This window comes from Lygodium microphyllum, chromosome 13, assembly GCF_053477565.2.
Source record: "Lygodium microphyllum isolate KBCC chromosome 13, Lygodium_microphyllum_v1.1.10, whole genome shotgun sequence".
NCBI lineage: Eukaryota > Viridiplantae > Streptophyta > Polypodiopsida > Schizaeales > Lygodiaceae > Lygodium > Lygodium microphyllum.
In genome coordinates, this window is record NC_141147.1 from 131,095,964 (window position 1) to 131,168,052 (window position 72,089).

The 72,089-nt window shown below is 41.6% G+C and overlaps 1 protein-coding gene across 1 annotated transcript; it reads right to left on the bottom strand.

Annotated features, from left to right (window-relative positions):
• Positions 1-16,964: 16,964 nt before the first annotated feature.
• On the bottom strand, positions 16,965-53,219 carry LOC148027218 (PROTEIN TARGETING TO STARCH (PTST)). The gene is made up of 9 exons (XM_087690404.1): positions 52,922-53,219; positions 52,435-52,494; positions 52,082-52,227; positions 51,360-51,449; positions 50,637-50,705; positions 38,384-38,489; positions 38,201-38,289; positions 17,489-17,601; positions 16,965-17,377 (listed from the first exon to the last, which is right to left on the bottom strand). Exons 1-9 carry the CDS (start codon positions 53,217-53,219, stop codon positions 17,275-17,277), a joined length of 1,074 nt encoding a protein of 357 aa, XP_087546530.1. The 3' UTR covers positions 16,965-17,274.
• Positions 53,220-72,089: the final 18,870 nt, after the last annotated feature.

Below are 72,089 nucleotides of genomic sequence, written 5' to 3' on the forward strand. Positions count from 1 at the left end.
ATAGAAAAAGCCTGACTTAGGCGGCTCATCAAGGTTCGACCCCTAGAGACCCACGCGGGACCTCATCGGGACCCCGTCTAGGCCTCGGAGTAGCTCTAGAACCATCCCCCAACTTTGCCATCTCGATCCCTCAGCATGTCACAAGGCACCCCAACACGTCATGGAACGCGACACGGAACATAACACGGCACAAGATTTACCAAGGGCCCATCTTGAGGGCATCACATCATATTCATAGGTAGAAAGCATTTACAAGATTGTCGGGGCTCAGCAAGGGACTATGTCAGAGTGGGTGGATGGAGCTATCAACGCGCTGCGACATGACGCCAACACCGTGGGTGAGGGAGCAAAGAGGTACTCCCTCATACACACCTCCCCTTGAAAAAACCCGACAGGCGGCTCATCTTGAAGATCCAACCCTATTAGTTGATAGTAGATCAACTTTACAGGCCGGGGCAAGATATGTTACTATGCAGATGCATGTGTGAGCATGAGATGCATGATGTGCTAACAAAGGCACACTGTGGAATCACAGGAGGAAATTTCAGTGGAGACACAACAACCCGCAAGGTGCTACAATCCCAACTATGGTGGCCTACTCTCTTTCGAGATCCGACACGATTTGTGAAGCAGTGTGATGAGTGCAAATGAACTAAAGTCCCTATTCGTAAAGATCACATGGAGCTTACCCCAATTATCACACGAGAACCCTTCAAGAAATGGGGGATTGACTTTATCAAACCCCTTAGTCCTGCGACATAGTATTTACAAGCCAAATACATCGTTGTGGCCACCGACTATCTAACAAAATTGGCACAAGCACAAGCTATGAGCAAAAAATGGCGTTAGGATTACTGCCAAGTTCCTATGGGAGCAGGTGATCTCACAATTCGCCAACTGCCCCATCGAACTAGTTACCAACCAAGGCACTCACTTCTCAAGGGACATAAAACTGAAGTTTTGAGGGCTAGGTCCCTTTAGGGTTCGAACCATCAACCGAACTGGCAACGTAGAGCTCAAAACTGTGGAAGGTGAGGGTATAGGATTTTTCAACGGTAGCCACATAAAGTACTTCCCTCCCACACATCCATTGCATGAGCCCCCAATGCTAGCATTTGCTATCCAAGTACGAGTAGCCACTATCACTAAGATGGAGGATGAGGATGAGGAAGCAGTAGAACCAGCTTACCTAAGCATAATGGTCACTGCTAAGCACACAAGCACCATCAGCGCATTGATCGATGAGGGAGCTGATTTTAATGTCTTAACCCATGACCATTGGACCCAAATTGGCAAACCGCAATTTCAACCCACTAACGCTAAGCTCAGCCCTTATGGAGGCCAACCCTACACACTTTTGGGTAGGCAAGCTCGTTGTTAGGATGAACCTTTAAGAAGCAAGCTCGTTGCAATGTCGACTATGAGTCGCAACGTATCCACCTAGTCGTAGGCAACATCCACATAGTTACAACTTTCAGCAAGGGTGGCGTAACTCCTTCCAAGTCGACAAAGCCACCAGTAGAGAAACCCACCATCGAGTCTAAGGAGTGAGGTTGTGACTCATCACAACCTACCAAGCCTCAATGCCAGTAGCCACTGAACCCAATGCTGAAGCCCATGGACCCTAGTTCAAATGGGTACCTAAACAGCAAGGACCACCACCTAGGAACAGAAATCCATGGCCTCCCCACAACGGTAATAACCCACACTCAAAACCTAAGAAGCCAAGATGAAACTATAAACATCGATGTACAGTTAAGCCGCGATGGGTCCCCAAGACCTTATTGCAAGCGCAAGGCTACTATATGGGTAACACCTGGATTTGGCTGCCCGAAAGCCAAAACAACCAAAGGCCCTACTCAAAAATCACCCTCAAGCTTGACCACATGAAACATCACACCAGAGACACTCAAACCATAAGAGAATCAGGCCGCTAAGTCCATAGAACCTCCAAATCCTAGCTTAGCAGGACCTAAACCAAATCTATCACCCAAAACCGCAGCTTGCTACTACCTAACCGCCCAAATTTGGTCTCGATGGTGCCCCTCAGACCTCAGAAGCACCTTGTAGCATGTCAACCACAGCTACAACCAAACCCATCAAACATAAGGCCTAGCTACAACCTCAGAAGCAAACCAAGCAACAAACATTAGCTGCTGAAATCTCTAGTGATGTCAAACCTCAACCACCTGCCAGGCTTAGATCCCCTTATGAGCGACAATCAATTCTAACCTTGGCCATGGACTTAGCAAAAAATACTGGGGACGACTTGGTTGATTGCGTAAGATGCTTGGACGTTACTTTCATGACATTGGCTAAAAGCTACAATCAACTAGAATTAGGTCTCTTGGAAGAACCTATAGCAACGAAAGTACGAACACTCCCTTGCTCTTGGGAGGAGTCAAAATTTGCATTCGTTAAGACTTCCGGAGCAATTGAGGAGTTAATTCCAAGTGAGATATCCGAGGAACAAGCAATCAAACAGCATCTCATTATGTCATATAGTAACAACACGATCATGGCCACAAACCAAGAAATCGAGAAGTTGAAATAGCTTGCTAACAACGACTCCTCCTTCTTGTGAAAATGGTACGCTCTACGACTGCGATGGGAGCTAGAGGGATGCCAAATAATGACCAATGCTAAGTAGCGACATGCAATCAAGGCATCCGAATATGACCCAACCGATGTAGTTCCAACTTCATATAGGGTGTTGATTGTCCTCCGTAATCGACCCCTCGAAGAACACGTCAAGGGACGTCCTTATTTAGATTGCATCCTCACTGAGGAGGAGTTGCATGTTGCTAGCCGAGTGGACTCCGGTGACTTCTTGCTTGATGTCCTCACTTACATTATGCATGTAGGCATCTTACCCTTTCGATATTGATAGCTATGCTAATTTAGAATATAATCAAAATTTCTACGCCTGGCTCATGCAAAAGTAAAACACTAAGATTATGTGCTGAAGGCCCTTCATCCTCTAACCCTTTAATCCTAGGAAGGATTCTGGGCAAGGTGAATCAAACCAAACACATTAGGAAAACAATAAAGGAAAAGCACACATTGCAAGGGTAGGATGCAACAACTTGGGATTGAGGAAAATGTCAATAAAATTTGAAATCAATAGACTACTTGGAGGAAAAAGTCTACTTCTGCACTCAAGCATTTCAGTTCAACAAGTATGTAGTCATTTCCTATTGCTTGTGATTATTCTAAAAAATACTAATGGTGAATATGGCTTCATGAAAGGCACCCATCATGGAAAAAGAATGGAAATTTTCCTTTTTCATAAGAACAAGCAAAATACGGACTTTCAGTGGAAACACAAGCCTTCAACTAGTTCAAGTTCCGGCATATCTTCAACCTAGAAGACGTGGCGATTGAAAAGTGGGTTGTGAGGTAGATCATCGAGCAATGCAATCTACAGAAATACATGGAAGAAATAAGACAAGGGGTGGACTACTTCCACTATGCAGAGTTTCTAAGGACTTTCCATAGGAACCACGGCATTGTAACTGTGCATGAGGGAGAGGAAACTCGTCAGGTGCAAATTGAATTGACCCCAAAGCTGGTGGAAAAGGCATTGGACTTGGTGAACAAAGTAGAGAGGAATCCGAAGAGAGATGTATATGCCTTGCTAGGAATGGACAAGGTAAAGGTCCACACCAATGACAACATCATCTTGGCGGATATCTTGGATTCTGAAGTCCAACTCCAAGCCAAGATGGTGCATGCGTTGTTCTCTAGTTAGAGGTACAACACCATCATGAGCCGCATCAACGTCCCCCTGCTAGAGAGCATCACAACAAGGTCACTGGATGGGGTGAACCTCAACGATTTTGTGAGGAAGACCATTGAGACCTTAGCAAAAGCTTTGGCAACGAGAGGACAACCTACCAGAGGAGAGTCTCCTGCCACCAAGGCTAAAGGAAAGCTTCGTCTTCAAAGGCTGCAACCATCGAACTCGGTGGGGTCCTCATCACTGCAATCATCAAGGAAGCCTTGGGACAAGGGCAGGAAGAACCAGGAGGAGTAGATGAAATGCTAAGCAGGTCGCCACCTCACAAGGAACAGGAGACGTAGTCCAAAGAAAGGACACTAAGTGAGGAAGAAGAAGATAGGGAACAAGAAGAGCAGACTAGCAGGCGGAAGGCTAAGAAGATAAAGAAGAAAATTGCACTAAGAAAGCAGGAAGAGGAGAGGAGAAAACAAGAGAAGGCGGACTTGTAGAAGGCTCGTAGGGAGTCCAAAAAGGCCAAGGAGGAAAGAAGGAGAAAGCAGGAAGAGGAGGAAGAGGAGTTGAGAAAAAAGGAGGAGAAAGACATGGCCCTTCCCATGTGCAGGTCCATTGAGCAGCAATCCAAGTAGGATGAGCCGGAACCTGCAAGCCCAATCAGAGACCAAGGGCGGAGCTCAAGTGCCCATGTGCCAAAGTTCGTGCCACCTGTAGTGCAAGAAGGCAAGGGCAAGGCCCCAATCACCCCCATTCCCACTCTCCTGATGCCTGCCACCACTACCACCATCTCCACTCCTAGTTGTACGACCCAGGTGGACGCCAGCAACTTAATGGCTTGGGTCCAATACTTTGTGAATAATGAAATAGACCAAGGACTAGGAGAAGGAACCCCCTTAGTAGGAGCCAAAAGGCTAGCTACAGCAGACTCCGAGTCAAGGCAAGATCCTTAGAGGCAAAAAGGTGGCAGGTTTCACAATATTCGTCCCCGCAACAGAGAGGCCATCCAAAGAATACAACGAGTATGTCAACGAGCTCCTCTCTCAATTAAAGAAAGCCAAGGAGGAGAAAAATTTGCAGTAGCAGAGCTCGAAGCCAAAAAAGAGGCCATGGTTGCATCTCAGTTGGAGAAAACACGCCAAATAGCCATGGCCCAAAGAGAAGTTCACGAGCTGAAGAAGTAGCTACAAGCTAAGGAAGAGACATAAGCGGAGTGGTAGGCACAATTGAATGAAGAAATCAAGGCCATATGATGCCTACGATGGCACAATAAAGAGATTGTGACACGCTACCAATATCTACAAGCTAAAATGGAGAAAATCACTAAAGCCACAGAAGAACTAGAGGAGCTGAGGGAGGAAAGAGCTCGTAGGTACGAAAGAGAGGTGGAGAAATTAACCCAAGAGGCTGCCTCAGCACAGGAAGAGCAGAAAAATCTAAGGACAGAAATGGAAAATCAAGAACGAAAGCTGACAGTGCTAGCTCAGAGGCAGGGGGAAAGCCTCGAAGTTATGAACAGAAGGGCAAAGGAATGGGTTAACCAAAACAAATGAAGAGTCAAAGCCTTGGCACGCCGTCTCGCTCAAGTCGAAAAATAAAAAATACTTGTTGAAAGTAGAGTGGAAGCCGCCTAAGTGAGCTTCCAAACCCAACAGCGCACCTTCCTGGATACCCTATTGGACATCACCCAGGCAGAGGAGGAGGAGTTTATAGAGGCAATGAAAAAGAAGTTGGGAATGGCTCGTAGAGCACTAAAAGCAAAGCTGCAGATGCTGCCACAACCGAGTGTAGTTGGCCCAAGCTTGGAAGAGCAACGCCATTATCTTCTATTGGAAGGCCTAACCTCGCAGGAAGGGGATGCACTCGGGTTCATCGAAGAAGAGCAGCAAGAGCCAAGCCAGGAGAGGGAAGTGGATGTGAACTTTGGAATGGGATCACATGAAGAAGAGCTTGTCCAACCCCCTCCTTCCCCTCCGCCTAAAGAGCAGCAACATGCAAACATCTCTATAGAAAGAAAGGTGGCACTAAAGGAAAGAAGAAAACAAATGGTGGATGACACAAGGAGAAAATGGAATGCCAAGGAAGTGAGGGCACCCCAGGCACCTATCCCACCATGCAAAGATGATTCCCCAACAAGCTTCCATGTCAACCTTGTAATTTGGGAGAGGCAAGTAATGTTCAGGAGCCCCTTCGACTTTAACTTCTAGTTCCCCACCACCTTGGGTAGGGTTTTGCCCATCGAGGTGGTGGAGGAGGTGATTAACATCGAAAGCAGGCTCGAATAGAAATGGCTAGAGGAGAGAGAGTAGAATCCCACCTTATGAACCACTGAAGATGTTGAATTTGAAAAAAATAAGGTTTTTGAAGTGCCAAGGTCTATGACCGGCTATGAATGTCAACCTAAATGGAGAAGAAGGGTCTGCGACTCCAACCTGGACACTTGGATGGCTTTTTGCAACACTCAACCCTTCGAGCGGAATGACCCAACCTTTATATCTTACCCTCGAAGGGTGGGAGTGGATTTTGACTCCAATGTCCATAGCCCCTATGACTTTCCTATAATCTATAATCCTCATTGTACTACATATGAAGAGGCCCTCATCTTCACATCAGAGAACTTGTATGATTCCCTAATCCAATTCACTAATGAATTCTTTTCATGCCTTAACCCCGCCTTTATTACTACTAGTAATTACCTAATATTGCTTAGGATACTCCTTAGGCAAGACCCCACCCCGCAAGAGCGTGGCCTTCCAGTACTCCATTTTGATCTTAGTGCTATAGATAGTTGCACGATGGCTCGACTAATGATGCGGGCTGCTCTATTACCTTTATTTTTCTTAGCCCTTCTAGAGGACATAAATGATAGCTTCTTCACCTACTGCAATCATCCATTCCTCTCCACCACCACCCTTCAAGTCTGCCTAAACCTCAAGGGGTATCTCCAAAGCCGCCAGTTTACTGCAATCATCCATTCCTCTCCACCACCACCCTTCAAGTCTGCCTAAACCTCAAGGGGTATCTCCAAAGCCGCCACTTTCTTAATAAATCTATTAAGCCCCCTTCTCCACCTCACTCCAATGACGAAGACTAACTTCTGCCATGACTATGTAACTTGGGCCAAACAAAAAGACATGGAAATAGAAAGATATGTTACACATAGACACCACAAGCTGCACATCGATCACAGTCACTGCACCTAGGGATCCTCAAGTTAGGTGTGTCTAGTGGTGTCAATCGACCGGTCCGTACCTAACCCCCCAGCCCTTTGGATTCCCCAGGACACTTGCTTAGGGCATATCAAGGGCAGGACATACCTAGGAAAGTAATTCTTGCCTATGGTTAGTAGACCTATCACCCTAAGCTTCATGCACTGCACCTCCCCTGTGCACAAATTGGGTCCTTAAGTGTGGGACAGCATCGAGGGCTTGCCCCATCTCCCAGTTCCACAAGCACGGACACCACGCACTCCACGGTAAGGCAGAAACACCCCAAGGTAGTGCACCTTTTTTTCTTTCCAGGTGCAAACAAAGGCTCTGACCACCAACTCTAGAGGCCCCATCATCCATGCAATGCACTCCCCATCTTATGCAACATGTCACCATGTAGGCACAACAAAGCAAGGGGCGGACGCAATAGTCCCAGCCAAAAAGTGAATGAAGAAGATCATTTGAACAACACAAGAGAAGGCAATCGTGGAGGGTGAGTAGAGGGATCCATCCAACCCAATGTTCCATTCCAGTACCATAAATCCCTCCAACACACCTTCCACGAGGGCTCGTATACAAACTCAAAGGGCCCTTCAAAACTATAAATCCCTCCAACACCAAGGCTCATATCTAACTCAAGGGCCTTTCAAAACCATAAATCCCTCCAACACTAGGGCTTATATCCAATTTAAGGGCCTTTCAAAACCATAAATCCCTCCAACACTAGGGCTCATATCCAACTCAACGGCCTTCCAAAACCATAAATCCCTCCAACACACCTTCCACCACGACTCGTATACAAACTCAAAAAGCCATCTAGCTACCCCAACAACACCGTCCGACTTACCATTCAATAGTGCCATGGGACTAGCACTCAACTAAGAGGGGGGTAATGTTTGCTGCAAAGCAAAGGAAGCAGAAAACAAGGCATCAAGAGGAAAAGCGCAAGCCAAAAAAAAAAGAAAAATGTGCCCCACAAGAGAGTGGACCTGAAAGAAATATAAAATGATGGGAACAACCACCGGGAGTACAAAATGCAACCATGGAAGTCGCAAGAAGCCAAAAGCAAGAAGGTGCACCTTTAAATATAAAGGTGCACTCAAAACCTCTATAAAAGAGTTCCAGGCTCCCTCCTATGCAATTTTTAACCGTGAATGGGCAATAGGACTAAGTTAGGAAGAGAGAATGACAATGGGAAAAAGGACTCGGCCATGTAAGAAAAGGGGGATAAGGGTATGACCGCCCAAAAGGGATTTAGGGTTTTGTATATAAAGTTTAAAAAGTGAATGAGAGCTCATTCTTTGGTGTGTGGCAAAGTGGACTCTTCTTCTTCTCTTCTCTTGCTTGCTTGTGAGTGCATGAGGGAGGGAGTGTGAGTGAGTGAGAGAGTGAGTGTGAGAGAGTGAGGGATCTTGGGGGTGAAGCCCTCCTCCATCTCCTCTCTTATTCTTCTCTTCCCTTCTCTCGTCTCGCACGTAGCTATGAAGGATGGAGCTTGGGGGAAGAGGCTTGAGGATGCTCGAGCTTGCATCACGAATCATGGAGCTATAGGAGTGCTTGAGAGAGGAAGCAACTCAATCGGTCATCAAGGTAAGCTCACTACACTTGTAGAGAGGGATAGCACGTTGGCTATGTGAGAGAGCCATTATTGCTATCTTGAACCACTGGAACAATAAGCAGTCCGTGGGTCTTGGTGGTTGAGCTTGAGCTCTCGCCTCTAGAATGCTCAAACTTCTTACATACTTAAAAGATATATCCCCCACCCCTTGTGGAGTTATATTATTGACAAGGAGCAAGCTCCTCCGTTACACATAAACTAGTTCTTAACTTGTAGATCTTGGGAACAAGATCACGGTTTCTTGCACGTTATACAAATGGCTAACACTTGCACAACTTGGAAGTTGGCATCTTTTGATCCTTCTTGAGTCTCTCCTTCTCTCCTACACAATATGTTTAGGGATCTCCTCTTGGAGCTTGATTTCAATAGAGCTTCCGTAACACTTGCACCTTCTCTCCTACACAATATGTGTAGGGATCTCCTCTTGGAGGTTGATTTCAGCAGAGCTTTTGCAGCACTTGCACCTTCTCTTCTCCTTCTTCACCTCCTCCACACCTAAGGAGAGCCTCCATTTTATAAACTCCAAGAGCTTCTCTTCTTGGAGAGAGACTTGAGTGCCAAGATTGGAAAGGATGATCTTCATGCAAGATGTGGCTGTTCCAGGACCTACTCTACAGCACTAGTTTTGGAATATCTCTCTATACATTGCTTGGATGGAAAAACATCCAACACAAAAGTTGTAGATCTCGTTGTTTTTGATAACCCTAGCGGGCCTTTTTTGGAGATCGGCTTTTTGTCGCAATATATTTTAAAAATGGATTCACCATGTCTATTTTAAGAAAGCAACTTTTTAAACTCTACTCTTAACTTATGGTCCATGCAACCACCTTAAGCCATAGGTAAGGGGAGTTCATTAGATTTTTCTTGGGCCTCAACCTTAATATTGACTTCCACACAAAATCTTGTATCATTTTAGACCTTAGAAAGAGAAAATCACTTCTCTCCTCACTTCCAAAGAATCACGTCTCTCGTCTTTCTTAGTGAGAGAATTACCTCGCTCGTTTTCTTAGTGAAAGAATTACTTCTCTCCTTAATTCATTAAGAGAGAAAAGACCTTAAACCTTGACTTGTAAGGGAGAGGATGAGCCCAAATGAATGCAATGAGTTACACACAAGTAAACATTCCCAGACATCCCCGGATACACACATAGGTACATATACACAATGCTAATGCACTTCCTCTTCTTAGAACTCAGTCCATCTTCATTTATGTGTAACTCCTTGGTTTATGTGTACACTCTTACACTTAGCAGACACTTTCTTTCCCCTTCATAACTTGTATTGCCTATACCAGATATCCGTGTCACAGTGCTCAGATCACCCCATTAAGTGATACACTAGGAATATTGGTCTCTAAATGGTCTCATGGCCATGCTAGATCATCATCAACACTTAAATAAAAATGAGTCATTTATTTATTGACATAAATTTACTAAATGGAGAATGCATTATAAGCAATCAATTTAGTGATAGTAAGTAACCCCTTTATATGACACCCTTTTATATGTAAAAAATAATATAAACTTGTATTTTTAAAACCCCTTAAGTTGAGCTCATGTGATACATACATATATTCATGAGTGACCTCCCCAAGGAAGGAAATCAATCCTTAGAAATTATCATGGCTACCTTATTTAGTCTAAATCTCCTCTTGGGTCTACACTTGCTCCTAAGTTTTTACATTTTCAAGGTCTAGGGTCTCTTCCCAATATTAGTCCCTAATTTCTAATCTGATGTAACTAGGATCCATCTCAAGGGTTTTTCCTAAAGTTTCAAAGTTTTTATTTATGATGGAGTATTGGAACAGAAGTCTTCCTAGTTTGTAGACTTGATGTTTCTTTAAACAGATCCTTCTTAAACTCCCCAAAGGAGATAATATGCTAACTAGTTCAACCTCTAAAACTGAAAGGAATTTTTTATTATAATTCTCAATATCATCTTAATCGAGTTTAGGCCTAAGACTTATTTATTGTTTCTAAGTATGGAATAATATACATGGCAACTATATTGCACCCCTATGATAGTAGCTTTCATTATGAGAAATTCTATTCTAATGTTTTTAATTCATAACCCTAAAGTAATGAGTCTCCTTCTAGGAAATCTATACACTATTTCTTCATTCATGCCCATAAAACTAATAGATCACGTTATATTCCTATGAGGGACTAGGCTCCATCATGGGAGGGGAATGCTCCTTGCAAAATTTTTTCCTCATAGGCAACCTACCTTTTGTCCAACTACTCTAATCGCATGTGGGCCACCTAGACTTGAACAAGTGTGGGTGGAACCTTGTTCATTTGGGTAATCTCTTATTCGGGTCCAATGCTTCTTCTCTTGAGAGTCATCACAAGAACCTGAGGGGCACCTAAACTTGGACCATTGTGGGTGGAACCTTGTTCACTTGGGCGATCTCTTATTTGAGTCCAATGCTTCTTCTCTTGGGAGTCATCACACAGACACATGAACTATTTACTACACACTCCTTGCTTAGCTCCTTTGGTGATCTATTGTAGTGCTCTCTAACTTAATACTCGTACAATCTTCAAATTGGAAATTTGGCAAGGCTAGAAGGGACATGTGGCTTGACAAATGAATCTTCAGAAATAGCCATGGATAAGAGTGGACATTGAGATGATACTTAAGATTACAAAAATAGATCCTTGGATCACAGCTTCAATATAGGATAGGGTAGGGATTAGAGTTTAGGGAATGAGTGTGATCTATGTTCAAGATACCCCAAGGTTTTAAAAAAATTCTTCGATTTATGAACAATAAGATAAAGGATGAAGAATACGTGGAGATGATCATCGATAAGGGGGTTCTTGTTTGTTGTCATACGCTTCAATATTCTATCATGTTGATTCCTCTTGAGACTTATTATGTAGCTATACCAGGTGCTTCATGCCTAGATTCTCTTGGTGCTTTGTATTGGTGTTCTCTTAGTGTTCTCTTAGTGCTTCGCACTAGTGTTTGAAAGCATATTTTATACAACAAGAGGGTTCATGGGAGGTTGATATAAGAAATAATCCAAACTTTGAAAGCTTTGGTAACTTCAACTAATACAATATTGAATTCATAAAAATATAATATATGCAGATATGGCACTCATTGATATATATAGAATGAGACTAACATTAACAAGATCAAGCCTAAACTATATCTTCAAAGAATCGTTACGACCACTTCTCAAAGTTTTTCAAATACAAATACATTGTAGATCTAAGGTGATAAAGTTAGAGTTGGGATATGAACCATTAAGACAATTTTTTATGTATCTACCATTAATGATCATGGATAAGTTTTCACTATAGAATACTATCGATGGCACACGTTGCAAATAGATACACATACACTAAGATCTCTCTCTCTCTCTCTCTCTCTCTCTCTCTCTCTCTCTCTCTCTCTCTCTCTCTCTCTCTCTCTCAACCATCAATACTCTCAGCTTGTCACATTTCTCTTTTAGCTCATTATCTCTCCCTCAACTCCAATTTATTGAGCAATTTTCTCCCTCCCTACAATCAAGCAACAGCGTCCTCTCTCTCACAATTGCAATGGTCTCTTCCTCATGGAAAGATGATGGCTTTGGGACTCACTCCTCAAGAGTATAGCTATTCCAAGACATTGAGGTCTAACTCCGAGAGGTAGCTTATAGATTTCTTAATGACAACGACCCAAATGGTTTCAGCACAACCATAGCATCACTAATCTATATATACACGAGGGGTATTGATTGATCAATTCATCTAGCTTGGTTGATCCAAACGTCCTAAACCCCAAAAGAGGTCCCAATGACACTTCCATAAACAAATACATGAGATTTTTACATGAGTTAGAGTCAAGACCTCTACATCGCCATGACATGGTATCAACTAGAACTCTTTTATTTACCAACTAGATTTTCCCTTATAGCTTTTAGTGTTCTTGTATTGTTTATTACATTTTCATTTATTGTTTTTGAACAATTGCACCATCATATAGATTATTGTAACTCATGGTCTCATAGATCATTTTGGTCTTTTTGCAGATCTCTCTCTCTCTCTCTCTCTCTCTCTCTCTCTCTCTCTCTCTCTCTCTCTCTCTCACACAAATAATTCAAGGCCTAATGAGAGTGAGGGAAGCATTGTTCATGGAGTTACGCAATTGCCTCCCAAGAATGTAGGCCATGTATCCCTACTTTTTTAAAACCACATGTACAACAAGGTTAAGGAGTTTTTTTTGTCTAGTAACTTGCTCTTGTCCCCCCCACCCCAATGGAGATAGCAATGTGTAGAGGATGGGTCAAGGGAGCACCAGGGGGGAGACACTTAGGGGCATCCTCAATATCATGAACAATAGAAGTGGGTAGAGGTTATCTCTGGCAATCTAACTACCTTGATTTCCAAGAATAAGAAATTCAAAATTTTCCTCACGATTATGAGATTCAATAAAAGATCCACCATCTTGGCTAAGAGAATGCACAACTCAAACGATTGATGGACGAAGCAAGAAGCTACTTGCAATTATTGAGCAAACTAATATGCATGAAACAAGCATGACTTAGTAGATGTTTTCAAGAATGTGATTGACTTCCACACTCAGCATGCAATCCCTATTTGTCTTAACTAGTTTGGCTCTAGCTATCTCCTATGTGATTGGAAATACCTTAAATTAGTCATGCACTCTTCATCCATTTTGCATACTACTTTTGCTGCATTTAGCCTCAATTGGCCTATAAAGGATGCAATAAAATATGTGCATGTTGGCTAATCATGCTACTCTCAACATGCAGAAACACAAGACCATGAACAACACCTCTAACATATGCATTCATGATATTTCCCCTAAATATGCTACACATGGCTTGCCCTAGATACACACAATCCCATTACCTCCTCCACAGACCGGGAAAAGGGTAGTACCACACGCGAGTGATAACAAAACTCTTCAAAAGTGTTCTAAGTAAAGCGATCCTTGTTTATAGTAAGAGGGCTAAAGAAAGATATCACATGCAACTTACATTACTTGTTGCCACCCTTCTAGAAAGTGTGGCAAGGTTGCATGTGGCTTGGGCCTAAGAATAGATTTCAAGCTCTCTCTATTGCCATTTAGTGGAGGTAAGGGTCCATGTCACTTTTTGATATGGCTCTGAAATGTGAAGTTTTCATATGGACTCGTCACAATTCTCATGTCTTTTCCCATGTCATCACATAGCTATTGCATGATGTTCATACAACAAATTAAGATCCAAGGCTTGGAATGCATTTGCATGAATATTTCAAACATAATATAGACAAGAATGCTTATCACCTATTAAACTTTTTGGATCCAACCCTAAGATTAGAAGCATCTGAGATGTATGCAACATAAAGAGGTCAAAACAAGTCTTCAATGAAGGGGGTAAAGTATTCCCTATGGTTGAACCAAACAAAAGCTCATTATCTTTATGGAAGTACAAGAAGTTTGTGGTCCTTATTAGATTAACAATTGCATAAACAAGCCAGTCTATAAACATGAGCATCCAAGCTATCTTAGATGTCAATGCTATACTTCATATCAATTCTTTGAAATAGTACAAGTTCTAGAGGCTTGAAAGAAGACCGCGCTTGAAATGACATTAAATCAACTACAAACATTCTCTAATTTTTTGAGCATTACATGCAAAAGAAAATGAATGCAAGCTAGAAAATAAACTCACAAGGTCATACATAAACTACTATGTTGATTTTCAACGCGAGCACAACAATTATCGCACATTGATGGAAGTCATCAAGCCCCTTCATAATATCATATTTGTCTTACTACAAAACATATGTCACATTGTTCTTAATATTAGTTAAGACATTCACGACTAACAATATACAAATGAAGGTTGACACCATTCATGTGTCCCTTACAATTACTCCTATTAGTTTATTGAAAGAACATAAAGCAAAAATCAAAGATACACCTCCTCTAATGAGAGATTATGCTAAATCAATGTTAAGTTTAACACATTTGATTTAGATTTTTTTTTTAATGAAAAGCAATCACTCAAACCACTTGAAGAAGAAACTTGGTTTCCACTTGGCATGTGTCGCCATGATGGCTATTAACTTATCGTAATTTATTCATTCAATGAAATGAATACACAATGTCATCATCCTCTAAGCATTACGTTTTAACAAAAACTTTTTTACTATCAAAAATTATAGGAAAAAAAGAAGAGAAGAAAAAGAGACAATGAGAAAGAGGAAGGAAAACATAGAGGAAAATAAAAAATAGCACTTTCAGAATAAACTTTCTTGGTGAAAATCACAAGTTAAAAGTAAAGAGAGAAGAAATAAAAAAAGGAACACACAACAAGACGAAGATTGTAGTCAAAAAAAATAAAGCTCATATGCTACATTATACATGACAAGGCAAGTATTTGAGGTCATTGATGCATGATTAGTGCACACGAGATGCATACATGAGAGAGAGAGAGAGAGAGAGAGAGAGAGAGAGAGAGAGAGAGAGAGAGAGAGAGAGAGAGAGAGAGAGAGAGAGAGAATACTCAAGGGGCTATGGCTATCAAGCCTCAAACTATAATTCATACGTGCCTGGATTATTATAAAACTTTGTTACATTCGTAGAAAGCTCTCACCGATGTTCATCATGCTATTCACTATTTTATTATGAATATGGTGCATGACCAAGTGAAGCCCAAAGGGGAGATTTCATTGAGGTAGATATCACTTACAAAGATGGGGAGATTCCATCTCATCTTCTATGTAGAAAGAGTGTTGGGTGAGATGGCTTGCCAAATGAACTCTCAATAAGCCTAAGGACCCACTAGCTTGACTTTGTCGACAAGTTTGAGCAACATGCCAAATGTCACCTCATTGGAAGATCGCAATACTTCGAATGCTACTAAAAGTTCCTTCCTCTCAAGCTCTACAATAGTAGAGACAATTTCTATTATGGAGCTGCACTTCGAATGCTATTAAAGATTCCTTCCTCTCAAGCTCTACAAAGAGATTGCTCTCACCCAATCCCTTCAACAAGAATTCCTCCTTAGTCCTTCACTATTTGTGTTGCTAACTCATCTGTCATTCTCCCTACTAGATAAGTTATTGACTTGCCTTGGTGACTCATCTAGTATTCTCCCTATTGGAGAAGCTAATGATTGATGGTAAAATTGTTTGTTTGGCTTTTCTCAATGGGGCTAAGCTTTTGGAACAATCCCTTGCAAATGATCCACTTATGTTTCTCAAGGCTAAGAAATCAATTTCGAATAGAGCAATGGCCATTTGGAGATTGTTTGTTGTGGCATTGGGCCTCAAGATGAATGCACAAAAATCCAACATCATTGACAATACAAAGAGAGACCTACATTATTTGGGGTTGGAAAGGTTGGTTTGTTTCTTGAGGTGAAATCACTAAACACTTGGGTCATCCAATCGAGGTGGATATATCCCCTCATACATTCATGACAAGTTTACGCATTGCAAATCTCAAGGCCAACCTCCAGATATGTGATTCAATTGCACAAACAATGATCATAAATATGATCTTCTACTTCTTACATTTGCTTCCTTGGACACAAAAGTCATCACAATAATTATTTTGTGCTATGGAAAAAGCAAGGAAATTGTTTGGATCAAGTATATGCCTCTTTGTAACATGTTACCATGCCAAAGTGCTTAGGTGGTGCTATCTTGTTCGATACCAAGATTCACATGATAGCTTTACATATGACCATTTTACACTCCTTATCTTTACAACATCATTCTTGAGTGAACGATAGTAGTTCTAATGTGCTCCAAAAAATCTGAAGATGCCCACAAATCCAAGATTTGAACCTTGGACTTAAATTTGAAAATCTAAACACTCTTCTGCTAAACCCTCTACCCTCAAAAAGGTAATAAAATGGTTAGTGGAAAATCTCATTTCATTCAAACACATCCTATCTTCTTTTCTATTTTTGTACATGTTTGTGGAAATATCACACATTTTAAGAGAGTAGTTTAAACATGGTACGAACCTTAGGGAACTTAGGGAACTTTAACGTGAAAACTAGGACACTCTTTCAATACTTATTCTATCAACATAAAGGTAATAATTCAAGACGTAAACCTTGGTAAACTCAAATTTCAAAATTTCAAAACTCTTCTACTAATCATTCTACCCCATAAAGATAATAAAACAATTTGTGAAAAGTCTCTTTTTACTTAGACACCTATCTTCTCTTTTATATTTATTCGTATGGAGGTCACATTCTCACTCGTGGTTTAGAGGAGTAGGTTTAACATGGTAAAAGCGATCAGAGGATGCCTTAAAGGGCACACCCCACACACACACACATACCTACATACATACACCCGCATGTGTGTGAATGTGAGTGTTTTTGAGAGAGAGAGAGAGGGAGAGAAGGCCAATCATTTGTTCCAAGTAGCTACTTGAGAAATGAAAAAAGTTACAATTCAATGAATTACCCATCCCACTAAATAACATACAATCTATTGAATTATTAGCATGGATATTATAGCTTTTCAATGTAGACAAAGTTGGCACAAAGAAGGCAAGTCCTAACCTAAGCTGACCAGATTGACTCAAGTTGGGAGACTCGAAATACAGGGCATCCCTTCCGAACTGGGAATTGTCTTGCAACCCAGAAAAGAGAGGGCACGGGCACACTCTTGTTGCCCTGTATCTCATTCAAAAAGACTCTTACTTTTAACATTACAATGAAATACTTCTCACATGAAAATAATTCTTCACTCTACCACCAATAGATTATTTACAGTCATTCCTTCACCAATCATAGGCAACTCCGGTGAGAGATGCCATTCACCATCCACCTGAAACTTTATCTCATACCTGAATGATAGACATGAACATCTTCAGAGTGGATATACAGTTATAAAGACATTTGAGAACAGAGGCACAAATAAGGATCTCTTTTGCAAGGACCCAAATGAGACTTCTTACTGTCCAGGACGAAGCTTCAATGTGGTTGAGAATTTGGTGAAAGATCCCGTGTCTTCAGGAGACATCTGCTCACCTTGTGTCCAGCCATCAAAGGAGCCCATGACTTGAACCGCCTATGTGAACATCCACATGACATTCCCTACTGAAGTTACACTTACAAGCATGCCATGAAACTAACCATTTGGAAAATAAGAATAAGGACGGGCAGATGAAGAAACCATAGCAAATCATTTTACCAAGGGGAGTTCTTATGTCAGTTTCATGCCTGACAGTATGGTTTTGTTAGTTGACAAATGCCAAAAACAATATACATTAGATTATTCATCATTTCAGTAAAAGATCTAGACCACATACATGGGTCTCAAACTGCAGATAAACTAGATAGCTTTTCTTATTTAAGAATATCAATTTTTGGCTATGGTGTCAGATAACTGACCCTACACCAGAAATCGATAGCTCTCCAAGTTGCACTACATCCCTCTTTGGGTTGAACATACATGGATAGTCTCAGAAGGACAACTTTCAATAGCCCCCTTGGCTACGTAGGGTGGGACTTGAAGAATTAAGTCACTTGACATTGTTGTACTTAAATGACTTTGTCATTTTTTGATATTTTAAGTTTAATTGTTTTTATTTCTGGTTTTTTTTGTTGATGGATTTCATACATTATGGCCAATGCCATATTAATTGGAGCTATAATGGCTTGCATTTTTATCAATGTTTTGCAAGCAAAGGTGTAGTAATGCGATGAGGAGCAAAATATTGTTGAAAAGCATGTCTTGTTGCTGTTAGGGGAACTGCTTCAATGTCACTTCGAAAATTTTTCAAGCTTCACTCTATTAACAGCATTGTGAGCACATCACTTACCATTCAATATGTAAAAGATTAAGTATGATCAATATGTTGGAGTAGATCAGATTTGCTATCAATGTTCACTAGCTTGATTCATCATCTCCTGATTATTGCCCAGAAAAGACCAAACAAATGAATAATCCTCTTGCTGATCTAAGCATGAGATTGTTGACAAGTAGCTGCGAAAGTTCAATACTTTTCCAGGCACTAACGGTTGACTGGTGTGCCATAGCCAAGTCCGGCACCTTCTAAGCCAGAAAGAGGTTCACTGATCTCACATTCATTCAGATCGTCATGTGCAAATTGTGAGCAGTGATCGCAATAGAAGTAACAAGACCAATTTTATGGGCTACAAGTTTAAATCCTCAAAAAAAGCTCAATAGGTTGAAAATCAATCTAAGTCATTCTTTCAAAAAGGCAAACAAGGCGAAAGGTCATTTGCTAGTGCTAAGAAATCTACTGAAAAAAAGCATTGTATGTTGCAAAGAAATGCTTGGTGTATATAACATAAAAATCGCTACTTCACAAAGGATGGCAACATGTTTGTTCTTCATGTAGAGTTAAAGGGAGAGTCAATTCCTCTTGTGTCTCCTTCAAGAATTTCTTCAATAATGAAAAATCATTCTTCTACACACTTGGTCTTTGGAAAAGTTGTTAGTAAAGATGATGCTAAGTCTAATGTTTCAATGCTGAATGATTAGAAGACACAATTCTTAAATGAATTCCAATACTATTTTTTTAACTCCTTACCTAGAGAATTACCACATGAAAGGCCAAAGGATCATTCTATTGACCTAGTGCCTCGTAGTATTCCTACGAATAGGCCACCCTATAGAGTTAAGTGTTGCCCAAAAATAGGAAATAATGAGTGAAGTTAACGAGTTGTTGGAAAAAGGATTGATTCAACCCAATTCATCACCTTTTTGCTCACTTCTACTCCTTGTGGAGAAAAAGGATAGTTCATGGTGAATGTGTATTAATTACCGCACCATGAACAACGCCACTATCAAAAATAGATTCTCTATACTACCGATTGATTATATCCTTGATCGGTTAGAGGAAAGTGCAATCTTAAGCAAGATAGACCTTAAAAGTGGGGATCACCAAATACGCATAAGGCCAAAAGATGTGCACACAAAAGCTTTTTGGACCACTTTTGGGATATGAATCCTTGATCATGCCATTTGGGCTTACAAATGCACATGCAACATTTAATTGCATGATGGATTAAATTTTTCGACTCTACAGGTCTTTCATTGGCATATTCTTTGATGACACCTACAACATTTAATCGCATGATGGATTGAATTTTTCAACTCTACAGGTCTTTCATTGGCATATTCTTTGATGACATCATAGTCTACTCAAAGTATGAGGCAAAACATCAAATGCATTTGACTAATTTTTTTGAACTAGGAAAACGCAAGCTGTTTATTAATGCAAAAAAGAGTGAATTCTTCGTGTCAAAGGTTCACTTCTTAGGGCATATTGTCTCAAAAGATGGTGTTAGAATGGATCTTGCAAAAGTGGAAGCCATACACAGCTAGCCTCGTTTGAGAACCTTGCATGATGTACGCAGCTTTTTGGGGCTGTAGTCGTAATATAGAAGGTTCATATGCCACTTTGCTGAAATTGTTTCTGCCCTTTATGCACTGCAAAAGAAGGGAGTTCCATTCACATGGGCTATTAAGGAAATTGCAGCATTCAATAAGCTGAAAGAAAGAATACTTTGGATCCATGCATGTCGAAACAACATTAATTCTAATGTAGGAAGGCCATCTTGCGGCGTATGAGAGTAGAACTTTACAAGGTGCTAAGAAAAATTTGCAAGTTTATAAGAGAGTTACTTGCTGTAATTCATGCTTTTTCTACATGGAAACACTACCTACTAGGGGCTGATTTGGTTGTACAAAAAAACCATCAAACTCTGCAATATTTCCTTACTCAAACTAAGTTGTCTGAGAAGCATATGTAATGGGCCAACTTTTTATCCATGTTTCACTTTCAAATAAGACACATAAAGGGTAAAAAGAATGTTGTGTCTGAGGCATTGTCCAGCAAACCACAAGTTTTGGCAGTATCTATAGCATATCATTCTAAGTTAGATGAGATAAAGACACAGTATGCATAGGATGAGAACTTTGCTAGAGTCTATGATCTTTTATCCAATGGTCAACATCATGAGCATTATACTCTTAGAGAGAGCTTTCTCATAGTTATCAAATACAAAAGGTACAATTTGGTACGGTACAATAAAATACGGTACTAAATGATACCTTATGATTTTATAAGGTACGATACGATATTAGTACACAAAAATTTTAACATGATTGTTTTTAAAAACCATAAATCATTAAATGATACAACACATGTTTAAAGTGGAAATAACAATTTCATTACAAAATAAGATGAGTACATGAGGGTGGCAATTGTGGTCACATGGGCTACATGCAACATGCAATACAACTAGAGTCTAGTACATACATGGTCCATGGATGATGTGTCATAGTGGCATGTGGATACAATGATAGTAGATACAAAAAAGAGAGATGAATCTATGATTAGGCATCACTATCATCATCATCAAAACCATCTAAGTGCTCATCGAGAGAGTCTGAAGATAACTCCTCAGCATCGGATGATGAGACACTCTCATACTCATCCTCACTGATGAGGTTACCATCATTATCAAATGATGGCTTGCTAGGCATCAACTGTGTAGGCAAGGCCGGGATGTCATCATGAAACACGAGATGTGAGCTACTAGAGCCCCGCCTTACATGTCTGCAAGCCACTTGAACCACCCCTCCTCAATGTCGGAGGACACTGAATGACCATGCCCCTACTACCACCTACTCGAACTCCTCGCCACGAGCACGCTAACTGCAAGTGTCACGAGTATCTGCTACTATAAGCTCTCTATAGAGCTCCGCAAAGATCATCTCCTCCTCGTCCACCTCCCGATGTACACCCAGAAGAGTGTCGCCCATCAACTTAAATGTATCAACATTCATCTACACAATGCACATAAGATTGTAAATACTAAAGTCTAAATTATAAAGTATAACCTTTAAAGTTTAAAACAACAAATTTTAAATTTTATAGTTAAATGTTTATCTACTTTGGACAATCCATACTCATCATAGCCCTCATCATGCATAAGTTAGTGCAACAATAGACTAGCCACTCTAATTGTCATGTGCTAAGCGGATTGCGAATCTTCATGTGAATGAGAGAATAGGCACTCCAATTTCTCACATGCACCCAAAGAGCAATCCTGAGCAAGGACTCTCATGGCTAGGGCTGAAGGGTCTCCAGAGTGTATCTAAAGTTTTGCCACCAAAATAAAGGCTTCATAGGTGACTCCCTCCTCCAGCAAGTGGGAGAAGCAAAAGCCACATGCCCTCTCTAAAATGCATAGCATCCTAGCTCCTCCAGCATTGTATTGTGGTCATACACAAGGACTACACGTATCAAATAAGCAAGCTAGTCTGAACAAAGCTCTCTATCATGCATGACTGCCGACGACTTGTAGGCCGGATGTACCAATGCTACAAAACCATGGACCTCCTCCAACAAGTGGGAAAAGTAAAAGCCACATGCCCTCTCTAATAATTTACATGGCATCCTGGCTCCTCCGACACTGCATTGTGGTCATCCATAGGAACCACACATGTTAAATAAGCAAGCTAGTCCGAACGGAGCTCTCTATCATGCATAACTACCGGTGACTTGTAGGTCGGATGTACTACAAAACCATGGATGGGCTTATGCATTCATGCTCCTCTTTGCTATCTCTAGAACATGTGTACGCTGTGTTTTTATGATCACCCTGCAAGCACGTGCCTCCGCCAATGCCGCTCTAAAGATATGAATGAGAAGACCCATGGTGGACCCCTCGCAATTACTCATATGTAACACCCTATAAATGGGAGTCACAACGATGACAATGGTACGGACTTTCTAACAAAATTACTCACTGAGACACAAGCGTTGCATAGCTTTGGCCTCCTTTGTCTCATGCTCATCCCGCTCATTCCATTGGGACTGCACCTCATAAAGGCGCTCAAGTAATAACCACATGTAAGCAAAGTGAGTCGAGGAATACTTCTTCAACTTGAGTGTGTTATGCTCGCGATACATCACAAGCACCTTTATCTTTACCCTGAAGAAGGTAATAACTGATATGGCTTTGCGGACCACCGTCTTCACCCACTTAAGCTTCCCAATATCCTCCATGAGCAAGTCCAAACAATGACTTGCGCATGGAATCTATACAATCATGAGAAACTCGGCCTCAAGCAAATGGCCCATGTGCCAACAATTCAATGCATTGTTGGTAATAACTTGAACCACATTGGAGGGACCCACCCACAATCACAAATTACAATACTCAGATATCTGAGAGAGAAAGAGAGAGTTGAGCCTTGAAAGATTTAACTTTCAAGAATCAAGAGAGATAGAGGCTTGGGAAGAAGAGAGAATCGAGGTAGATATTAGAGAATAGGGAGATATATAATTATAATTCATGAAGAATAAAAGAAACAAATTTAAAAGACAATGTATACCTCAATGATAGCTTGTTAAATGTGGCAATAGATGAAGACGCCCGTTGTTTTCCTCCCCCTCTTGCTAGTGTCTACAGCCCACAAAAAGTAACATCTTCAAGGATCATAGTATACCATAGTCTATCATCACAGATAGAGAATGAAGAATGATCTTTGAAAATATAGATACTTATTTGAATTCGTCTTCTTATTTTCAACCATGGATAGATAGACAATCAAAAGAGGCAAATCTACTATTCTAAATCTTCTAAAGTGTTATGTCTCGAAGCATAAGACCACATGGAAGCAATTTCTTCCACTGGTGGAGTTTGTTTATAACAACACCAATCATGGTTCCACTCGCAAGGCTCTATTTCATATATTTGAGGGTGGTGAGAAGGTTTAACCTATTCTATATATAAAGGATTAAATTTTTCATGCAAACCCATATGTTGAGAGTATGGATGAAACATACACAAAAGTAAAGCGGGCTCTTCAAAAGTCACAAGAAAAGCATAAGAGAGCAGCAAACTCGACACCACAGAGCTTTAGATTATAAGGATGATTGGGTTTTCTTGCCCCGATTGGATGCTCTAGCCCTTCAAAAGGCAAAGCCTAAGAACATGAAGGGAAAAAATCACTTGTTACTAGGTACTATGTGCCTTTTCAGGTGATAGAAAAGATAAGTAATGCGGCTTATAGGCTGAAGCTATTGAATCATTATAAGATTCATAATGCATTCCATGTGAGTCTTGTTAAAGCTTTCCATGGAGATGTGCCAAAGAAAATGTAAGAGCTAAAATTTTGTGGTGTTATGGTGAAATTTCCAATTTATTCATTGATGGATGAGAAGTGGATGGAGTAGGTAACTTAGCAGATCCACCTTAGTTGTTGCAGTTTTACCTAGATACATTCTAGGTAGAGCCAACCTTGGTTGGGGTTGAGACATGTCCAGTACAGTGCAGATCTTGAGCATTGTATGGTGCTTAGGAGGGGATAGCACCTCTGCTCCCTAATCACAGATACACTCCAATATCTAGAAGTCCCTTGGTGATGCTATATCTGCATTCAAGGTACTGTTGGTTGGCCATATATCTGATTTGAGACTTCTATGATGAGTGATCATGACACTCAAGTTGTAACAGCTCATACAAATACTTGAATGCAACACTGAGTACCATAGTCAACATTGTATACATCAGAGAAAATGTTTGAAAACGTAAGTGTGACTCCTAGTGGCAGTAACAGCAGTCAAATGTGGTGTGGATCGCTAGGCCACACACACTGCCAAAGTATGGCTGCCATATCTCGGTCAAACTTGGATGCAACAGAGGATGCTTGCCATTTTTTTATTATTGAACTGGAAAGTAGGTAAAATGTAGGAAAAGAAAAAGAAACGCACAATAGGTGGAAGGACACAGCTTTTCCACCACAAGAGGCTCTAACTAATCATCGTGGCTGTCACCGGGTAGATCATTGTCCTCTGCTACTAGTCCTACCTTCCCTAGTGCTGATCATGCTGCCCTAAGTGCTGGTCAAGCTGTCCACTATTGGCAAAGTTGCTTTTAGGCTGATAAAAGGTATCCTAGGGCAAATGATGACAAAGTTGGGCCAATGATCATTGTTTTGGTCTAATACAATGCTTTCTAGAGCTGGATGATGCCATTTGGAGGCTGATCATGTGGTTGGAAGGCTACTATAAGGTCGCCTACAGAATCTATGTTCTTCTTTGTGACATTAAAAGTGACATTTAATGTCACATTAAGGTCACAAATATGGAATGTGACATTAAAGTGACATTTAATGTGACATTAAGGTAAATCTAGGGGAACATGCACGAGAATGACCGTCCGGGCTCTTGGGCGCCCCAACGGGGTTAAGGGGAGCCTAGAGAGTAAGAGAGTCCAAGAATAGTAGGACTCAAGAAAAGTGGACGGCTGGCAGAGGAAACGAGAGAGGGGTGCCAGCACTTATCTAGGCGTTGTTGGGAGGAGAAGAATCACTTGTGCTCAGAGGTTTCATCGTTTTTTCCTGTCTTTCCCGAAGCCATCTTTCATTGGTATCAGAGCCGTGAGGATTCTTGGAGATCTTCAACGAAAGGGTAGTGACAGATTTTCAAGTGCCCCACAATCTGTTCAGTCGACAGTCGACGGACCCGTAAAGTCGTTGGTCAAACGTCAAGTGCCCGCTATTCATTTAGTCGACAACAGTCGATGGACCCGTAAGCTACTGGTCAAACGTGATGTGACACGTCACGAAAAATTTGACGTGACGTGTAATTGTGGTCACGTAACGTATCGAAAGGGCAGCCATTTTTTTTTTTCACGCCTGTCGTGAACGCGTAGCCTGATCGTGGGCCATCGAATCTTGGCCACGCCTGTCTGTGAATGCCCCTCCATGAACACACCAACAAGACATGCATTCTTCTCCTTTTCACGGGCTGAAGTTGAAGTTCTTTTCTGATACGTGTTTGATCAGTCGACTGCATGTTCGGACTTCTTCTTTTCAGCCTCGACTGTATTTATATTACAAGTGCAGGTTCAGCAGAAAGTAAATTCAGGAAAAGGACATTGATGGTTTGCGTGATTATTAAAGAAGGGAGCTGAATATTAGTCGTTCTGCAAAGAAGCTCCATTTTCTGCGTGACTGACTTTGTCCGGGAACATAAAATCTGTTCCTTACTCTTCGAGTTTCTTTCCAAATCAGCAGCCACTGCCTGCCATTAAAATCAGGGAAGTACTTTACTTTGTATGCAAATTTCTTATCTTTACTTTCCAATTCCAGTGTATTAATGGCAGAAAGAGGGAAAGAGAAAGTAATGGAAGGTTCTAGTTCTGGGGACCACCCTATGGTAGATCCCCAGGAACCAGAAATGCAAGAAGAACAGTGGGAAGAATTTTTTGCTACACGAGAGCAATTTGATGATCTTACTGCTCGTGTGCAAGCTCAGGGGGTTCAAATGGAATTTTTAACTCAAACACTCACTGAAATAAAATCTCAATTAACTTTATTGTTGGAAAGAGATAAAAATAAGATAGAAATCTCAGATGTCCCATCTTCATCGAAAGATTTAGATGTGACTATGCGAGATCCTAAGGAACCCCAACCTTACCATAAATTGAGGGATAATCCAGTTCTAAAGGATATGAAACCACCTCAATTTTACGGGGAGGAAAAAGATAGAAATAACGACACAATTTTTAATTTCCTCCAAAACTGGGAAGCTTTACATAAACTAAAAAATACCCCACCACATCTCCAAGCATTGGAGGCTAGTTTAACTTTGGGGCCCAAAGCATATAAGTGGTGGCAAACTTTAAAGGAGGCGAATAAAATACCTGAAACTTGGGCTCAATTTGAATCCGTCTTTTTGAAAGAATTTCTTCCTGAAAATGAAATGGAAAGAAATTGGGAAGATTGGGATTATGTCAGACAAAAGGGACGACCCCTGCTGACATATCTGGAGGAATATCGTGAGATAATCCTCAAATTGGAAGGAATACATGAATTCCAAAAAACAAAAGGATTCATTAGGGAACTAGATAAAGCCTGTAAAAAGGAAGTAAAACGGAGTTTACCTAAGACGCTGGAAGAGGCAATTAAATTTGCATTAATTCATGAAGATAGTATGCGTCCAGGTACACTCACTAGTCTCACTGATATGGAGCCCAAGTCTAAGGAATTGGAAACCTCAAAATTTGTGGGCAAATTTAAAAGGAAAATGCCATTTTTTAAGGGTAAAAAACAACCTTTTGAAAAGAAACCATATATGAGGCCAAAGTTAAATCCTGATGACTTTGATAAGGCCAAAAAAGAAAAGTTGTGTTTCAATTGCCTATCCCCTAACCATGCTGCTTGGAATTGCCCTCAAAAGAAAAAGGGGAAAAGCAAAGGAAATGATAAGAACAAGGGCAAGGGAAAAGAAAAACAAATCCATGTAGTGCAGACCTTAGAATTAAAGGGTCATGAAAAGTAAAAATCTTTAGAGGTCTTGCACATGGATGTACAACATAAGTGTTGTATGTCAACTTCTATGTGGCAACCTACTTTTGGGCCACATGATTTACTTAGAGTACATGGATTGATAGCTGGAAAAAGGGTTAGAGTCATGATTGATGACTCTGCCACACATAATTTTATAAATTATGCACTTGTCAAAAAATTGAAACTTCCCCAACAAAAGAGTGGGCATCAATATGTTATTCGTATGATGCAAGGCCAAGACAATAAAATATGGGATACAATGGTATCCAATTTGGAAATTGAGATTCAAGGATATAAAGATAAACTTGATTTCCAAATAATGAACATGGAAAGAGCTGATATTGCTCTAGGGAGGGAGTGGCTATGGGGATTGGAACCATCCTTAAAACGTAGTTATCACCATAATACACTGGAATTTGAAAGGGATGGTAAGACTTTTGTTATTCAAGGTGAACATGAAGTATCTGATAATCCTTTGCTATGTTCTACTGAAGTTCAGAAGCTGATAAAGAAGGAAGTTTGTGAGGTATATATGCTATGGTCTCTTCCTGTACAGAATACTTTTACTTTCTGTAATATAAAGCAACAATTTTCTTATGTTTGTGAGTTGAATGTTAATAATGAATTGAGTAGTTTGTTAGATAATTTTAAAGATGTGTTTCCTTCTGATTTACCATGTGGCCTTCCACCAGATAGGGGTGATATAAATCACCCAATTGATATAAATAAGGATACACACCCTATTTCAAAACCACCGTATAGGTTAAGTGAAACACAGCATCAAGAAGTTGAAAGACAAATTAAGGATTACCTGGATAAAGGGTTTATTCAACCCAGTAATTCACCTTGGGCTTCACCAATTTTATTGGTAAAGAAAAAAAATGGTTCTATGCGACTTTGTGTTGACTATAGAGCACTTAATAAAATAACGGTGAAGAATAAATTTCCTATGCCCAGAATGGAAGATCTTTTTGATCAATTACAAGGGGCAAAATTCTTCACAAAGATAGATTTAAGATCAGGTTATCACCAAGTAAGAATTAAGGCACAAGATGTTTCTAAGACAGCATTTCGTACTAGATACGGGCATTATGATTTTTTGGTGATGCCTTTTGGCCTCACTAATGCACCAGCTACCTTTATGAAGCTGATGAATAGTGTTTTACAGCCCTATCTCAGACATTTTGTAGTAGTCTTTTTGGATGATATCTTGATCTTTAGTAAATCAAAAGAATAACATTTGGAACACTTACAATTAGTATTCCAACTGTTAAGAACACATTCCCTTTATGCGAAGAAAACTAAATGTGAATTCTTTGCACAAGCGGTCAAATATTTGGGGCATATTATCTCGAAAGAGGGAATCAACATGGATCCATAAAAAGTAAGGGCAATTATTGAATGGCCACCTCCAAGGAACCTGAAAGAGCTGCAGATCTTTCTAGGTTTATCTGGATTTTTTCGTAGATTCATTCGAGATTATGCCAAAATAGCTGTTCCAATGACAGACCAACTTAAAGGGAAAGGGAAAAGTTTTAATTGGGGAACAGACCAAAATGAAAGTTTTCAAAAACTTAAGGTAGCTATTGCTACAGCTCTAGTACTATTAATAGTGGATCCCAATAAACCATTTGTGGTTGAAGCTGATGCCAGTGATAAGGCAATAGACACGGTCTTATTACAAGAAGGTCGACCAGTTGCTTTTGAAAGCAAAAAATTAGACCGTGCAAAACAGAATTATTCTGTTTATGAGAGGGAGCTATATGCAATAGTACATGCAATGAAGAAATGGAGGCACTATTTATATGGTGCCAAACTTTTGATTTTATCGGATCATAAAAGCATTAAGTGGCTTAATGATCAACCGGATTTACACGGGCATAAAGCCAGATGGACCGAACTCCTCCAAGAGTTCGACTATGAGATAAGATATAGAAAAGGAAAGTATAATATAGTAGCTGATGCACTCAGCAGAATGCCCATCATCAATGAATTGAGTTTTACTCAGTTCACTCCCAACTTGCTTGAATCTTTAAAAGGGAAATGCCAGGTTGATCCGGCATATTCTAACATATGGGAAGCAATAAAAAATGGGGATCCAAATGAAAGTGCTTCTACTGAGGAAGAAATATCTGAGGATGTTCAACAAGGAAATGGAGCATCAGGGGTTGCTCAAACTGGATTCAAGTGGAAGAATTTTACCATTGATAATGGTTATTTACTCTACAAGGGTAGGGTATGTGTCCCGAAAGATACAGAAATAAGGCGCCAAATACTCTTTGAGTGTCATGATACCCCTAGTGCGGGACATCCAGGAGTTAATAAGACTTATAGTCTTATTAAAAGGCAGTTCTATTGGCCTGGAATGAATAAGGACGTCCTTGACTATGTGGTCAAATGTAATAAATGCCAGGTTAATAAAGCTGAAAGATTAAAAATGGGAGGACTTCTCCATCCACTAGAGATTCCTTCGGGAAAATGGGAGAGTATCTCCATGGACTTTATTGTTGCTTTACCTAGAACACAGAAGGGGCACGATTCTGTGTGGGTAATTGTGGATAGATTAACCAAAATGGCTAGGTTCATTCCAACTTCAACTGATGTTAAAACATCAGAATTGGCTAGATTGTTCGTAGAGAACATATACCGATTGTATGGCCTTCCGGCAAATATAGTTTCTGATCGGGATAGAAATTTTGATAGCCATTTTTGGCAGGCGGTATTTAGGAAATTGGATACTAAACTTAGCATGAGTACGGCGGATCATCCGCAAACAGATGGGCAAACTGAAAGGGTTAACCAAATTCTTGAAGATAAACTTAGGGCATATGTAAGTAAAAGGCAAACTTATTGGGAAGAGTATTTACCGATAGCAGAGTTTGCATATAACAGTGCCAAGCACTCTTCCACTGGATATAGTCCATTTATGTTAATGTATGGGTTTCAGCCCAGAGCTCCTTTTGCAGTAGGACTGCATAAGGAAAAGGTTCAGGCAGCTAAAGACTTTTTGGAGGATATGAATAGTATGTTAAAATTTTCTCAAGAAAATATTAAAAAAGCTCAAAATCGAGCTAGAGCATATGCAGATCCTCACCGAAGAGACATCTCCTTTGAAGAAGGAAAATTGGTCTATCTTCAGATGCCTGAACAAACTAAAACTATGAAAAAGGGACAATGTCCAAAGCTTTCACCAAGGTATTGTGGTCCTTTCATAATACTTAAAAAGGTGGGAGAATTGGCTTACAAGCTCCAACTACCTGCTGGTAGTAAAATACATCCAGTTTTTCATGTAAGTAAATTAAGGAAGAAGCTGGGTGATTTGGATAATCTAATCTTAAATGATGATATTGAGGAGCTATTCAATGACCAATCTAATCCACATGAACCAGAAAAAATATTAAATGTTCGTAACAGACGAACAAGGAATACTATTTATCAAGAATGTTTGGTTAAGTCGAAAGATTGTTCAGAAGAAAGCTCAACATGGGAGCGAGTAAGTACTTTAAAGAAAAGGTTTCCCGATTTACAGTTAGACCTTCCAAGTATCGTTTTCGAGGACGAAACCGATTCTTAAGGGGAAGGAAATGTGACATTAATGTGACATTAAAAGTGACATTTAATGTCACGTTAAGGTCACAAATATGGAATGTGACATTAAAGTGACATTTAATGTGACATTAAGGTAAATCTAGGGGAACATGCACGAGAATGACCGTCCGGGCTCTTGGGCACCCGAACGGGGTTAAGGGAAGCCTAGAGAGTAAGAGAGTCCAAGAATAGTAGGACTCAAGAAAAAAGGACGGCTGGCAGAGGAAACGAGAGAGGGGTGCCAGCACTTATCTAGGCGTGGTTGGGAGGAGAAGAATCACTCGTGCTTAGAGGTTTCATCGTTTTTTCCTGTCTTTCCCGAAGCCATCTTTCATTCTTGCTGTGATTTGTGGCATACAAGAGAGATCTGTCACAATAGATCTTGTTGGAGAGTTTCCTTCTACACTGATAGTGGAGGATCTAGGCAAGATTGTGATATTCTATGCAAAGGCCAAAGAGTTGGGTGTGTAGAAGGTGAAGATCTTGTCTAGTTCAGGCCTTGTGGTAGTGTAGAGGGAGAAGGAGAATCTAGCAAGATCATGTGTTTAAGCAGATTGTTCTTGTGCCTTTGTGGATTCATGGTGGATATTCTCAACTCTGCCATTTTTGGTCTTGGTTGGTGAGAGCAGTTGGAGATAGCTGCTTGAACACTGCAGATTCATTCAGCAATTGTATTGAATTCGCCTTTTGAAGCCTGATTTTGGAGATCTGGAGAGAAAGCTCTCCAAATAGATGTATCAACAATTCAGTAATGATAAAGAAATACCGCAGGAGATGCCAAGCTTTGGGGCCAATCCTTCTTTGTGTTCTAGTGTAGGACCACTCTATCTCCACACATTATTTGCTTTATGGTTGCTGAATTTCAGTTCTTAAGATTAAGTGCTTGCAAGTTTAAGGTCTACGGCCCTTTGGTTTACCAAAGGTCAGTTTAAAAACTTTTGCTGCACTTGAGATCTGTTCTCGAAGGATATCACTCTTTAAAACACCCTCCATTGTATCTCTTCCCTTCATCATTCATTTATCGTACCATTCATTCATTCTTCAATTTCTTCTTCTTTTGCATTTTTGTCAAAGTTCACAGTGTGTTAGTTGAATTCATAAACACACTTCATTTTCTTTGCAAACCCTAGCATATCTTCACACTTTATTAGTGTTCTAGGGCGAAACTTTCAAAAGCTTTATGTCTCTAGCTTAGCATAAGACTGAATCCATCACTTCTTCATTGGTCTCTTGATATTAAATGTTCAAAGGGGGTCCAAGCTGCTCATGTTAGAATAACAAGAAGCAGAAGCAAAGGGTGGCATGGATGAGTTGAACACAAACTGGATGTGCGAGCAACAATAAAGAGATGTCAGTAAGACAATGCTATGTAAACCAAGCTAATTGTCATATAGGCACCAATTGCCACTTTGTTGTTAATGATCTCCCATCTCTGGTTTGTCTGCCACCGTCTTTCCAAGCTAAGGTTTTAGTTTGCCTCCACTTAAGAAATTCACTTTACGGTATGCCACTTTGTTAGTGATGATTCAGATCAATCTCCACAAGGGCTGCTCAAAGGTGTTAGAATATCAAGCTCCCGTCACTCTTTAGTCAGTCTATCTTTATGTATGTGACCGACATTAGCTAGATACAGTTGTACACGTGTGTGATATTCAATAAGTCGGTGTAGTCAGTGACTTAACCACAATTAGTCTTGGTTAGTCATACCTATGTATGTAAGTCTCTTTTAGTTTGTATGATGGAAGAATAATGAAAGGAGAACAACAATGAGATGAGACTCATCTTCCGCTCCACTCTGACTCTCTTCCTCTCTTCCAACATGGTATCAAAGCTTGAATGTCTAAAGCCTAAAGGCTTGGCAGTGGCCATTTGACGTCAAGACATCAAATCTGAAGAAAATGTCATCAAAGGATATTGTGCCTACAGCCCGTTTTTTTGCAGAAGCTATATCTTGCCATAGAAATGGTTTTTGGAGAAACGGCCCACGCAACCTGACCGTTTCAACATGTTCTACGACTTTGCAGAAGAATGTTTTTTCAAATTCCTCACAAATTTTGAGATATTCAGCACAGATCTGTGCAGACTGGCTGTTTACTACAGTAAACAACAAGTGATTCCAGGGCACTGGTGGCTTTCATCCTAATAATGTGTATGCCCTTATTATCATGCATTTGAGCATGATATTGGAGTGTTAAATGCTTACTTTTGGATCTTATTTGCAGGCTAGAAACAATGAACCAGTTGCTGTCTTAAATTTGGAAACAATATACCTACAGGGTTGAAGTATCTGTGATGCTTATTTGCTACTGACAAATGCTTGGATCATACCACTTGAGTGGTAGATGCTTTTTGGGATATTGTGAGTGCGGAAAGTCCAAAATTTGGACTGATTTGTTGCTAGTTATACTAGGGTATTGACTGGTTATTGTCTGCAGGAAGGATACCTATCACCTTCACTTGACATACATGTGCAACTGAATGAGATGTTTTGGGACTGTTTTGAGGTCTGAATACTCTTGTTTTAACAAAGAAAATACTACTAGTTATAGCAGTGGGCTGGTTGTATTTGGCATTCCTACTTGAATATAGTACAAACATTAATACTTGTATGGACATAGTTTGTTGATGGGATGTTTTGCCACTACCATAAAATGTATTGAACTGATTTAAGCTTGGTTTATGCTTGATTGACTATGTTTTTTCATTGTTGGAATACAGTTTATAGCAAGCAGGTTGTCAGGAAAACTGTCCTGAATAGCAAGAAACCGGTCCTGAACTATAGGAAAAAGAGTCAAATACTTACAGATTGTATACACTGAACACCTAAGTTGCAACTATGGCAAATGCTCAAGGCACTGACAATATCACTCAAATTGTGGGAGAAAAGTTGGACAAAAATTTTGCTTTATGGAAGTTCCGTATGAAGAATTTTCGGGTTGGCAGAGGTTATTGGGACTTATGTACAAGTGATGAGGTTGAACCTGAAATACATGAAAGGAATTTGACAAATGATCAGAAAAGGGCTTATAAGCTATGGACTGAGAGAGCATGCAAGGTGTTACATTGGTTTTCCTTATGTATATCAAATACTATGGTTATACCGATTACTAGATATAGTTCCCCAAAGGATGCATGGGACATACTCATGAAGAATTATGGAAATGTAACACATGCAAGAAAAATTCAGCTAAAGCAACAGTTCAATAACATGTCTAAGAATGACAAAAGCATTCAGGTCTACACTACAGAGATCAAGAACATAGCGGATCAGCTTGCCACCATTGGATCTTCAGTGTCTGAGGATAATATGATTGCAGTGACATTGAATGGACTTAGCAAAGAGTATAAAATACGTCTATTTCTGTGAGAGCTGAATCCCCTAATTGGGATGAGCTGATTGCTTTGCTGCTGCATGAGGAAGTTAAGCTTAAGCTGAATACAAATTCTAGTACATCTCAAAGCAGAGACATTGGTCTTTACTCTAGCCAGTATGGCAAAGGCGACAAAGGCCGTGGCTCTTTTGAAGGTCGAGGAGACACTCGAAACACTTATGGACAACATCAGTAGAATGCCTAACATGGCACATTATACAGGGCCAACGTGGATCTGGTGGCTTTAGAGGCAGGGGGAGATCACCCCATGGTAAAGGTGGTGCATCTGGTTCATGGCAGTCAAATGATCAGTCAAACAGAGATAAGGACTGTCATTACTACAATAGATATGGATACATTGCAAAGGATTGTTACAAGAAGCAAGGAGATATGAAGACAAAGAGAAAACAACATGGGCACTATACATCTTCTAGCGGTGCTCATAACGAGCAGGTTGACAAATTGTTTGCCATGCAACATGTATCTAAGAATGTATCTAGGTAGAACTGAGATGAGAGATGGTACATTGATTCAGGGGCTTCAAATCATATGACACCCCATGGAGAATAGTTTGATAAGATGATTGCAAGTTCACATGGTTATGTGTGTACTGGGGATGACACCCAACATGAAATTCAACACACAAGAATTATTCCGTTGATGCTTGATGGCAATAAAAAGAGCCTATATGATGTACTACATGTATCTACAATAAACAAGAATCTTTTGTCAATTAGATAGATGAAAAAACAAAATCTGCAAGTGAGATTTAATAGAGATGGATGCTTTGTTGAAGAATATGATAATGGCTACAAATTGATTGCTAGAGGCCGAAGAGATGGCAGAATGTTTACTCTTGATGTGTCAATTCTAAAATTAAAAGCAGCCATGTTTGCACATGATGATGGTGCTATACAGGATGTTGACATATGGCATAAGCGGATTGGCCATGTGAATGTACAAAAGTTGAAATCTATATGGCAGAAGGAGATTGTGCTTGGACTACCTAAGTTCAAGTATCATGACTTTGGACATGTATGTGATGCATGTCAGTTTGGAACACAAGCATGGCTTCCATTTATGAGACATGTATGGAATAGCTCACGACCCTTGCAGTTGGTACATTCAGATGTATAGGGTCCATCTCATAATGCTTTGTTTGGTGATACTCGTTACTATGTATCCTTCATTGATTATTTCAGCAGGTATACTTGGCTTTACATACTGAAACATAAGGATGATGTGTTTGATGCATTCAAGGACTTCAAGAAGCATGCTGAAAATGAGTTGAGCTGTAAAATTTCATGTCTTAGATGAGATGGAGGTGGAGAATATGTCTCTAATTACTTTGACAGGTACCTTGCTAAACATGGGATCAGAAGACAGCTAACTTGCAGCTATACACCGCAGCAAAATGGTGTAACAGAAAGGAAAAATAGGGTACTTATGGAATCGGCAAGAGCTATGCTGAATGAGAAGAGTTTGCCAAATGGTTATTGGGTTGAAGCAGTAGTGACTGATGTCTATGTGCTGAATAGAACCCCTACAGCAGGGATTCATGATGTAACTCCATATGAGAGGTTGTATGGTCATAAGCCTGACATTTCACACTTGAAGGTATTTCACAGAATTGCATATGTGCATGTTCCTAATGAAAAGAGGAAAAAATTGGATCCTAAAGTTGTCAAGAGTGTGTTCCTTGGTTATGCACAAGACCGGAAAGCTTACAAGTGTTATGTACCGTCTACACATGAGACATTGATCAGCAAAGATGTTTTTTATGAGCTGGCATCGTGGTATGGTAATCCTGTTGCCGTGGCTACTGATGGATCAACTAGCACTAGTAATGTTGAAAATACACCTATAGTGAGTACATCTATGAGTTGTCCTACAGGTGATGGGTCACCTATAATAAGTCCTTGATCAGGACGCTTGCAGAGTCGTACTCCTACGTCCACTGACACGGATATGTCAGTGAGGGTAAGATTGAATAAGGAAAAAGAAAATATACTTGAGGATGTGACAGGTCCACTCACAGTAGGTTATGAGTCATCTAACAGCAACAGTTTGGATAGTAAGTTGGGCATTCCGTCTATTATGACGCCTGGAGCAAGGCAGAGTCGTTATGTACCGCCTCATGAGAGGCAAGCTTAGAGTGAGCCACAGTTACGGAGATCTTAGAGAGTCAAAAAACCAGTTGGCAGGTTTACATACACTGGTTATTCAGCCCGCCATTATGCATATATGGCTAGTATGACAAGTTACAAAGAACCTACAAAGTTTGATGATACAGTTACAAATGATAACTGGTGTGTTGTCATGGATGAGAAATATGCAGCCCTGGCTGAAAATGAGACATGGGAATTGGTTGAGTTGCCTGAAGGCAAAGTCCCCATTGGCTGCAAATGGGTGTGCAAGGTTAAGTGTAAGTCAGATGGTTCGTTAGAACGCCATAAGGCCAGGCTGGTTGCAAAAGGGTATGCATAGCAATATGACATTGACTATGAGGAGACTTTCAGTCCAATGGCTAAAATGGCAACAGTCAGAACTGTCATTGCTTTGGCAGCATGTAAAGGCTGAAAATTATGGCAAATGAACGTCAAGAATGTTTTCTTGAACAATGATTTGGTTGAGGAAGTATATATAGAGCAGCCTGAAGGCTATGTTCACCCAGACTTTCCTACACATGTATGTAAGCTGAAAAAGGCTTTATATGGACTGAAACAGACACCTAGAGCATCGAATGCTCGGATCAGCAATTATTTACAGCAACATGGATTTAGATTGGGTGATGCAGATCACAGTCTGTTCATGAAGAAGACAGATCGTGGATATGTATTTCTAGTAGTTTGTGTAGATGATCTTATCATCACTAGAGATGATGAAGAGGGCATTGCTAAAATTAAATCATGTTTACAGCCTGAATTTAGAGTCAAAGACCTTGGTGAACTAAAGTATTTCCTTGGGATTGAGGTAGTCTCTATGCCTCAAGGTATATGGTTGCTATAGAAGCAGTATACTCATGACATGTTACAAAAGTATGATATGGCTGAATGCAAGCCTATGGAGACCTCTTGATCAGAATGTCAAGCTACAAATTGATGTTAGGAATGACATAGAGAATGTGACGATGTATCGACAGATGGTGAGCAGCTTGATATACTTGACTATTACCCGTCCTGACTTATGTTATGCAGTGGGACTGATTAGTCAATTCATGCAGAAGCCTCGCAAACCACGTTTAGAGATGCAGTCAGGAGGATCATGAGATATATGAAGGGTACTACAAATTATGGGCTGTTTTATGCATATGGAAAATCCCTTGACTTGACAAGGTTTACTGATGCTAATTGGGCTGGTTGTGCCTATGACAGGAGGTCAACTAGTGGTTATGCATTTTGATTGGGCAACAATATGATGAGTTGGTAGAGTAAGAAACAGCCTACTATTGCATTGTCGAGTACAGAAGCTGAGTACATAGGAGCTGCCTTAGCGGCTTGCGAAGCAATTTGGTTGATGAAACTGCTGAAAGACTTGGGAATACAGCTGGGAAGCAGAGTGAGATTACATTGTGATAACCTCAGCAGTGTTATATTAGCTAGCAATCCTATCTACCATGCTAGGTCCAAACATATTGAGATTCACTACCACTTCATCAGAGAAAAAGATTGACTTGATTCATGTGAAGACTGAAGACCAAGTAGCAGACATATTTACCAAGTCACTTGGTAAAGAAAAGTTCATATACTTCAGATAGCTACTTGGAGTTTATCAGATGGTTTAAGCTTGAGGGGGAGTGTTAGAATATCAAGCTCCCGTTACTCTTCAATCAGTCTATCTTTATGTGTGTGACTAACATTAGCTAAATACAGCTATACACGTGTGTGACATTCAATAAGTCGGTGTAGTCGGTGACTTAACCACAATTAGTCTTGGTTAGTCATACCTATGTGTATAAGTCTATTTCAGTTTGCATGATGGAAGAATAATGGAAGAACAACAACAATGAGTTGAGACTCATCTTCCGCTCCACTCTGTCTCTCTCCCTCTCTTCCAACATCTGGTGTATCACACTTCAAAAGCCCTAAGGTAAAAATTTGGCTCTTTTTTAATAACAGCAAACACAAGGCTCAAGTATCTACCCCATGCCCCAGCTATAAATGATGTTAAAGGTAGGGGCTAGAAGACAGTTTTTCTATTCATCATTCTTACAAAACAAATTGTTCGTGTTTTTCTAGTTATCACTTTTTCACCAGCTTGTTAAGGAAGTGAGAGAACATGAGATTTTCCAGCTCAATTTGGACATTTGACCACAAAAACCTTCTAACTGTCATCATTTCAATTTCGTGCTGTACAAGCTTGTAATTTACCTCTGCCATACCATACCACACGAGCTGTACATCACGGTAACGTACTGCATCTATATCTTTCACTTGCAGAAGTAAGCGCTCATGCAACTCTGTCAAAAAATAAACAGACAAACTACAGGGATCAAAATATCCAGTAAATGGAATGAATTATGCTTTAAATAGTAAGTTCATAACAATCTTCACCTTCTAATCTGACAGCAAGATGAGACTGAATATATTTCCCATTGATCTTTCTTGTTCCCAGTTTAGCTCCCTCACTTGCAGCTTCCTGAGCCAAGGCTACCAAGGCCTAACAAGATCCAAAGAGAGGCATAAACTAATTAACTTAGCTTATAAACAAAATTGATGGTTACAGTGCAAATAGAGTACTAAAAGATAAATGTGCCAGCATATGTCTGAATTCCTGCTGAAATACAGCATATATACAGACAAAGAACATCTTCTGCTTACGAATTTTGATAAAAGCATTCATATGTTACAGTCCATACAAGCCTTGGCCTGACCACATAGTCCATGGGAGGAGACACCCATGGACTTGAACATCCACTGATGGATAAATAGCAGGTATTATATGTAAACAGCCATCACATTGATAACACTGATCATAACAGCAAACAAACACAAAGCTCAAAACATAGGAGGACTGACATCTAACTCACCTCCAAACAGTAGAGCCTCGTAAGCTCCCCCCAAGTTTAGGGTTAGAAGAGCACCCACCACCCACCAGTCCCCCTTCCTCAGTTCTATGTAAAGCTGTCCCAAGGCCTACAGCTCAACAAACCCTAAGGCCCTATTTTAAGCCTACTTAACCTACTCAACTTAAAATCCCACAATTTGGGCAATGGAAGATAGTAGACTCCCACCCCAATCACAATAGACGTATAACCCTCATTAGGCTGACCTAACCAACCTGTCAACGAGGTCCACACTCTAGAGATGGAAGTCCCAAACTTGTATGGCAACAAGGCAAGAAATGAAAAGATGAACAGGGGTGTCATCACAAGTAGTACAAACTATACATTTGCCTCTGGATATCTTTCTGGCCAGCAACACAATGCCAGTGGGCAAGCCCCCAATGAGAAGCCTCTAGAGAAAAACTTTTCCTAGATAGGGAAACTTTGACTTCCACAAGTGAAGCACGTGATCATGCCACTTAGCTGCACTATCATGAACCAACCAAACTTTATTAGCTTTCTCAGTGATCCATATCTTATGCTCTACCATGGTGGTAAATCTGATTAGCTAAGTGCATTAGAAAATATTGGGGTTTCACGAAGGTCCAATCCAACCATGGTGATAAGGATAGAGAAGTAGGCAAGGGAAATTGTCTCCCAAGCCCAGTCTTCTAAGGTTGACCAAAGCAGCCTATAACCTCTTGGTATTCAGAAGTATTGGCGAATGCGGCCAAAAGAATAGACCCTCACCCTACCCTAGGATAACAACATCCCGGATAGTCTTCAAGCCCAATCTCACCATCCTATTAAATTTAACCTTTTGCATTTGCTTGTTAGGGCAATGAAGCAACCTAGATGTAGCCAAAACCTCTACTTGCAAAGATTTCTCTTCCTTTCTAAAATCTAGAGGGTGTCATATAGTAAGGCAAAGGAACTCTTGCCATGATGCTATCAGGTGGATAAGAAGAAAAGACTTCAAAGTTTTAAATGGTTGAGTGGAATACAAAATATTCCATGAAGAGGTCTCGAAAGTAGTGCGCCCATGCAAAATGTCAACCTCCTCTATAAAATATAGGTCCAAGGGTGATGCTGAGCACACAAAGCCTGTAAAAGAGCAAACCTCAAAGCCATCATGTGGATTTTAACATTCAATAGAGCACCACCACCCAACCGTTTTGGTGTAGTAACATGTTGCTAGGATACCCAGACTTCGCCCATTCGATTCAATTGCTTTGCCAGAGCATAAAGCGGATACGCAGCACCAACTCAGGCAATGACGTTTGCGTCCATGGAAGCAATGGTAGAAAATATGAAATCATGCTACTCATAATTGTTTGGGCCACCTTCAATCGCACATGCAAAGGCCAGCCTTGGGACTTCTAACACATTAACTTATCATGAATGCATGAAGACATCCAATTGAGTAAAGCACAAGGATCCACATCCACTCCTATGGGATAACCCAAGTGTCGATTTATCTCACCTCAAAGAACCACCCCCCCTTGCCACCCCAATTTATTCAAATCATTCTCTATACAGCTGATCAGAGTAGATTTCTGCACATTGATATGCAGGCCCGAAGCCAGACCAAACAAGAACCATTATCACAAGACATGAGAAATCCAAACTAATTAGCTAACCCAAGAAGGACCATTACAAGTGGTCAAAGGCTCTTTCCACATCCAATTGAATCATCACCATTTCCTACTTTGTGTAGTGAACATAACCTATCCCTATTTGGACATTCACAATATTGTGTAGAATAGTCCTTCCATTGATGAATCTGTGCTGTGCATGATGGATAAGGTTAGGAAGGTATTCATGCAATCTATTAGCCAAGACTTCGGTAAAAATCTTGTCACAAAGCCCATCAAGGAAATCGGTCATCAATGCTTCAAAGCTGAAGGGGATGGCATTTTGGGAATCAATTTAATAACACCCTCCTTCCAAGAGTATGGCATGTTTCCTGTCATCCAGACCTGCTAACATAAAGCTATCAAAGGTGCAGCCAATTGAGTTGTATAGGTCTCAAAGAACTCATGGAGTCTTGTTTAGCCAGCCTTCCATCACTATCATTTTCCACCATGCCTTCAATTTCTGCTGGCCCCAAACAGCATTGGCCTTGGTGACCAGCCAATCGTGAACTTTGATCATGAGATGATACACCTCATAGCCGAAGCCTTATCAAGATTCAGTCATCCCACAAGATCCCAATCCAAAGGCAAGAAAGGGATGCCTATCCTGCAGCATCATCAAAATCTGACACCATACGTCACAATATCCCCAAGGGATCCAAAAAATCCTCCTGCCTATGCAAAAAGACATCAACACACTCTAGCTTGCCAAGGTGGCATCAACACAACAGAAATCAAACCCAAATCTGCCATGCAATTAAATTTGGATCGGTCCTCATGTTTCCCGTCCCAAGAGAGCAGCCTTGACACAACCAACAAGTCCATCTAGAAAAAGTTAGTAGACAAACAATCCTCCACTAGGTGCCATTGCACTTTCTGTGCAGAACTAGCTTCTATGAGTATACCAATTGATTCACCAAGAAAGAGGAAGATGTACAGAACCGACCAGCAATGTTAAGGATGTGCCACCATGAGCCCTGAACTCTCTCTCTCTCCCCCCCCCCCAAATGACATGGCATTTCCATTTCCCCCTCCTTGAAAATTTCCGTTTTGTTTCTGTTTCCCCATTTTCCTCACCTATGATTGGGACATGTACTTCATGAGCTAAGATGCAACCACAGCTTGGCGCAAACTATGGGAGTCATGTCGCCTTACACCTATTGGTGACCCAAACATATGGCACTCATATGCAAAGAGGCTGTACAACCTACTACACCACCCGCCAGTTCCGATATGGCCAAGAGAGAGAGAGTGTGTCTACAACATGCACAATCAATGGAGCATACAAGTATATAGGAACCAAGGTGAGCATTTCATTTATGGTATAGACACCATGGCCCCTTTGCTTGCCTTTATGTTTTTACGAAGTCCCTAGCGGAAGTCTTTCTAGATGAGTGGACCATGTGTCAGAGTGCAACGATGCAGAAGCGTAGGACAAAGATTGAGAGAGAGTAAACACAGAGAGGAGAGAGAGAGAGAGAGAGAGAGAGAGAGAGAAGGAGATAGTGTAAACGAAGAAAATCTGCGGTGTAGTATGCTGTATAAGAGTGCAGAAATACACAAGGGGGCAAAGGAAATATCTGCGTATGTCTCCGACTTGATGACCTCAATCTCCGTCAGCCCGAGCACAGTCTGTCTCAGCCAATAGATCTCGATCTCAGAATCTGAAATAATAAATGCTGGAGTGTGCCACGAACTGGCTATAAATAGCCAAAAAATAGGAAATTCCCAGCACCACGCCAACTGCAGCAAACTGTGCCACATGGCACCCTGTCCGACCAGCTGACGTGGCATCCTCTACAACTGCACTGCTGCCGTACTGCTCTGCCCACGGCTATACAGGGAATGACTCTCTAACACCCCCTCTCAGATCCTGGACAGGGCAGAAGACTAAGGGATCGGAAATGTTGCCGAAGAAGAGCCTGGGGAAGCGCCTTCGTGAACAAATCTGCAAGATTATCCTCCATCTTGCAGTACTCCACATCAATGGTCCCATCCAGAAGCTTCTCCCAAATGAAGTAATACTGGATCTCAATGTGCTTCGTCCAGGCATGGAATACTGGATTCCGTACCAAGGCAATGCAACTCTCATTGTCGCACCGCAATAGAGTAGAACGAGTCTGGGAGCAGCCAAGCTCCTCCAACAATCTCCAAAGCCACACAACCTCACATGTGGTGGAAGACGCAGCCCAATACTCCGTTTCAGTAGAAGAAAGGGCTACTATGGGCTGCTTCTTGCTACTCCAAGAAATAACACCTGTACCCAAGGTCAAATAGTAGCCTGTAATAGACCATCGGTGGTCCACATCGCCAGCCATATCTGAGTCACTCCAACCTGCAAGAACAAGATCAGAAGCATCTGTACCTGCGAGATAAGAAATCCCTAAGTCAGAAGTCTCCCTCAAATACCAAAGAATCCTCAGGGCAGCTTGCCAATGCACCTGTTTGGGTTCAAGCATGAACCCTACCAAAAGACCCACAGCAAAACAAAGATTAACACAAGTGTTGAGAAGCCAAATCAAGGATCCAATCAACTGACGGTAGCGTGAAGCATCCATCACAGGAGAATTTGAGTGTGAAGTGGCCTTCCAATTCGGATCCATAGGAGTAGTAATGGGCCGACAAGTCATCTCAAAAGTCACCAAGAGCTCCCGAATGTACCTCTGCTGAGAGATGAAAATCCCCTGCTAAGACTGATAAATATCGTGACCCAAGAAGAAATAAAGAAGCCCCAAATCCGTCATCTTGAATGCCTGATGTAAAGCTGTCTTGGTCTCTCGGACCTTCTATGCATGATCCCCTGTCAAAATCAAATCATCAACATATAACACAAACAACACACGACCAAACTCGGAAGTGTGCACATAAAGCTGCAGATCGGCCGTAGAGCGCCGATATCCCAACTTCGACTGAAGAAACGAGTCAATCTTCTCATTCCATACACGTGGAGCCTACTTGAGGTCATACAAGGCCTTCTTCAACTTGTAAACTTTCCCATCTGAGGATTCAAAGCCAGAAGGTTGCTCAACATAGATCTCCTCCTGCAAGTCACCATTAAGAAAGGCCGACTTCACATCCAACTGATAAACAGACCATCTCCTATGGCCAGCCAAGGCAAGAATAGCTCGAATAGTCGCCATACGAGCAATGGGGGCAAAAGTATCATGGAAATCAATGCCCGGGCACTGAGCAAAACCTTTAGCAACAAGGCGAGCCTTGTGCTTATCCAAAGAACCATCGCTAAGGTACTTGGTCTTGAAGACCCACTTGACACCAATCACCTTCTTGTGAGAGGGACGAGGCACAAGAGACCAAGTGCCATTCCTCTCAATAGCCTCCAACTTGACTTCCATGGCCTTCCGCTATGATCAGACTGCAAAGCCTCCTTCACTGAAGTGGGCTCACGATCCTACATAACACGGGTCAGTAAACAATAGTTGGAGCAAGCAAGCTCCGAAAAATGTGCCTAGTTTCTCCGTGACCTCTGCGGTTCATCCTGCAGTTCCCACTCCTCAGGGACCCCCTCAATCCCTAAATCTCGGAGTGTGTCACAGGCCCAACAAGGAGGAGGACAAACCTCTCCCCGTCGCTCTCCATCTGCTTAAGACTCAGAAACATCCACCAGCGAAAACTCCTCGAGGGTGGCCGGTGGAAGAGAAGACTTTGAATTAAAAGAAGGATCTCCATTAAGAGACTCTGGCTCCAAAGGAACTATCTCGGGAGCCCAACTCTCCCCTGGGTCTCCAAGGACGGGGTGCTCCTCAACCCCCTCTGTGGCCGGTACTTCCACGAACTGCACATCTTGGCTCGTGTAGACATCCCGCTTGACGGGATCAAACAAACGATAACCTTGGGATTGGGAGCTATAGCCAACAAAAAACTGTCGTCGGGAAGCCGCCTCGAACTTATCATGCTGCGTCTTCGGAATGTGCACACAAGCATCACACCCAAAGATCCTGAAATAAGAGACATCAAGCTTAGTCCCGAAGTAAGCCTCAAAAGGTGTCATCCTGTCAACGGCCGAAGTAGGAGATTGATTGAGAATGTGAACTACAGTAGCCACTCCCTCAGCCCACAGAAACTGAGGTGTTTGTCGATACTCCATCATGGTGCGTGCCATCTCAATCACACCTCGGTTCTTCTGCTCCAAAATGCCATTCTCTTGGAGAGTGTTGGTGTTAGCAAACTCTTGGTGAATGCCCCTATCTGCCAAAAACGAGCAAACTTGTTAGACATAAATTCACCTCCCTTGTCTGAACGCAAGGTCTTCAGTCGCCGGCCAGAACGGTTCTTCTCTAAGAGAAGCCAATCCTTGAAGTGAGAGAAAGCCTCCAACTTTAAAGTCAAGAAATAGGCCCAAGTCATCCTGCTGTAGTCATCTCCGATCAACATGAAGTACAAGCTCCCCTTCAGGGACTCGGTCCTCATCGGGCCACAAAGATCCATAGATACAAGCTCCATGGGTGAAATAAACTGCCTAGAAGCTTTGTTGGAAATCGCATCCTGATGCACGAATGCAAGAGACACATGGCTGATGGCTCACCACTATGTCCGGCAAGCCTCGGACAAACGACCCTCGCGACGCTTTCCGAAGGTACTCATAGTTCAGGTGGCCAAACCGAGCATGCAGAGCTCGAACTGTATCTGAGCCGTAAGAAGAAGAGAAGTAAGGGCTGAAAAAGACTTCAATTTGTAGATGTCATTCTCCTCATACCCTGCAAAGAGAACCTTCCTCGATCCACGATCAAGGACTCGAATAGCATCACTATTAAACTCCACCAAGAGGCCAAGAGCACAAATCTTATGGACCGAAAGTAAATGATACCCCAAACCTGGCACATGCAACACCTCAGAAGTGTGGGTACCACCACATCCATCTGGAATAAGCTGCACCTCACCCCGCGAAGCAATAGACACAGAAGAGCTGTCTCCAATGAGAATTTGCCCACACGAAGGTCGCAAATGGGCAATACCAATGGAAGGAGTCATATGCCGTGAGGCACCACTGTCCACAATCCACTCTCAAGCCTGGGGAGCTATCATCGCAACATCAGAAGTCTTCGATGTAGAGTCCTTAATGATTGCTAAGTGTATAAAAGCAGCTGATAAGGGTGCAGCCACCGCTCCATAATCCTTTGTGTCCTTCTTCTTGGTATCCTTCTTGTCTTTGTCGGGGCAATCCTTCTTCCAGTGACCGGTCTTTCCTCAAATATAGCAAGTCGATTCCTTCTCCTTGTCCTTCTTGGATTTGTTGTCCTCCTTCTTCTTCTTTTGGTCCTTCCCCTTTTTCTGAGAGGCTTGATCAACCAATGCCTCCGATTTGGAAGCATTCTGTCCCTTCAATTGTTCCTCCTGGTCCAAGACCATAGGAACCAACTCTTCCCACCAAAGAGTCAACTCTCGTCCTGATGCAATAAGAGTGGAATAAAAAGCAGCGAATCGTGGCGGCAACTGGGATAGTAAAGTGCTCGCCATGTCTTTGGAGGAAATAGGCTTCCCCACATTTTGAACCTGCATGTGAAGCTGCCGAAGCTTGTTGATGTGTTTCCAAAGCGAAGAAGACTTATTCACGAACAAGGTCCGCATCCGCACCTCCAAAGAAACCCTCTTCATCAAGATCATCCGGTTGTACATCTAGTCGAGCTCCAGCCATATCTCTCAAGCCACCGTCAAGTGTTCGATGTGAGCTATCATGGCTGTAGTGCAAGACAGAAACAGAAAAGATCGAATCCTGGCATTCAATTTGCCCCAATGAGACTGGGCCTTGGTCAACTCTGCACGAGCATTGGAAGAGTGTTTGGAATCATCCCCCTCCGAGGGCCTGTTAATCTTCTCCATCACCAATTCCGCCAAATCATAAGAATCCAAAATGGCCAACATCATCACCCGCCAAATGCGGTAATTGTCACCATCAAGCTTTTGATCCGATGGAAGAGCTAGTAGAACAGGCACCTTCTTGTACATGATCGCCTGGAACTCCAAATCAGTCTCTGTAGACATGTTAACCTGCAATACCTGCACAAACGCAAAATCAGTCCCCCTCTAACTGTGAAAACGCAACCTTCTAGGGTTGGTTCCTCCGCTGCCCAAACCTTCTTCACCTACCGGAGGCGATGAAAGGTTAAAATCTACAATGGAAGGCCTCAAATGCAATCTTCCTCCCCTTCGAACAGCAATAACCTGCAGCAAATTCACCGATTAGACTCCTTTCTCGCATGCCCACACTCGCTTCAGCCTTGATCCGATGCGCAGCCCTCCCACTCGCCCTCAAATCCTAGAAACGCAGCCTTCTGTCACGCTGAAATATCCTCTTCAGATAGGTTCAGCCCTCAATCAATCCATCTTCACCGCTCTGATACCATGTCAGAGTGCAACAATGCGGAAGCGTAGGACAAAGACTGAGAGAGAGTGAACGCAGAGAGAAGAGAGAGAGAGAGAGAAAATGACTGTAAATGCAGAAAATCTGCGGTGTAGTATGTTGTATAAGAGTGTAGGAATACACAAGGGGGCAGAGGAAATATGTATGTATATCTCCGACTTGATGACCTCGATCTCCATCAGCCCGAGCACAGTCTGTCTCAGCCAACAGATCTCAAGATCAGAATCTGAAATAATAAATGCTAGAGTATGCCACAAACTAGCTATAAATAGCCAAAAAATAGGAAATTCCCAACACCAGATCGGCTGCATTAATGCAGCCGACTGCAGAAAACTGACCGACTGCAACAAACTGTGCCACATGGCACCCTATCCGACCAGCTGATGTGGCATCCTCTGCGACAACACTGCTGCCGTACTGCTCTGCCCACGGCAATACAGGGAATGACTCTCTAACACCATGCACACTATTGTGCCTATCCAAAAATTTGGAGATCCCCTAGATCTAGGTAACTATAGGACCATCACAGTAGGCCACACACTAGCCAAGATCTACAAAGCATTGCTAGAGGTGAAGCTTAGTGTATATGCCTAGGGAGGGGGGTTGAGAGCAACATGACAAGTTGAATTCAGACAAGGTTTTTCTACACTTAAACCATATTTTCACCCTAAGGACCATGGTTGAGCAAACAAAAATAATGTGTAGAAGAAGAAGCTCTACTACTGCTTTGTGGATTTCCATAAAGCTTTCAGCATAGTTCCGCAAGATAGATTGCTACAACAATTCTAGACATTGGGGATCCCATCAGACATGATCTACAATATTTGCACACTCTATGAGAGAGTGATTGGTCGATTGAGATGCCCAAGAGGACTATCATGCATAGTCTCTAGTACCATAGGAGTGAAGCACGGATGTCCCCTCTCTCCCACGCTCTTTGGACTCTACATTGATGAGATAGAGGATCACATCGCACAAGGAGGAGGAATTGGAGTGGATATAGCAAGTACATTGATCTCCATTTAGCTTTATGCTGATGGCATTGTCTTGGTCTCTAAGACACAGGAGGGTCTACAACGACATCTACATGCCCTTCAGGATCTTCATACACAACATGGATTGACAGTGAATCTTGGGAAAACCAAGATTTCACTTTCACACATCAGCCTTAGTGAGGAGGAGGTTAGTCCTCACCCTAAGAGCTGGATAGGTGGAGATAATAGACTCATATGTCTGCCTAGGAGTTCACATTTACTACATTGGCTGGGAGATTCAACATGGTGAAAGTGGGCAAGGATGGACTCATACGAGGATACATGGCATTGGCCATGCTGGAGTAATAGTGTTGCCAAGCACACTTCCAAAGGCCTCACACAAGGAGGTGGCTATTTGATATATGGTCACACCAGCTATGATACATGATGCATTAGTTTGGACCCTTGGCAAACTATGGGTGCTCAGACACTTTTAGTATATTCAACATTTGCGTTTGGGGATGTTTAATGAGCTGAAAAAGGGGATTAAAGTTATTTAACCCTTTGTTGATTAACACCCCTTTTCAAAAACTCAAGCCAAGAGGAACCACAAAGCATAGCTCATCCAAGAGGTCTCACCCCAAAGCAACCATGGCATTGGACAAAGATTCCACATCAGTTGCCCGATGGCCTACCAAGACTACAAGGCAATGAGGAAGCACCTCTATTTATACAAGAGATCCCACTCCAAAGTAGCCAAGGCTTGGTCAATGGATGTGTATCGGTTGCCCAATAACCTACCAAGACTACAGAGGCAATGGTTATCTTCCCTCGAAATCCGCTTTTTCTTGTCTTTTATTTTTTTTAATCCCCAAATTTTCTTCAAGAGTATCTGATGGGAAAAGGGATGATTGGCAAGCTAGGCTCTGCAGGATTGTCGTGGAGCTCACATGTTTGTCAATAGGGAATCTACCCAATCACCACAAGGGTGTAAAAAATGAGGGATGGAATGGGAAGGGTGGTGGCAATGAAGTAGCGACAATCCCAAATCAATGGATGCTGCCTGAAATCTCCACTAAATGTGTAAAAGGGTAAAGCATGCTACACAATGCATGGTGTTTCACTTGAGAAGAGGCTCATAAATACAAATGTCCCACTTCCAAGTGCACAAAACATAAACTTGATGCATATGCAAAGGGAGTATGCTAGTACGCACATGATCATGCAACAAGGTCCACTTAGGCAATGCCCAGAGAAAAGTAACCAATTATTTGGTCTTATACAATGTTGTAGTTGAGTATAGATATCCAACATTATGAGGAAGCTATGGACCTTCACATCATCCTTCCTGTGAGAAGCCCTATAGACCATGAGGTCATTTCTATTGAGGAAACTAAATCTTTCAAAGTTCAGATAATGAAATGTTCGCATAGTTTACTCAATATTTCAGTTATCTTTATCTATCTAGAGATGAAAGTAATCTTGTTTCATATGAGTTTATTACAGAAAACAAGAAAGTCTAGATAATCCTTTTTTAACAAATTTGAACACCTTTCCATTGAAACTAATCAATAATTCGCCATATAATATGCAATAGACTATAAGATTTATTTTTGCCTAGGGGCAATCCCTCAAGCTCTAGAGAGTATGATTAACACTTCCAACTATCTCAATATAAGCACTTGAAATATGTGTACATTATTAACAGGGTCACATAATAAATGTCTAATGTTTCTATCCATGTAAGCATTAGATATGCTCAATGCTCCACCCTCATAAAGTACCACCAATGATCCATGGTGCTCCCCCATTAGAAGGAGAAGCCATGTGTGAGCACGGACAATGGTTAGATCCCGACTTATATGTCAAATAAGATCTATGTGACCAAATGGCAAAAAGGTGACCTTTGTGGATCTAGCCTTTAGGTTAGATAGAATAGTTATGCTACTAGTAACTCGAGGCACAATGCATAGAGTTGCAGGGTGTGGGAGTTATCAAGGACCCCTGTTTTGGGGTCTAAGGGGTCTCAAGGGGTCCCCTTGACGAGGGTCCAGGCACAACGCCCCTGGCCAACTGTAAAGGGAATATTCTATGAATATTTCCTGGAATATTCTCTAGTCGACTAGGGAAGATTCATAATATGGTCGGACAAGCTAACCAAATAGCCTTCCGAGGCTATAAAAGGAAGACTCTTCCAAAGCCATCATCAATCTATCTTTCACCCGGTCATAGTTCTTCCAGCTAACCTTAAGTTCTTTGCCTCTTATCTGTCTGGATCGCCATCTACGCTTCACACTGGAAGCGCATGGATGGACAGAGCCATTTTTGTATCAGTTCATTTGAAATTAAAGCAGTTTTTGTTCTTCTCATATTTGTTGTGTGTTCTCTACTCCTTACTCAAATTCTATCCACTATGCCGTGTAATTTCTACAGTAAGATGCTCTAAGTGGTTCAATGAGATTTTGCCATCAGAACAATCGCTGCCATCACAAATCGCTACGAAAGCATGCAATGCCTCATTTTTCAACTTCCACATGCTCACGATCATCATATTACCAACAAAAATTTTGTAAACTAAATTGAAGAAAAGGCATCAAATAACTACAGCAACATCATAGAGAGCAGATGGAGAGTGCAGGAGAAACAACTGAACTTCAAATGTCAAAATACAAGCCAACAGATGATGGTTGAGATAAGATTGAAGAGCAAAACAATGAGTTTAACCATTCATGAGGGGAAACGAAATAAGCACAAAAATCAAGGGCATGCATCTACCTGGAGTTGTGTCTCCATAAGTGCAAGTTCACTCTGACACTTCAACAGAGCAGCTTCATTCTCCAGGAGCTGATTAAATCAAGAGACAGCACATTGAAAAATAGAGAATACTTCGTGACTGCTCATTAGAATGCTCATTGCTCATGCATGTATTCCTACACTATTCAAACCACTTCTGTATAAAAGTTGCTGTAATCCTGAAGCTGAAAGAATGGGAATAGGAAGGAACTTCATGAAGTAGGAATGTTCAAAAGTAGGATACAGAAACATGTGGGAACAATAAGACAACTTATTTGAGAGATTCTTAAGAGACATATGTTTACCTCATTAATTTGAGATCCTCAATTTAGACCAAGCAAAAAGACATCACAGTTCAATTGTGATTTTTTCTTTATGCAAGATGAATTTTTAATCTGCCTAGTAACACATGAACTGCCTTGAAGCTCAGTTAGCATGTGTGTCCTTTTTTTTCTTTTTTTTTGAGAACCATGGCCATTCTCCACATGGAATGCTCATTTTTTCCAGACTGTCCTAAAAGCTGTCATTTGATCATAAAAGAAATTGTCGCTTACTATCATGATTGAAAAAAACAAGATTTAAGTTTTGGGGTCAAAGAACCATTCTAGATGACTCAGACATGCAAAGTGGCCATTTTGCAACTCAACGCAAATAACAGACCTCAATGTAAAGCCGCAAGTATAAGTTTGGCAAGAATCTACAAACCTGTCTCCGAATATGCCGGCCGTAGTGATTGGCTTCACTAAGCTTGTGCAAAAGTTTAGAACGTATTGCACTTTCTCGTATAGCTGCCAGCTGTTTACAGAATGAAAGCATAAGAAAATGGAAAATTTGTTAAGTATGTATTTGAGATGATTATAACCTCTGCATGAAGTCTGAATATGTTTATGATTATTCTTTGTAAACCTAGTAGCTGTAAACTAGGCATTTCATCATCATCAGACCTTTTCCAGAATACATAGTGGCAACCACAGAAGTCTCACGATCAGGCTATCATAGTATAAGAAATGGTATCTCACTGAATTGAATGGTAAACACAACCAATGACTGAGCTTAATCTAGCTTCATACTTGAAGCCTATAGCAAACACACAAGCTCATTTTTGTGATATCAGGTTGACACATTTTTGTAACATTAAGAGCTCATTCTCATTTCTGTACAGTCAAAGTTTTCAGATGTGTGGTTAAAAAGTTGGGCCTAATACAGCTATGAACAAAATGTGTCAAAAACTTTTTAGAAGGATCACAGAAGAGGTTTCATACTTTCATAAAATACTCTCGATCACACATGCTTACAAGCACCTGAAAGTTATGGCCATCAACTTCATGCACTCAAAGGTCCAAGGTTTACTTCTAAAGTCATCAAAATATACACATACATTTTGTCAAAAACAAATCTGAGAAGCCACTGAACAGGAAGCAACATACTTCTGATTTTTCCGTGATTTTGCCATCGTATAAGTCAGAAACGTTATTCCTAGAACCTTTCTCAATAGGTTGATAGTCTCTTTGCCCAACTGCAGGTTCTTCAGCTGAAACGGCTGATGCAGTCAGTGCTGCATTTGTTGGCAGAACTCAACAATGGCCTTTTCCCAACCTCACAAAGAGCTCTACAGGATGGCCTATTCACAGAGGTGGTTGGATAAAAACTATTGCAGGTGAAATCTTGTGGAACCATGCTAATTGTTCCCCAGCGATTCATTCTTTTCATGAGCACATCCCCTCTGATAACTTGCCATTGCTCTTGAGAAATTGAGCAGTCAGCCTGTGTTATGTTGCACCTCTTGAAGAACTCCACAGAATACATAGTGCTAGTTTTTTAATGTTCACCAGAAGCAAACCTGCGTAAACATATGAGAACTCAACTATGATCATCAGGACATTAAAATCCTTGAATGCATAGGCTAACCAAACAAGCTTGCCAAGACCTTTGTTATAAACAATTAACCACAAAAACTCTTGGTGATATGCACAATTTAGAATTAATGTTGAATGTGACTATTGCATCACTAAAATACTTGAATTCCCCTAAGCTGCCTTATTGGCTAGTTTCAACAATGTCAACCTTTCTGCTGGTTCACATAATTAAGTACCACACTTATGTTAGCTTAGATTCCTAAGCTTGGACCTCAAGGGCAAGGCAAGTGATCCTGCCTCATTGATAGCTCATGAGTTCCAGCCCTCATATATGTTACTATGTAAGGCATTTTTGTTGGCATTGCTATTCAGCTACATCCTTGCTAAGGTATTTTGTCTTTTTAAATTTACACAAATGTAGTTCAGATTCTAAATACCCAGACATTTTTCCAGAAATAGTCTGCATGGGCCTTTTGAAATCTTCCACAATAGTCACCGTTTGCACAATAGGGGCAGTTCCATTTTGTAGCTTGCCAGCATCTCTAGTTTTGAAATCTTCCACAATGGTCATCCTTTGCACACTCGGGACAGTTCCATTTTGTAGCTTGCCAGCATCTCTAGTTTCACGTTGGAAAAGGCATTTGGCATGTCCCTTCTCAATACACCACAGAAGGATTGGCCTTCCTTGATAAGGGTACAATTCTACCATGAACTTCAGATGGTGTGTCAGTATGGGCAGATTCCCTCTAGCTATCATGAGTACAATTCTACCACTCCAGGAAGATATCTTCAGATGGTGTGTGAATCCAAAGCACAAAAATCACAATCCAAGTCCATTCTAACTGTCCACAATAAATAAACGATCTGCCTCCCATAATCTCCACTTGCATGACCTGCTAAAAGTCTGATCCTTGATCCAAGAAGCAATCTCACATGTACTTGGCAAAATCATCAAAAACCAGCATCTGATAAATAGCTCTTCACAATGATGGAGTACACTTGGACTGCACCAATACATATCAACAAGCTGATGGGGACAAATTGGGTTTCAGGTGCCTTCTATAGGAAAAGCTCACTATGTTGCCTGCAGAGTAGGCAGCTTAGGCAAAATGTTGAAGGTGTTGTCCTAAGATCCTGTAATGCCTTCACCAGATGGTCCCGATTGGACCTTGGCCTTCAACAAACCCCCAACATGGATCTGTCAATGGGCATCCCAAAGCAAACGAGGTCAGTTTGAGACTACACAACCTACCTTACAATACACGTCCACCACAATGACTCCACTTTCTTCAAGTCTCTGCACTGACCATCGTGCTCTCCAAGCTTCTCTCTTTCTAACAAGTTGCAACCTGTCTCTAATGCTTCTTCCAAATAACTTGCAATTGCTCTAACACTCCTCCATCCAGTTTGAGGTGGTCCATGTATCCCAAATTAGCAACAGACTAAGCACACAGCCAAATGTTGGCACTTCAATTCAAAACACAAAGAATTGAAGGTGAAAACAATGTTGAAATGAGAACTAGGCAACAATGACAAGATGCCTATAGATAGGCAGCAGCCTCAAATGACTAGGCTGTAAAGAAATGCTTGGGCAAACAAAGAGAAATGCAAAATGTATGACAAGAATGGAACACAGTCTGTAGAATGCTCAAATGGAAATGAATGAATATGATACAACTGGGGACCTCAAGCCTCCATGCTTGAAGAACTAGGAACAAGGTGAGCTAAGAGTAGTATCGAAGACACCAAGAACAGCTTTGACAGTGTCTTACTCAAGAGGGATCCCAAAAAGGAGGAGCAGCAGTCCACCAGGTGTAGACAATGTCATGGCAACAATGGAGGCAGCAAAATGCAAACCTCCGGGCATCAAAATCATAGATGCCATAGATGACACCGGGCAGTAAAAAAGCAGGTATGCCAGCTGAGAAGGCAGCTCCATGAATGGCAAGATGAGGAGGAATGACGATGACAGCACGCTGTCCATCACAGCAGCTGAAAATATAGGTATGCTGATGATGAAACAAACATGCAGCAGGTCGTCTAATGATGAGAGCAGCTGAATCTCTTCCAGATGATGAAAGCGCAAATGTGGCAGGGCTGGCGACTGCTCCAAACAGCTGGGCAAAAGTTGGATAGTGGAAACTGATGGTGGCAGCTGGTATGACCTCCAAGATGGCTAGCAACTGCAGATGGATGCTGGAGCAAGCTGGATGAAGGCTGTGGCAGACCTCCAAAGGGTTGGCGATGATCTCCTAGGGTGTGAGCAACATGTAGAGATGGCTGGATGGTTAGATTGATCAGCAATTAAAGAGGATACTCACAACACATGCTCCATTTATAGAGGATTTTGGGCATCTTACTGCACAAAAATACAGCCTTATATTTTTTGAAATTAACTTTCAATTACTTTTTGGGGCCATTTTAAGGAGAACAAAATAGACATTAATGCATGATAATTTTATTAACGCATGCCTTAATTTTAGTGGCTCAACATGTCCACTTAAATAGCAACCCTGGCTAACCTGTCAAACACTTGTGCTTTGCTGTATTTTCTTCTAAGCAAGATGATTAGCCACACTGCAACCCTAAAATAACCATCTTGAGAGCACGAAATATCCTGTGACCAAAACACAACCAAAAATCCAACAATGGAAAAAGCTCTTAATGTTCCCCGCTGTTGATTACAAGGAGGAAAAGGACAACTATTAATGGTACATTCTAACTGATTTTGTAATTACTTTTGCACTCTGATAGATTTCACATTTGGCTATGCATTCTCAAAGATGCCATAACCAATTACATACTGCAAATGGATGCCTCAAAATTTTGAAACATTTCTGGAAATAGAATCCCAAAATATACTACTCTAGTCCACAATGTAAGACCAATAACTTGATACCTCAATCAATGTCTCCACTCCAAGTCACAAGTAGTAACAGACTTGACCAATCGAACATCAAAAAAATGGGAAAAGGAAATACCATCATTGCAAGCATCTATTAAGACATAGAACCAATGCAACAACAAAGCTCTTCTATCTTTGCAACTCATGAGGAGCTTTCATCATCTTTAGCAGTGCTAATCTTAATGTGATGCCCCATCCAAAGTATGTCTTCTTGGATCCACCTAAGAATGCACCAGTACTTGTATATCATATTGGACAATACAACAAAAGTACAAAGGTTCAATAGTCTAGCTAGAGCTAAATACATGCCAAATAAAATACACGCGAGGCCTCTCATGGCAATCTGTTGGGATAGGGGCACGTGGAGTCGACGCCGTAGGCTGACCGTGGAGAGAGACTAGAGGATACCTCACTCAACTAGTGGAGGTGGTGGCTATGGTGGATGCCTTAAGGAGCCTCAGACTTCCTCTCCTCCTCATTCTCTTGAGGGCTGCACCTATAAGAAATCATCTATATAACGTGTATTCAAAGGATATTAAGAAAGACTCTTTTTTTATATGCTAGAAGCTCATAAATTCACCCCTTTTACTTAAATATAGACAATAAAATACATTGGAGAAGGGGCTTCATATTTTGATAAAGGTATGTTGCTTGCCTATATATCAAAGTTTTTAATATTTGAAGACGTTTCATACACATGTGAGATATCCAAGTGGCCTGTTACCTTAAAATAATTACCATGTACATCGCATGTACTAAACAACCTTGCACATTTGATTAGTAACTTAATCAAATGTTATCAACAAGATTAAAGCATCTCAAAACTTCACATCCCCATAAGACCTTTGACATTGAACTCAATGTAATAAACCATGCTGACAACTAAAATTTGTGACTTATGTTACAGTGCATCATATCCACAACATTCTTTCTACCATCAATATGTACAATTTGAAAATGAAACATAGAGGAAAAATTTGCTCGTCCCATATGCTTCTTTGTCACATCAAAGAGTACCTCAAAGTCTGATGGTCTATCTGCGTTGTAAAATCAGCACCCAACAAGTAGTGTTTCCACGTAGGCACTACATGAATTACAGCCAATAGCTCTTTCTCATAGACTTGCAAATTTTTCTTTGCAGCATGGAGGATTCAGCTCTCATAAGCCACAACTCAACCATCCTACATAAGAACAGCCCCAATGTTATTACCACATGCATCACACTGAACCACAAATGACTTCCTTAGATTAGGTAACACAAGCACAAAATCTGAAGTCATCTTTTCCTTTAACTTTCAAATACTGAAATTTCCACTGTTGTCCTTCTAAATGGCACATTTTTCTTTTGCAAAGCATAAAATGAAGATGCAATTTCAGCAAACCCACGTACATACTTCATTTAGTAAAAACACAAATCCAAGAAGTTGCAGATTTCATAAACATTCTTCAAAGATGGCCATGAGCATATTGTCTTAATCTTTGCAAGGTCCACACAAATACCATCAGCCAATACAATGTGCCCTAAAAAAAGTGAATCTCATACAAAAAGATTTCACTTTTCTTTTCATTGATAACCAGCCTATGCTTACATAGTTCATTAAACAAAATGTCCAAATGGTTTCTATGCTCTGCCTCATTTTTTGAATAGACAATCATGTCATCAAAGAAAGTACCCACAAATGCTGATTTTCAGATATTCTCCTCTTCTCAATCTTAAACAACTTTTTATTCTACTTCTCCCTATCAAAAATAACAGGTATGCTCTGATAACATGTCAAAATAAGTGACAATGCAGTGAGACAGTAGGGCTTGTGGGGAGTAACACAAAGTATGTATGGCAAACAACGAGACTCAGAAACACAAGAAAAACACAATGATGATGCACTGAATGATGCTATGAGAAGAAAAGTTGATACAATGAAGCCAAAGCTCAAAAGATAACTGCACTATTGTATCTAAATCAGGCGGTAGCACCTGTAGGAAATCTACACAGTGAAGGGAGTGAAACGCAATCCTTTGGGCAATGGGCTATCGAACTAATCATTGGAAGGTGAAAGACAATTATCGAGGGAGCAAACCGTAGTCCTTTGATACCAAGGAGTGACCTGGACAGCAAAACACAAATCGCAAAGTCGAGATGCACGACGGCTCCTATTTATAGTGGAGTGGGGGGCACATTTGTCCTACTATCAAAGTTTTAAGTGTTGGCCCAGGTTATGAAGATATGCTAGGGTTTGCACTAAAGAAACACAACATGTACGACCAAGACTAAAACACAAAGACTCAAACAGAGAAGTAAAACTCAAACCCTCGCAAAACGCAAAATGCAAACACAGAAACAAACACAAAGCGAAAAAACTCTGAAGTGAGTGAATGCTATAAATGAATGTAAGAGTACACAAAATGCCCAAGGGCAAAGCAATGCAGTATTGGAGAGTGACATCCACCAGAGACAAGTGCAATAACCACCAATCAGAGATCAGAGAGTGCTGAATAATAAAGGGCAGCAAGTTGCTCACCAAAACACAGAAGTTGGAGGCAGAAATCCGGTAAACGCAGCAATGTACCACCAAAGAAGGCTGAAAACTGGTCACCGAGGGCAGAGAACTGTTAGGCGACAACAGGTGAGGTGTTTGCTGATGTAGACAGCCTAATGGACAACAAAAACATTAGTACTACAACAATCGCCTGATAGGAGAGATGGCAACAACCTATCACCTAGCACCAGATGCTGAAAACGCAAGCTGATCATGTGCTATGATGACATAGCAAATGGAGGCCTCCAAACAGCAGGGCGATGGTTGAAAACAAGCCACCTAGGGCTGATTATTGATGGGTTGCAATTAATGATGGCTGAACAGTAGATGGTAGGTGGCTGATGGCTGAAATCGGCACAGTAGAGTGAGAAACCTAAACAAAAGGATGAGACATAATAGCGGGCAGCCTATCTATTTATAGATGTTGAAGGGTGCCCTAAAAATTAGGGTTTTGGGGGACCACTGAAACTCTCTCGAACCGCGGACCAAATTTGTGTTTTTCATTAATTAAGCGTGTTTTGGGGCTATTTAAAAATGCTAATCAGTTGTAAAGTGTGTTTTAGCTCAACACCCCCTCTCATGCCCAAAACTCAGCCTCAAAGGGAAGGCCTACAATGTTTACCCCAAGGCATCCCAACCTAAAGTAACCAAGGCATCGAACAAAGGGTACATATCTGCTACCCAATAGCCTACCAAGACTACAAAGGCAATGGTTATCTTATCCAAGTAGTCATCCTAGAGAGGATAGGGCATCGGACAAAGGGTGCTCGTTGGCTACCCAATGGACTACCAAGCCCTACAAAGGCAAATGGAACCACATTGCACTTTTTTTTTTTTAATGGAAAGTGAATTTTAGGGATGGCAGTCGATTAAGTAACAGTGACCCAAAAGACGGAAGTAGGGATGGTATACTCAACATATCACAAAATAAGACAAGCTTACCCAACCACTCAAGGATGTCAATGATGAAGTATCATGTGAAGAAGAATGGTGGTGTAATCCGCTGATGGGAATAGCTTAGGATCCATCTAGTGGTGCTCTGCACAATGGAATGGATAGTATGCTACATGCTGAAGAATGCCCGTACAATAGATGCCACATGGACAGTGTCCCTCGTGGGAAAATTGTTCACTTACCTAAGAGCCCTAGTACAAAGATCATGAAATCATGCAATGCATAGGTGAAGGTACAACAGGAAGGGAAAGGCTAATGTCAAAGACAAGTGCTGAAACCTGTAGAATACTAAGAAGAGTAGGAGTCCCCCTCTCAACCTGGATATCGATGCCGAAGAAGGAAGAGCAGCCTTAGGATGTCGGTCTTCATGTGGTACTGAGAACCATGTGAAGAAAGATGATGAAGCATCCCCACTAGAAAAGCAAGGATAGAAGTCACCGCCATGATAGCATCAAGAGAGATGCTACACGATCCGCTATGGAAAGGAAAGTCTCCATACTGGTAAAAGAGTAAAACTCCAAGTAGATGGAACCATGAAAGAAATAGTACACATCTCCTCTCTCCAACTCAAGAAGGACCGGTGCAAGCCTGCATGTTAGTCTTACACTAAAATACAAAACCTTGCAAAAGATATCAAAATCTGCAAGCACAGATATGAGTAGTGAGAAGCTCCAAAAAAACAAAACCGAAACTAAAAGAGAGCAAAGCTAAGTGCAATACAATGGGTATGTAAGTGTGTAGTGCCAATCTAAAAAGAGAAAGGCCAAGTGTGTGGCCACCAATACGTACGGCAAGGTGGGGAAGTGATACTAGAAGGTGCAGTGGATGTCCTAGGAATGGATCCATATCCGCATGCCATATATCCAATAGCCGCTGGGACAAATGGAGTAGAGAGCACAGTAGCAGGAGGTGTATCCCCATTGGATTGGCCAACCGAAGTGGAGGCAATCGCAACAATCTATTGTGGTTTTCTAGAAGAAAGACCTTGGGCCTTGGTATGATACTCCTCGTCCACATGGCCCAACCTTTGACAATGTGTGGAAAACCTATTTTTCTTAAGAATTTACTGTCAAATTCGTCATGTTTCTTTGTTTCCGTCAAAGAAAGTCGTGTCACCCTTATTTTAGCTTGTCTTTGCATCATGTGAGTTCTTGCCACTGTTGGTTTTCCCTCCCGAAGAAGATGCAACCAACCCTCGCCCCTCTAAATGGACGTATGTGGAGGACTTCTTTTGGACTTGATCGTGTAGCCTCGCATAACGCAAGGACTAACACTCCCAACTCGTAGGTCGGTAATCTAGGTAGTGAGATAATGTACTAGATAAAATGAAAGTATTTGTTGGGCAACTTGTTCAAGAAGAACATGACTTGATCATCGTCTGACTTTGGTAACCAATAGTAGCAAACTCGGCTAGTAACCGCTGATATTCGGGCAACTTGACTTTCAAATCATCCCCTTCCTTAATAAAAATTTGTTGAAGTTCAAATTAAGATTGATATGTTAAGTGCGATGTCGTGCTACAAAGTGGTCAATGAGATGACTCGAATGCTCTAATGCCAGGGAAAAGTACTGTAATTGAGAGTGGAACTCAGAAAGAGCAACCCCTTCATTAACTCAACATTGGCTGTGGCATTGCGAGCTCTCCATTGACGGATGTGACCAGGGTGAGCTAATTGAGGGTCCAATAATCTCGGTACCAACGACAAGGTCCCAAAGTCTCTAAGATTCAAGCACTTGTTGCATGAAATTCAACCAATTGGTGAAATTCCACCCATTAAAATGGATCTTATCCGTGAAGGCATTCTTGGCCGTTGCAACAAGAGTGGTTGTGCTAAGAGATGGAGAAGATATATAGTAGAGGTAGCGTGGATAGGGAGATGGAGTGGAGTACACTTGGAAAGTAATCCCAGAGTGCCTACCATTCATACAAGAAGTATGCATAACCGATCGAAATGTGAGCAAGGGCGGATTGGGTATGGGCATGGTAACTGCCTGTGGAGCCCAGGGTGGAGGGATAGGGACACAGGGAGCAGTGGATGGATATCCTTGCCTAGGAGTGACCCAAGGGATATCTGACGACAGTCCATAAGCAAAGGATAGATATCCCAGCGTCTGAAAAGTCATGTGGGGGATTTGTGAGTATCCAAGGGTAGTGAAAGGAATTCCCATCACAACCATCCCAAAGTGGAAAGATGTGGTAAAGTGGGGATATATAGAATGTACAATGTTAAAGGGTGGCATTCCCCCTAACGGTGCACCAAGAGGAGGAGTGAATGAAGGGTAGGTAGATGGTGTGAGGGAGAATGAGAAGGTGTTAGGAGTAGAGATGGAAGATCCAACCCCTAGTGTGCTTTGAGCAGAAGTGGAATGTAAATCCAAGATGTTAAAATGAATATATGAGTAGATCAGAATGTGGAGAAGATAGTGATGGGATGAGAGGGAGTTGAGAAGCATGGTGTACTTGCTCAAATGAAACAGATGGTAGAGATATACATGATGAAGGGAATCTGCTTTGAGAGCCTCCTCTATTAAAGTTAACATACTAAAAATCATCTAGATCTTGCACAACAAAAGAAGAAACAAGAGAGGGTTTTGGCTCAGATGACTCAAAAGGGTTATATGAACTTGACAAAAGGCCTGGTAGAGATGAAGAAGATGGATCCCGAGACGTGCCGAATATTGTGGTCCCTCCAAGATCAAAGAGATGGCCAATCTGAACAATCGGTCCAAACGAAGTAGTAGCACTGGTTGGAGGAGTGTAAGGCGAACTAAACGTAATACGCAAGTACTCCTCAAACTCTTCATCTATAAGATGACCAAAACGAGAAGAAGGTGGTAAAGGTGAAGGTGTGTCTACCTCCTCCTCGAGACCATAATACCTTCTTAAAGCCTCTAATGATGGAAAAGCCTAATAGGGTGTCATAGGATCCGAAGAAGGAGGTGCTTAAGGAATTAATAGTCAAAATCGAGTCGGGTGTGAGTCTCACACAAAGACTAGCCTCCACAATCACCATAGGATACTCTTTAGAAGAGCACCGACTCTAATACCTTGTGAAGATATGCTAGGATTTATGCTGAAGAAATATAGCATGTATAACCAAGACTGAAACACAAAGACTCAGACAGAGAAAAGCAAAACTCAAACCCTAAACGCAAAACGTATAATGCAAAATGCAAAAACTCAAAACTCAAACACAATGAGAAGAAACTTTGAAGTGAGTGAATGCTATAAATGAATGTAAGAGTGTACAAAATGCCCAAGGGCAAAGCAATGCAATGTCGGAGAGTGGCATCCACTTGAGATGGATCCCAAGTGCAGTAACCACTAGTCGAAGATAAGAGAGTTGCATAATGAAGGCCCAAGGGCAACAAGCTGGTCACCAAAACATAGTAGTTGGAGACTAAATGCAATAGTGTACCACCAAAGAAGGCTGAAAACTGGTCATCGGAGGCAGAGAACTGTCAAGCAACAAAAAAGAGGTGTTTGCTGATATAGACAGCCTAATGGATAGCAAAAACGCAGGTACTATAGTAGTTGCCTAGTAGGAGAGAAGGCAACAGCCTATCGCCTTACACCATACGTTGAAAACACAGGTTGATCGGGTGCTATGATGACGCAACAGATGGAGACCTCCAAATAGCAAGGTGATGGCTAAAAACAAGCCACCTAGGGCTGGATATTGATGGGCTGCAGTTGATGATGGTTGGACAATAGATGGTAGATGGCTGATGGCTGAAATCTGCACAATAGAGTGAGAAACCTGAACAAAAGGATGAGACTGACTGGTGGACAACCTGTCTACTTATAGATGTTGAAGGGTGCCCCAAAAATTAGGGTTTTGGGGGACCACTAAAACTCTCTCAAATCGCACACCAAATTTGCTTTTTTTATTAATTAAGCCTATTTTGGGGCTGCTTAAAAATGCTAATCAGCTATAAAGCATCTTTTAGCTCAACACAAGTGTGGATCAATTGCGTAATTAATTGATAGTGAATGAAATCCATGTACAATGGTACTCAATCACAAATGAGAGACAATGTATAAATGATTGAAGAGAGTAGAACACTCAAGGTGACCACAATGAATTATGTGACACTTGTGTGCTAGGGATGCACAAAGTGTCTTTTCATACTAAAACCTAACCATAGACAGGTGTCACTTAGAGTCCTAGGGCACTAAGGGTAATAACTATTGTAATAATAGTTCAAATATCTATGTACCCCAAAACATGGATCAAAGGGCATCAATGTGTAGCCCATGATATGGCCTACAAACCCCCCTCCATGGAATGGGTGGACTAATCTAGGAACAAAAACAAAAATCCTAGAAGATAATACATGCAGTCATGGTCGCATGGGTTTATCCTAATAGATATAGCAACCTATAACAATACAATGAATAATAGGCCATGTTTTAAAAGGTATCAAATGTAGAGATAGCTGAAAAGCTTTAAATTCTCTGAAGAAACCTTGACCCTCGATTGAAAAGCTCATCATCAAAAACAAGAACTATCAAAGGGAAGATGACTTCAAACACTACTTCACTGCTTCAATCTCCAAAATGACCTATCCCAAGAACCAAGTAGGAATGGGCTTCACATCTTGCCCAATGATGTTCCAACACTGGTGGAGAGACTTATGACTATCATGGTTTCTACAAGCCCTACGAGATCTCACAAGCCAGGTATGATTTGATCGTCTTGTATTGAGCCCAACAACAACTAGAAAGTAGCATTGTTTATTCATCCTTAGATTTTGTGCTTAGGTCTAATGATTTTGTAGAAAGAACAAAAACCTACATATGGAACTAGCCATCCTATTGAAGAAGTAGACACAAAGTACAAACCTTTATATTCTTCCCCTCCTTCCACTCCGGTGTCAAGTACACAAGTGTTTACTTTTGTTTCTACTTCCAAGCAAGATGTTGGTAATAGAGAAAGGTACTTTTTACTCAATCCATAATAGTCTAAGTCCCTAAGAGGACAGATACTTTTGTGTAAGCACAAGAAGAAGTGTGTATAAGAAAAACTCAATTTTTCCTTCTTCAAGTTTTCCTTAAAGTTTCGTTTCTCAAAGTCAAACTGAAGTAGATGCATTTGTGAGAGTGCGCAACAGAAGAAGGAATACGAAGACAATGAGAAAGAGAGAGAGAGAGAGAGAAAGAGACAGCAGGAGATGAAGAAAGAAATACTACACTCACTAAAGAAGAATGTTGAATACAATGATGAGGACATACCAGTCCTTGCATGCAGCCCACATCGTTAATGAGGGCACTAGATCAGGCTAATGAAGATGGCAGCACCAAAATTGAAGACTTTCGGAGACGGAGTGTGCAAGATCTATAGAAGAATGAATGAAGAAGTGGGGCAGGAGGGCTGCTATATATAGCAGCACTACCACCAAACTGGCCAACTACTGTCTAGGGTCCCAAATCTGGCCAACTGCTCATAAATGACAAAATGACTGCAATAAATGCAATCCAACTCCTCGTAAAAAATGGGAAAATGATGAAAAAAATATCCCAACAATCATGGAGCAAACAAGCACTAACAAGGGGTGTAAACCAACTGATAGACAAGAAAATGCACAAGAAATGTGCCTAAAAAAAAGGAAATGCACACTAAATTACTAGAGGGACCATGTCTCCATTAGACTCTAATAGGAGCTCACAACCAAGAGATCACAGACTAGCATGACTAAAATAGATAGGCTAACACCCCCTCTCAGATCCTTGGAGTGTTTGAAGACCTAACAACCTCGTGTGATGAAGCATACAAGCCTTGGGCAAAGGCGATCCACTGCATTGTCCTCAGTAGGGCAATAAGTCACTGCTAACTTGAAATCCACAATCCGCTCTTGTGGTATTTAAGTTCAATGTGCATTGTGCAAGCATGAAACACCCGGTTCTTCACCAAAGTGAGGGCACTTTAGTTGTCCACACGTAGCTGCTAGGTCCTAACCGTGGAAAGCCAACCTCTGCCAACAAGTGAAGTGGACCACAATAGGGTGCTTCTTACTACTCCAAGAGAGCTCCCGATCCAAGGGAGAAGGCATAACCAGTAGTGGACCGCCGCCATGAGTCCACATCACCTACCCAATCAGAGTCACTCCATCCAAAAATAGCAACCCCCTCTCCATATATGATCCCATAGGATCGAGTCCCCTGTAGCGCAGAATGTGCAAAGTGGCTCACCAATGAGCCTAAGTAGGAATCTTTACGAAAGAAGACAACAAAGCCACCACAAACGAGATATTCGGCCGAGTGTGGATCAGCCAAATCAAAGAACCAACTAGGCACCTATAACAGGTGGCATCACTTAGGGGATCTCTTGCTGCCAAAAGCTTGGACTCTGGGTCCATGGGGCAAGAAATAGGCCAACACTCAGCCATACCAAACTCCGAAAGAAGTTCGGAGATGTATTGTGTTAGGAAATAAAAATGTAATCCAAGGAAAAAGTATAGGATCCCGAGATCTATCATGTCAAACTCCTAGCCCACCAATGTATGTTGAGTACAATCAACCTCGTGTTTTGCTCCCTGTCCTCTTCAACCTTGTAATAAAGGTTGGGGTCATGATCCAATCAATGGAAGCTACTATCCAAGAAGAATCGATCAATCCATCAATACCAAACCCTAGGAGCTTGCTTCAAGCCATAGAGGACCTTCCGCAACCTGTAAACATGGTCCTTCTTCCCCTGCACAAGCAAACCAGGAGGCTGTGAGACATAAATCTCCCCCTCCAAGACGCCATTCAAAAAGCCTGACTTCACGTATCTATCTAATAAACAAGCCAACAATAATGAGCGGCCGAAGCCAAGATAGCTTGAATAGTGGACACCTGAGCCGTTGAGGCGAGAGTCTCAAAATAATCCAAACCTGCCCTTTGAGAGAATCCCTTGGCAACAAGCCGTGCCTTATGCTTGTCCAAGGTCCCATCTACAAGATATTAGGTCTTAAAGACCCACTTCACACCAATCACCTTCCGTCTCTTCAAACGAGAAATCAACTCCCAAGTCTGGTTTCGCTCGATAGAATCAAGCTCAGCCTGCATAGCACTGTGCCAGACATTCTGTGCAAGAGCCTCATCAACTATAGTAGGCTCATGGTCCTAAAGAATCTGAGACATAAAAGCATAGTTCACACAAAGTGAACCATCCTACTTGGCTTGTAACCTGGTTAACATGCGTGGGCCAAGAAGCATCCCAAGAAACTGAGTAATCCATGAATCCTACATGAGCCACTAATACCACTAAGAAATTGTAGCAGGCTCATCTTGCGACGAAGGAGACCGAGAAGCCTCTGATACCTGTAAAGCACATGTCTATGAAAGAGACCCCCCCTCACTAAGGGAGGGTAGACCCCCCTCACTCCATGAAGAAAACTCCCCCCCTAATAGCTCAATCCTCCTAGACAAAACCTAAGGAGACCGGGGGAAGGGTAGAAATAATCGATAACGAAGTAGAAGATAAAGGAGCCATCAAGGGTGGAAAGGGAGGGTGTAGGAGCAAGAAGGGGAGGAGTCGCATATGAAGCAGGGGTGCCAAGAGATAACCTAGAAGGAAGGGAAGGGACTTTTAACCATCAATCGGATCCTCGAAGGCCGCAACCTCATCGAAGATCACATCCCTGCTAACCTCGATCTTTCGAGTTGTTGAGTCATAGAGCCAATAGCCCTTCATGGTCATGCTATAACCAACGAAGATAAGCTTCTTCAACTTGGAATTGAGTTTACTCCACCTTTTCTTCTTGTCCATATGCACATATGCCTCGCATCCAAAGATGCGAAAGTGGGAAACTAAAGGCTTATTCTCAAAGAAAGCTTGGCAAGGAATCATATCCTACATTGCCGAAGTAGACGACCTATTGCATATATGGACAGCAATAGCCATGGCCTCACCCCATAAAGAAAGGGGAAGACCCCTGTGCTCCAACATTGATCAAGCCATCTCAAGCATGGTCCAATTGGCACACTCCACCACACCATTTTTAGATGGTGTGTTCAGATGGAATATTCCACCCAGATACCCTAATCCTTGCAAAACTTAGAAATAGGTTAGAACAAAACTCAGCTGTGATTAGCTCTAACACCGCAAACTTTGAAGGAGGTTTGCTTCTCCACACAAACACTTTCCACTGGTAGAAACAGGAGCACACCTCGCTCTTGTACTCCAAGAAATAGGGCCATACATAACAACTGAAGTCATCAACAATCAACATAAGGTACTTGGCCTTCACAAGGAAGGCCGTGTCCATAGGTTCGCAAAGGTCTGTGTGAACCAACTCAAGCAGTGTAGATGCCCTCTGAGTAGCAACATGTGGATGAGTCTCCCTATGCTGCTTGCCCTAGATTGAAAAGTTGTCACCACTAGTGACAGATCCCTCTCTGGATCGCATATCCTCAACCCAATCCTAGTAGTAAGTCATGTGGAAAGAGGCCCCACTATCCATGAGCCAAGGCTTCTCCTTAGAAGAAGCAGCAAGAGTCATATCCTCCATCTCAAACAAGTGTACGAAGATGGACTCACTGGTAGCGGGAATAGCCTTCAAATCTTTGGACCCCTAGCGGGTATAGCCTTTGAATCCTTGGATCCCTCTTTAGGCTTCAAATGGGGGTACTTCTGCTAGTACTTCTCCTCAGGATGAGTGCCCTTCCCATAGTGTGGGCACTTAAGCGGCTTCTTCTTCTCATCCTTGCAATCATCCTTCTTATCCTTCTATTTCTTAGCATGTGGCTTCCCCTTCTTCTTCCCACCCCCAAAACCCACAATAAAAGCCTTCCTGGAGTTGGATCCACTAGTCCCCACCTCTCAGAGATACTCATCATGCTCCAAGAAGCGGTGCAAGCTCCTCCCAAAGAAGTGTATCTCGAGTCCTTGAAGTTAGAAGGCTTGTGTAAAAGACATCGTACTTAGAATATGGTAGCTAAGTCAATAGAATCATGGCCATATCCTGCGAAGATATTATCTTCCCAAGGGACACAAACTCATCTCGTGTATCCTCCAATTTGTTGATGTGATCCTTCATGGAAGAAAAGCCTGTCGAAGGTGTCGAGTGTAACGTGTCCCCTAGTATCATCTGGGACACGTCTTAGCAGTCCATCGGAAAGGATGTCTAGAAAGCTCCACCCGACACTCCCATGGAATGTTACGGGTTTTGCGAACTAGTTCTTCCCACGTCTGCCACGTAGCGGAAGTATCCTGGCCGTTCCCACTTAGGATCGACCGGAATTAGGGTTTTCCTAATGGATCACTAGCTAACAGCAACTAGCGTCAGACCCGAGCGAACTACTTTACGCAGAAACGCCAGGTCCGAAGCGGATTCACGCTGCACTTGGTTCAAGGAGAATGGGAAACGAGAGGGATGCAAAGCTCAACCTCTCTGCCATAAGGCATAGTCCCATTCCGTTCCCCTAAAACAGCGTAAATCGAGTAATACGTAATTCTAGGTCATCGTTCTCGTTATTCTTTTTTTTTTATGATGATGATCGTTCCGCTGTTCCTCGAGATTTTTGAGAAAAGTTCCCGGCTAACCGGGACCACCCAACCGTAGGACGGACCCATGGCCCATCCTCCGCACTTTCCTCGGTTTGTTTTAGTTATGTGATTATCTAACACATTAATTTGACATATAACAATCAGCTTCTTTAATTAATCTTGTTTAAGCACTGGTTCCTTCACGTAATCTTATCATGTGACATATAAAAACAATATCAAGCAAGCTCTTTTAACATCTCATCATTTTATTTTTGAATTACAAGAAGTTCCGCCCATAGGCTTGTCCATAATCTGCCCTGAAGGCTAACCAGTAATCTCCAGGGATCACTATTCCAAGCTTCCGTCCGTCAACTAGTATGCGGGCCTCGAGATCCAATCCCGAGTCACGTTAGCCTCTTGTGCAAGACCCGAAAGGCGAGGAATTTACGGCCAGAGCCCCCCTGGCACCCAAGCGTCCTCCTGCTCCAAGTAGAACTCAACGGAGAGACCTCTCGCGGCGGGTTCGGTCCACGTTCCCGGCGCGGTCAACAACCCCCTTGGTTAGGGTCAGGCAGGCAGTCGGGGGTAACTGAAGCTGCCTCTTCCTTCAGGCTTTTAACCTAAAGTATAGGTACTTATTTAATTTGTAATTCATAAATCAAACAGAGCCCTAAAATCTCTAGCAAGCACAAACATTTCCATTAACCAACCCAGTTGTATGGCAAACTGCTAAAGAAGTGTTCTTTCCCTTTTGTCTTTGTGAATTGATCACAAAATGGTTTCATACATGTTGCGCAAGTCCGGTGATGGGATAATCTGTTTAGATTCCTTAAGCTGACGTATATCAGGCCTAGGGTTTCTTCATTTAAGAACCTTAGGGGCGAACCCTAATTTCTCATCTTTATGAATTTATTGTCCTTGCGGTAAGGTGAGTAGTCCAGTGTTTAGGGTATGAATGTTTCTATGTTTAGATTGGTCCGGTTATCTTTTGGAAAGATTGGTTTGGTTAGCTTTTGGAAGGTAATCTTACTCGTCTTGTCACGGTTTTACTATCTTTGTGACAATTAACTTTCCCAATCAATACAGTTTAATTTGGCATATAGCATAATGCCATGATGCTACAAAGAGCGACGATACTCCTTGGGACAAAAGGCCTAACTGAGGAATTTGTGTATACACACTTCATCAGTTCCAAGTCCTCAAATAGCAGGGGAAAAGTGTTAATAGAGTGTCATCCAGCAATTCCCCACTACATTTTCTTTCCAAATGAGTTCGTTTATCTAAGTTTTATACTTGTTAATTCCTAACATCTAACTTCCGTTTTTTTAAAGCTGAACTCATGCCAAATAACAACAGTTGCTAAGATGTGCAATTAGCAAAGATAACTCCCTAGTAATTTAAGCATCGAAAGAAGCCTTTCATGAATTTAGCCATTTTACCATGATTCGTTGCGAAAGGAACAAGACTAATGGTGCAAGATATAATTTCTACACTTTAGGAATATATTACTATAGTAAATGGTTAATCTTGCCTATAATTTTATAATGCTTGATGCAATTTGAAGAAAGCTAATTTGTATACATTATCATTCATAAGCTAACTCCTTCGTTAAAAGTAACTTGATCAAATATATATATTTCCTTAATAATTTTTCTTTGCATGATTGACTAAAACCCGAATTAACATCAAGAAGAAAACCTGGCTTTGAGGTGAGATATCCACATGGATACCGGGAGATGACCCTCCCGCGGCTACGCCTTGGACTTTCTTAGGAGACATCGCAATTGTAGTCCGTTGAACGTGGAAGCAGCTTTACACTTCTTTCGGAAAACACTTAGCACTCTCTTCCCTTTTTCAAGTGGGGGAAGAAGAACAAAACTTCAAAGTATTTTGCGAGTTTGAAGGAAAGGCTAAGGACAATATCTCTTGGGAGAAAGGGCCTTACAGAATTTTAAGGGAGGAACTCCAAGGGAGGGAAAGTAGCCTTAAAGGTTATTAAAAAAAAAAATTCCTTTAATCTAAAGGTTATCCTTTTGGCTTTCTAGGAGAAGGTTCCCACGTAAATTCTTTTAACTCGTTTATGCAAGCGGAGATCTGTCAGAGATCATAGCCTGTCTGGTAGGGCAGTACCAGCTGCAGCAGTCGGACCAGCAGCAGTCGGACCTGCTGCACAGTCGGACTGTGCAGTCGGACTGCCACGTGGCAGTCCGACTGCCTGCAGCCGATTTATTCAGGCTGCGCCCTATTTTCTGGCGCCCCATTCCAGGCAGTTTTTCGACTATTTATAGTCGACGTTTCCAGCAGTCTGGCCACTATTCTCTGTCACAGATTACAGACCGGTGCCGTGCAGATTTCTGTCTCTGTTCATAGATTTCAGACAGCAGACAGTGCAGACTGCAGCAGACTTCGAGGTGGACAGCAGGTCGCATCGTCGAGGTGGAGACACGCAGTCCAGCGCACTGCGCCCGTGTATATCTTTGTATTCAGCATTCTTTATACAGCAGATCTTCAGTGTACACTGTCTCTTTCTCTCCCTTCTCTCTCTGCGTTCTCTCTCTCTCAGTCCTACGCTTCCGTACCGCTGCACTCTGACAAGATCGAGATACGTAGTATGTAATTCGAAAATCACACCATCGGCGTATTTTTGGATGTTGGAATTCCCTTGCATGACTATCACGTGGGTTTAGAAATATTCTCATGATGGAAATATTACATCGAGTATGCACTCCACCCTACACAACCATAGAGAATAGTTGGAACCATCCAACTTGTTGTCTTTGGGCAAAGAAGGAAGCACATGCACCTATACAAAAAATGCCATATAAGGCATTTTCAGGTTGGTAGACCGCGCCTTATGGGAAACATGAAGAGAGGGAGGAGAAGAGGGGTGCTCCGAATAGGCAGTCCACACACCAGACTTTGACCTCTGATAATCCTATAGTCGCTCAAAGGAATGATGAGAGACCTCATCCTCTAAGTCATCAAAGGCCAAAAAACTGGTATTGTGACATCTTCAAAACCTGCAATCACCTGAGAATCTGCATTTGATGAAGCAACAACACACAAACAGAAGAACGATCAACTATAGTCGACGTAGATGTGCCGCCTATGTGTAAAGCAATCGGCCAGGGAACAGGGAGAGAGATAAACTCCCAAAGGTCGAAAGTGTCCAGTATACGCTCCACCTTACACAACCATAGAGAATAGTTGGAACCATCCACCTTCTTGTCTTTGGGCAAAGAAGGAAGCACAGGCACCTATACAACAAAAGCCATATAAGGCATTTTCAGGCTAGTAGATTGCACCTTATGGGAAACATGAAGGGAGGGAGGAGAAGAGGTGTGCACTGAATAGGGAGTCCACACGCGGGACTCTGACCTCTGATAATCCTGCCATCACTCAAAGGAATGATGAGAGACCTCATCCTCTAAGTCATCAAAGCCGAAAAATTGGTGTTGGGACATCTTGAAAACCTGCAATCACACGAGAATCTACATTTGATGAAGCAACAGCACACAAATAGAAGAACGATCAGCTATAGTCAACGTAGATGTGCCGCCTGTGTGTGAGAAACTGTCACCTGCTACCAAAGATTGTCGTCTATAGTCAGAAACTGTCGCCTGGGTCAGAAATTAGTCAACTTGAGCAGCAACCTTGCGTTTTGGGGGCAGAACACTGTCATTAGCTGAGGATATCTGTCACCAGGGTAG

Bases quoted from the DNA above. Each gene is read 5' to 3' on its own strand.
- LOC148027218 (XM_087690404.1), bottom strand. From the start codon at position 53,219: ATGGTAGAATTGTACCCTTATCAAGGAAGGCCAATCCTTCTGTGGTGT. The intron at 52,495-52,921 runs GTAAATTTAAAA...ATGTTTACGCAG, and splicing joins AGAATCTGAACTACATTTGT to GTTTGCTTCTGGTGAACATT. The intron at 17,602-38,200 runs GTAAATTACAAG...ATGTTCACATAG, and splicing joins TGTGGTATGGTATGGCAGAG to GCGGTTCAAGTCATGGGCTC.